The sequence below is a fragment of the Pseudopipra pipra genome, chromosome Z (genome assembly GCF_036250125.1).
Source record: "Pseudopipra pipra isolate bDixPip1 chromosome Z, bDixPip1.hap1, whole genome shotgun sequence".
Taxonomy (NCBI): Eukaryota; Metazoa; Chordata; class Aves; order Passeriformes; family Pipridae; genus Pseudopipra; species Pseudopipra pipra.
This window is the reverse complement of record NC_087581.1, coordinates 51,577,865-51,649,953: the sequence shown is the minus strand read 5'-3', so window position 1 is coordinate 51,649,953 and position 72,089 is coordinate 51,577,865. Positions and strand designations below refer to the sequence as shown.

At 38.2% G+C, this 72,089-nt stretch overlaps 3 long non-coding RNA genes across 3 annotated transcripts; 1 reads left to right on the top strand and 2 right to left on the bottom strand.

Moving 5' to 3' along the window:
- Positions 1–23,930: 23,930 nt before the first annotated feature.
- On the bottom strand, positions 23,931–26,895 carry LOC135406774 (uncharacterized). Its single transcript, XR_010426473.1, has 2 exons — positions 26,525–26,895; positions 23,931–25,076 (listed from the first exon to the last, which is right to left on the bottom strand). It is a non-coding gene; the product is annotated as an uncharacterized LOC135406774 (long non-coding RNA).
- A 2,044-nt stretch (positions 26,896–28,939) lies between these two features.
- LOC135407840 (uncharacterized) lies at positions 28,940–53,739 on the bottom strand. Its single transcript, XR_010427041.1, has 4 exons — positions 51,498–53,739; positions 34,864–34,959; positions 33,395–33,486; positions 28,940–30,042 (listed from the first exon to the last, which is right to left on the bottom strand). It is a non-coding gene; the product is annotated as an uncharacterized LOC135407840 (long non-coding RNA).
- LOC135407841 (uncharacterized) lies at positions 30,547–53,808 on the top strand. The gene is made up of 3 exons (XR_010427042.1): positions 30,547–31,189; positions 46,599–46,750; positions 53,729–53,808. It is a non-coding gene; the product is annotated as an uncharacterized LOC135407841 (long non-coding RNA).
- Positions 53,809–72,089: the final 18,281 nt, after the last annotated feature.

The window sequence follows — 72,089 nt, the reverse complement described above, 5'->3', positions numbered from 1 at the left end:
TCATACAGAAACCCTTATTTTAAGTCAATTTTTCTCCTTAACCAGATCATTCTTCTTGTAATATGTAGCAGTCCAGCTGTTTTTTAGTGTGTGGTTTTATATTGCCTATATCTGACAAGTCCAGATGAAGAGCTGGTTCAGCCCTATATCTTGCAAGACTTCTCACTGCACTATGCCTGAGTAGCACCGAGTTCACAGGTTTTGCTTGAGGCAATTAGTAAGACACAGATCTGTGCAAATATGCGTGCACAATCCCTAATGCCTGTAGAAGAGTTTTTGGAGAAGGCCCACTGTACTGACTGTTCTTTCTGGAGTATCTTTTTATGTGCAGATTACATGAGGAGAAGAGAATGTATTTTACAAGTGAGTCCCTTTATACAACGTTTCCCTCTGTGCAGCTTTATCAGTGGAAAAGCTGCAGGCAGCAAACCCAAGATAGCCTGTAACTGATTTTTGAGAAGCACTTTACACCATTTCCAGCAAGAATGCCATCCCAGTCTTCAGCGGAGGATATTTTCCTTGGGCAGATGATGTGTAGTAATTTTTGGAGGAGATAATAAATATCCTCCCTTACTAATGCATTCCATTTTATTAGCTAGATCAATATTGCTGTAATTTCTAGCCATTAGCATCTCATTGCTACATAGTACATAAAACTATTTACATTAACACTGATCAAAATTGCAACAGCATATATTAAAATATGAATGACATACAATCAGAATTTTCTGTTTCTACTGCCTCCAGTTATTTGTGACCTCAGATATGAAGTTCAAGTTTACACTTAATAGCACAATTATGTAAATCTGTAATTCTAACACTGAATTACAGCTGGTAATGATCAATAATTATATTTCTGTGTGATGTGAAGTTAATACTGCCACCATAGATTAATGTAAACAACAAAATTATTTCTGCAGTCAAGAGCTAACAAATCATCATAAACAAAGAGAACTAAACCAATCTCTTTGGAGCTTAATTCCCCCAGCATAGTAAACAGATTTTTTATTTCCGATGAATGTAAAAGCGGTGATTAAAGAAAACACATCTCTACAAAAATTGCACAATGGTCGTATCTGTTAGTACAGTTTGATTTATTTTTAAAAGAATGTTTGACACAGAGGTTGAAATAAATAAAAATCTCTCCAGAGAAATCTGGATAATAATTTTGTTGGAATAGTTCTGGGGGAAAATAAACCCTGAAGAAAAAAACAGATTAAAACAAAAGCAGAGTGAGGGATAATCAAACACAGTATATCATAACTTTGGAGTTCTTCAGAGTTCATTCACCTGTATTATTGTTCTCTGCTGAAAAGGACAACAGGAAATGCACAGTGGGACATAGCAGTCCTTGAAGTAGCTGGGAATTGGCTGGAATAGGTGATACTGAGGTATATTTGTTGTGATTTGTTCACTATTCTTTCAAAAACATAAGAACATGGTTACAGTAAGAACTTTTTTTGCCTTTTAAAAAGTTCCATCTCAACATTTTTTCACCTTGTCTTTGATACTTATTCCATGTGCAACAGATTCTGCATGGGCATACCAGAGAAATATCAAACAAACGGGAACCTTCTCTTGTCTCTTTGTATGACAAGAACGGGTCTGGTCATGCAAAATGAGGCTGCAAGGTCACCCAGAACTTTGTGATGTTGTCAGTGCTCCAAAACAGGTCTAACACCTAATCTAAATGAATCTGAGTCTGTTTAGTTAGAAAGCTGATCCATGCACACTGATACCCTGATGACTCCCTTACAGAATTGGTTCAAAATTTACCTTGTAAAAGTGGTAAAACCCAGGTAAAGCTGTGGATAGCTAAATATAATAAGCTGTACTTACTCTTCAATTGAGAAGTGTAAGTACAAATGGCAACAGTGCAAGAAGCCACTCAGTGGCTGGAGAAATGTTGAAGAATTCTTGAGGAGGAACAGTGTCTGGCCTGAGTTCCAGTTTCTATTTCTTCATAAGTAGCACATTTTCAGAACAGCATCATGAAACATGAAGGAAAATGCATTCAAGTGCAGAGAAAATTGGGAAAGTGGGATTGAAATCTCTGAGAAAGGGAAGTAATTATAATCTATCTTTAGAAAATCTTAACAAACATTGTTTTGGAGCACAAGCTGAGCTTTCTCTGCAGTGCCAAGTGGCCATTCCAAAATGAAACAAAGGCTTTTACTGATTCCACTGAGCTTTGTCTCATTCCTTCTCTTTGCTTTCTCTCTGATACACATAATTAATGAATTAATTAATTAAAAAAAACCAAAACAACTTATTGCTGCTGTTGGGTTTCTGTATAACCCAAATGGGGCTTATGTTTCTTTTAAGTGTGTCTCTCTCTGCAGGAGGAGGTCTCATAACAGCTTTTAGTTGAAACCACTTATTTATAGGCTTGAAATAACTGCAAACCCGTGGATTCAGTAGGAAGCCTGTGCTACAGAGACCTGAAGGAATATCATTTGAATGGTAAGAATGTGTAAGACCTACTAATATTTTTTTAGGGCTTTAGTAAGTATTTACGAATAACAAGGGGCACATAATATTATGCTAATTCTTTTAAAAAATGGGTAATTAATTGCAAATAACATAAAAAATGGTTTTCTGGTACCCTCTTTTTGGCACTTGAATGACGGAAGAAAGCTGCTCAGTTTGTTACTGGTTTTTGACTTGTCAGACAGTGCCCTAAGTGGGTGTAGGGTTGGCTCACAACTTTTAATTTAGTTTTTTAGGCAGTTAAATTCTGCAAACTGTTGTGAAAATGAGAAGACTAAGAACTGAGTATTGAAGAGGGGACTAAACAACTATTGTAGCAAGGAAAATTGTTTGAACAAAATTGGAAGAGTCCTAATCATTTCAGTATTAATTTTTTTAAAAAGATCTTCCCTTTTACACTTCTTTTCACTTTACTTCCCTTCTAGCTGATATATTTCCTTTTAAATTATCTTTCTGTCTAGGAAAGCTCTTGATAAATAAATAGCAAAACATTAAAAAACATTTAGCTGTACAATAGAACTAGTGGGGAATCCAAAGACACAGAAAATGAAATTAAGAGAAACACTCTTAAACCTAAATCAAGCCTTACAACATCATTAAACCTAATCCAAACACTTCAGAATAAATTTAAAACAGACTCAAACTTTATAAAGACAGCAAGTGGGAGGATAGAAGATAAAACAGGAAAGAAGGAAGAAGTTATGAGAGGAAGTCTCTGTGTGGCTTTAGGGTACTGATTCCAAAAATCACTGAAATTACCCTAGTTTCAGTCATGTTTTTCTATTCACTTAGCATCTGCAGGAAAAACAGAGAAACCCTGTGTTGTGGCAAATATTTTATGAAAGATGTAGTGCCCAGCACTGAGAATCATTTGGCACAAAATTTGGCAGAAATAAACGAAGAGTGTCTCTTGTATTCTTTTGATGTATGACTACAGTAATTTCAGAGAAAAGAGGTGTATGACACACAAAACTAAAAAGCAGGATCAAGTAATTATGCTCAAAATTGAAATAATAATCAACTGCCTTAAAGGATGAGTTTTGTATGGGTTTAGTACAAGATATTTTTAGCCAGTTTATTTCAGAGTAATGACTTGCTCTGAAACCTTCTCCCGGTCTGCACTCAGTTTTAAAACTATGCCAAAACAAGGAGCCTGGGAAAGTGTGTCTTTGGAGATCTTTTCTTCCTGTAAAATCTTCATAAAACTTTTTATCATGTCAATATAATCCAGATCTCTAGCTATTTAAAGAATCTGTAATGTTTGACATACTAATTAGATGAAAGACTATCAGATAATTCAAATGGAATTTATAGTGACCCCACCTAGGACAGAGTTTAAAGCAAAAGACCAGAAGAGAATTTTCCTTTACCTGGATCATTATAAACCACATATTTTTTTCCATGCCCTATCATATTCCCTGGATACATCTTTGGATGTTCCTTTTCCTGTGGGAATTACTAATTAGTTGGGATGGAACAAGTAGTTGACTTTTATTTAGTGCTCTGCATGTAGTGAAACAAAGAAGACTGGATTAGAAAATATATGTATGTTTCATCATGAAAGCTTTTATCAGTGTATCTGATGTAAATAATTTAAAATACCTTCATGGCTGAGCACAGAACTTTAGAAAACAATCCTAGAAATATGTGACTGGACCAACCATTAAAAAAACCCCACGAGTATTGGGATAATGGAAACACCATTTTAATTTAAGCTATGTGTTGAAAGATGGCAGTTGAACTACTTAAGTCATATTTACCATAGCGGAAAATAATGTGGATCACAATACAGAGCATAAGTGCACATGTTACAGAATTTTTTTCTATCATACAAATTTGGAAACTTATATAAGAAACTTATAAAGATGCAGAACTAATATTCAAAAATAACATACTTGAGGGCTAGCCAGAGGCAAAGAGAAAAGTCATAGCTTTGAGTTCTCCATTATTGGCCTGTTTTGATACTTCAATCACTGCTTCTGCTGCTGTGAAAAAGTGTCACATTTGTGAAAGGTATCTTGCTATAAAATCATTCAAAGCAAAGAGTCAGAAATATTCTTCCAATGCTTTATGCAAAGAGACATATTGCCAATGTGATTACAAAATTGTGGTTGCTCTGCAAATTCTGACCCCTGAATTGCAACACAAGAGCACAAACTGGAAACTCTTTGGCAGAACATAGCAACCTTCTTAAAATTATCCTTGTGAAGACACAAAATTTCTGATCAATTGTAAAATGAAATTCAAAGCACTGGAATATTGTTTATATGACAGATGTCTCAGAATACTCTGTGTCAGAATACCACAATGAAAGGGAAGGCGTTGATATTTCAGATAATGAAGGAGAAGGGCTATTATATTTCACTACAGTTGAACACAAGAAGATGTGGAAAGAGTCATCCAGCCCATTGCTTGTGGGTAACATATAACAAGACTGCGTGTAAACTGGTCTGGTTAACTCCAGCAGTAATGCTTTCATTAAGATGATGACAACTCATAAGCAGATGTAGGGCACATATCATGACAGGGCAGCAAGGTTGATCTGCCACCTCCAATCCTGGTGAGCAGGTGGAAGCATAGCAAGGAAACAATTAGAAATTTTTTCAGGTCTTGGTCAAGGAAATTGTTTCAAAACAAGGATGGATGTATGTTCAGGTGTCAGAAGCACACCCTGAGACATATTTTAAAACTAGTAAGCCCAGCCAAATTAGCATGACTGTGATGGAATTACAAAAACAAACAAACAAACACACACACAAAAAAACCAAACAAAAAACCTCCCCAAACCAACAAAACTCTAAGAAGGAGTAAGAGCTGCTGGGAAAGGTGGTAAACAGACCAACTACTCTGTGGAGAAACCAAATCCCTGCCATATAGAGAATGACTCAATGGAGGGAAAAAAGAGAATAGAGCCTCTGTCCATCCCTAGCCCTCCACCTATTTGTAGATCTGTGTAAGGGCAAGCTATTACCTCTGTGGAGGGACTGTGTGCCCTTCCCAAAGAGTCCATGAGTGGAACAAGGTCACAAAAGGGCTGGCTGATCCCTACAGGGTGGTTGCATAGCAGGAGTCAGTGCTGGCTCGGACTTTAGGTTTTCTGCAGTCACTCTGAGGAATAACGTCACAGCACAGAGCTGTGAGGAGGTCTTCAGTGATTATGTGGAGGAACCAAACACTGGCAGTTTTGTTTTGGGGAATTACTTAGGAATAGTATTTGCTCCATACTGGCATTAAACTGATCATGGTTTTCTTCCCGTGCTTAGTACCACGCCCTGCAGCTGGAAGGCAGTTCTTCCCACAGTTATGTACAGTCTTTTGTTCTCTCAGGTGATCACCTAAAAAGTTGTTACAAGTCACTGAAATTCATAAGTAAGACTCTGCTTTGCATTAACTTGTTAATCCTCTGTTAGAGAGGCACATTTTCAATGTGGAGTTAAAATCTGCCCCTTGTTCCACTACTGCAATGTCTTTTACTGCTTAGTTCACCACCTGCTGTCTTATCTTTGGCAAACAGCAGGTACTCATGCTTGTATTGAAAACAAAAAATACATTGAGAATTGGAGCTGAGGTGTTGGTAGGAATGTCTAGGATAAGACATTTAAAGAGGTATCAGAAAAATAAAGTCAATCAAGCTCTGTTAACCATTTGAATGGAACTCCCTTTTTAATATATGCTATGTCTTGCTAACATTTGTCTAATATACTCCAGAAACTATATATATGATTCACTCTCAACTATTTTGATATCAGTCTTAGAAATCCACATTAAACAACTATTATCACTTGTAAATTACCACTTACTAGCACTGCTAAAATCCCATTTTTACTGTTCATGCCATATTATTTGTAGCAGTTACACGTAAAACAGCACAAGATACCTATCAGATTCTTTTAAAATACAAATCTAAATCTTAACTAATCTTTCCCAAAATATACCCCTCTGTCCAATGCAATTCACATCAAAGCCTGATATTTCTAAAGCAGCATTGATATCATCACTTAAAAGCTGTCAAACAATCAAAGAATGACTGGAAAGGAAGAAATCAATTGGAAAAACTATATATTTTCTGCACCTTTGTGTTGAAGTCTCACTAACAAAAAAAATATATTTATTACTTTTAAAGAAACCTACAGTGATTTGTTTTGTTTCGCTCAGTTTCCTTAGGCATATCACCTAATCTTGCAATTTCCCAGCACTTCAGAAATCTGACATTTGTGATGCTTTTGTATAGAGAACTGTCAACACTTTATAAGTGAGCTCAGGCTTCAGAAGGGGGGCCTTCAGGGAGGTTGTTTATTTTCTATTTGTTCTAATGCTCCCTCATTGAAAACCTAGAAAACAAGATTTTTCACATACATACTCTGAGAAACAGACTTTTTTTTTTCCCTAGCTATGCTGGAGACCTCTCCTATCCCAAGTGGTAAGGAGGTAAAGATTATAGTCAAAATCAAAGTATCAATGAAGTCTGCAACTGTTACTGCAATATAGTAAATTAATTTACAACTGAGCAAGCAACACTCTCCTTAACTGATCATTTTACCTTTCTGCCATTAGGACATGTAATGGCATTATCTAAATGACTAATGAATGACTAATTATCTAATGAATTATCTAAATTACTCTAAATTTCTAGAATAAACCTACCAGATACATATTTTTTCTTTCTTCCTTCACAGCAGCATCGGTTGACAAAAATGTTTGTTCTTTTATTAAAAGTTTTATTTTATACTCTCACTGTACTGTACACGTTTGTAAATTACCATGTAAGAAATAAGTAAATAAAACTTCATTTCAAAGTCATTTCGAACAGCCCATAGTTAATTTATATCCTAACACCGTGATTTTACATAGTTAATTACCTTGCAAATTCCTATCTATCTGGCATGCTTCTTCCTTCTTCAGCAAAGAAGCTGAAAGAAATGCTTCACAGTGCCAGCTGCTGCTTTTGCTTGACCCCTTCTACTTGATAAAGAGTCAGTGGTTGATGATCTTACCCTGATCAGCCACAAAAAAACCTGTTGGACTCTGAGGCAATGTGTGATCATTATCATCTAGGAGGTTGAATTTATGATTCAGAAAATGTGACGTTCTGAAGGAACTCTTACTTTGCCCTGAGATCCTTCAGCTCTTACCCAAGCCTATTTTTCACATTATTTATCTCCTTGAAAAAAAAGAGATTGGGCTAAATGCTGTGATAATCGACTCAACATTTATGTCAAGTTGAATTGATTTTTCCTATGTGTAGGCCAAAACCAGGAACTGCATATATATTAGGAGAATGAAAGAGAACAAGGTGAGAAAATGGATTTTGCAGAGTATGCCACTTGTACATCTGAACTGCTAAAAGAAATAGGTACTCAAACTGCTATGGGCAGAAAGTATATTTCTATCTGCCATTGACTACAAGATTATGTTTCATTCTACTTAACATCTGCCTGCTTCTGAAAAACTCTATATTTGGGTTTCTAGTTTATATTACAACCCATTAGATGCAGAAATAAAATGATTTACTAAAAAAGTTCAAAATTACAAGCTGTTGCAGACCATCTGCTTATCAGTCCAGCACAAATGCATCATGATAGAAATACATCCTTTGCAAGGAATCTTCCTTTAAAGGGGTATTCATTTAAGGGTTTTATAAAGGTATAGAAAAGCTACTTATCCAGGGCATTAGGAATCATTAGGAATGTTATGAATGCCATTAAAATAAGAGCACAAGTCTAATAATGAAAGCAGTTTGAAAATCAAGTACAGTTGAATTTGTCTTTACAAAATGTAGGGGGGAAAGCTCTTAAAAAAGGATAGAAAGCAACAGAATAAAAATATTTAATATATGCAGATGTGTGTGCTCAATGTGTAAATAAGGCCAGGTCACTCTATACCATTTCCTCACATAAACAAAAAAGCTAGGGGTGAGAAACTGTTTTGACTACGTAATATAAGTAGTGGGAGGGAATAAAAGATAAGATATTGTGTTGAAGCAAAGATTTTGGGGTTTTGATTACAGCCGCTGTTTAAAGCAGGGTTCTTCCTGCTCTGGAGGAAACAATCACATCACAGAAAATCTTTGAGAATATTTGTCTACTCTTTTAATGCCTTAATCAGCAGTAATATACATAATTACTCATATCTCACAGGACATAATACTACATATGACCACATAACAATTTAAAGAGCTCCATTACCTTGCAGTGAGGAGGTTTATTTGTGATCCTACCCCTTTCAGTAGCGCTTGGGTTGGACGAGGATGAGGTCCAGCACAAGAAGAGATATTTTTTTATTCCAACAAACCCAATAGTGCAGTTGTCAGAAAAACACTAGAAAGTAAATTAACTTTTTGAGTATACTCTGGAATACCAGGAGTCCATGGGAATCATGCCCACCAAGTCTGCAAACCTCCACATGTTAATAAGAAAGGAAACTCATACTATCTATCAGAAATTCCTCCAATGCAGAAATTTCCAACAAAGAACAAAGACAACTCTGTGTTCTTGGAAACAAGATATTGCTTTGGGTGCAAGTAACTGACATGGGATGTGGGACTGGCAAAACATAAGAGACTGAAATAATTAGGTTTTTTATTAAAATGTGCTTCTTTGATGCTCAGCTATATAAAGAATGGTGTAAATGTTTATGTACTGTAATTGACTCTTTCTGCTTGTCTCACATGCACATCCACGAGATGCACAGTCCTGTTTGTTTAAATATCTTTGCATAACTGCACTGTGGAAGTTGAACTTCAAGGTCCTATGGATTGGTCACTTACTTTTTTCAGTGGGATTTGGCTCAAAACCCTTGTAATCAGTTCAGAACTAAACAGTCCTCTGACCAAATTGAGAAAAGTGTTATTCCCTCTCCAAAACATTTAAACTGCAACTGGCTTTGGGAACTCACAGATTGTCTTCCACTTTCAAGCAAGTATTGAAAATGTACAAAACATTTAGAAGAAATTTAACTTTTATTATCTTTCTTTTCACTTCTTTCCAACTTTTGCCCATATTAATTCAAAATATTTCCTTTATTTCTACACTTCAGGTTATCTTTTTTTACTTTCTCTTGCTTCCATGCCTCTTCTCTAACACTTTCCACCATCCAGTTCCATTTTTTTTCTATTAGCTTTTTTCCTCTATTTCACATAATTTCCCAAGACAACAGCTCTATGCTCTTGGATCTTCTAATTTTTATTTTACCCTCTCAATGCTTTATTGTCTGTTCCCAGTTTTCTTCTTCTCTCCTGTAGGATATTGCATAAGCAGTATGTATTTTTAATACCATACAGCAGAGACCATCCTTCAAGAGATAAAGATAATGTAAGATTATATGTGAGTAGGAAAGTTACAACAGAAACAAAATTAAAGCAACTCAGTATGTGGGTGAATCAGATAGATTTTAGGGTTTCACTCTTTTTTACTATGCTTTGAAAAAATTTTAGTTTTTCCTTTTTTTCTTTTTTGTTTTGTTTTGTTTTGTTTTTGGTTGGGGTGGGGGTGGAATTTTCTATCCCTTTCACTTGTCTGCTTTTTTTTTCTCCACGGGAATTCTTGTCTCTTGACCATTTTCCTGGACTCCAAACATAACAGCAAAGAAAGAAATCTCAGCCCTCCATTTGAATAATCCCAGTTCAAAATGGAAGAAAGAAAAACTATCTTTAATTAAAAACGAACTTATAATATTACAGAGTGGGTGAGCTTCTGTGGAGGAAAGCTGAGCTTACAGTTAGCAATAGTATGGGTAAAATAGTAAGGAAATTAATGTTAACTTTTTTCCATAAATATATTTTAAGTGTGGGTAGGGTTTTTTTTCTGCTTTATCCTTAGGGAAATGAAAAATTCACTGTCCTGAGGAAACAATGGATAATCTGAGGTAACAATTTGGGTTTGGTGTATATTCAACCTAAATTAATCTTCTAATTTTTATTGTTTACCAGATATTAAACACAATATTGAAAAATTTTTAATGGACAAAGAACAAATGTGTGGATGCACAAAATTACGTGTATTAATTTTTTCTTTAGGAGAGAAGTCAGATTTTTATGACTGTAGGAGATTGCAGAAAATTTATTTTACATAAACAATAATAACTCATCAACAGTAATAACTTCATCAGATCATTCTAGAATCTAAAGGCTCAGAGAAACAGAAATTTCAAAGCCTCTGACACCACTACTTGAACCATACCTTGGAGTCCTACTAGTAAAACTTGTGGCAAATCCACACCAGCATGTTTTTTTTTCAAATGGATAATTAAGGTATTTTCTATGATGATTTCTGTTGCAATTACTGAGCTTATGAAAAAAATTTCATGAGCAGATTTTTATCAATTAAATTGTTGCTTTAAATGACAAAAATCTGAGCATTCATACTTAGTAATATTTGGTCTCTAACTTACCTAATTATATACGGGAATTTCAATAAGTGTTATGTACAAAAATCACCCATTTTGAAATTTCAGTACAAATCAGTTTTTAATTGGTAACTGAAACTTTAAGGTGATCTCTGGATGCAACTTATGGTACAAATTTTTGTACCTAATTTTTGGTTTTATTTTTTTTTTTAAATTTTGCTCTACACCAGTAGAAAATGCCTAAAACATGGAAGGCAGTCAAAGGTAGTGTATAATTGTGTATAAGACATTAGGAAAGCAACAGTAATTCAAATTTCAAATGTTATTTTGTAATTATTTTCCATCTGAAATGAACAAATGAGGTTGAGAATGGTTTTCTGTGACCTGGCACTAGCTTAATACAAGGATAATGGCCCACAATTTGTGATGCACATGAGTTCAAGTTTTGGGTACTAAAGTACCTGAAGCACCTGTCTTCTGAAAAGGTATTAATAAATGATTAATTCAAAACATCTAGGATACTTAGGCGGGTATAGTGAAGTATGTGTATGGTAGAATAAAGGAAACATAATCTGATTGACCTTGCAATCTTAACACTGTTTCCTTCAGTACAGTTAACTCCTGAGAAACAATGGGAGTAGTGGAAAATCAAACCTATATGTGGCCTTTTACAACAAATTAAAACCCTGTGAAAAAACTCAGCCATGCTAGAAATGTGGAAAGATTATATTATAGCAAACTAACTCACTCTTCCACTACAACTGTCACTGCTTTTTTCCATCAGTTTTCCATCCGAGTTTTGGGTCTAGAGAGAGCGAAACTGCATGGACTAATTTTAAAATCAACCTGTTAGTCCCAGTTAGTGGGATTATCCTGTGAGATTTCCTTATAAAAAAAAAAAAATCAGAATTAACTGAAAGAATGAAAATATGAACTTTAGAAATTAAAAAATTAAAACTTTTCATTCTATTTATCCTAAAAGTATGTTTCACATTTCATAAATTATAGCTTGGGTGCTTCTAAAAAAGCCTTCATAAAGAGTACACGTAGTGTACATCATGGGCATGTTCTTATATTTTCCAAGAAAAAAATTATTTTGCAAAATTATTTTCCAAAAACTACGAAGATTAAAGACCATTTCACCTACACAGCTGCCATCTCATTTCAATTTGCATCCAATCTACAGTAATTATGAACACACATACACTCAAATAGACACACACACACATATACATACTGTGTACCATACAAGATTGAAAAAAGATCCCTTGTAAATGAAATCTCTACACACTTCTATAAGAAGCAACAAAACTGAAGAAAAGAATTCATCAGAGTGCGTTGTTTTGGCTTTCAAAGTGGTTATTAAATACTCACAAATACTTTTCTTTCTAGGAGGAAGAAAGAAGCGAAATTAATTCAGTTTTGAACATTTATTTCAGAAAATATTATAGATTTCTGTACAAAGATATCAACCTGTTTTTGCTATTCATAAGATGACCTTCAACTGAACTCTGGAAAGTAAATGGCAGGAAAGTTTTCTGAAAAACTTTAGTGAGGATATAAGAGATTAATGAACATATTTGTGTTGGACACTTTCCCCAGTATAGCATATTCAGAGTGATAGAACCACGTTATTTATTGTATTTTTTCAGATCATCTGCAATGTTAATTTATATGAGTTTGATATCATTTTTGTTTTTTAGTTGTGTGTTATTCTGAGAAATCTCTGGGGAAGGAAAGGATTTATATGCTTTGTGTACACATTCTGCAGACTAAGCACTTTGGCATAATTATTTTTGGCACTCACTAACTGATTAAAACATCCAATTTAATTCATAATCAGTAAGAGTAAACCTTTTTAATATACCTCAAAAGTAAATTATCATTTGCTACTCAAACATCCCTTTCTGCACATGTCCCCAGTAAAGCTGTTCTTTTGTTAATGTACTTATTAATGAGGATTTACTTTTATTTCTTCCTCTGGGCAAAACTGCCTTATCCTTTTCAGAGAGGTAGGAAAAAAGATGAGATGGAAGCTGACCGTGCTCCTACACAGATTTCTAATGTCATACCAGTTATAATGCATTCTTTTGTGTGTGTGTGTATGTTTTCTGTAGACTCAGCTGCTAAAGAAAACACATCTTTGCTTTGTGTTTACTTATGTACGGAGAAATGTCAGCAGTCAGAAGGAAAAAATATTTGAAAAAATAATTTGCATGACTCAGAAGAAAATTGTTCAAGCTCTTCATTTGGCAAGAGTTTGTGGTTTGTTGTTTTGGTTTGGTTTTGGGTTTTGTTTTTTTATAAGTTACATTTTGATTTTGCTACAAAGCCTATTTAAAAGCATGTTCTAACCATGCCTTAGCACTGAAACTTGGAGTGAAGAAAATAGTGGTTCTGAAAGAATGGAAAAACATTATCAACCATGCATGAGGAATTAAACACTGTTTGCAGAGCTCAAAAGTGATTGGGCACTCAGACAGTTATCACTGGAAATAAAAAAATCCACAACGCTCCTTGATCACCCCAAATAGTGTTCTCTCCTTAGCTGGGACCAACATGGAAGTCTAAGACAGCCACGGAACAGTTATCATAAACTTAATAGAAAATGGTGACTGTAGGTTTTGGAGGTTGTTATAGCCACCTGGATTTTGTTCAATTAGCTCAAAATGATGTATCTGAGATTAAAGAGGCCTTGGTTTAGAAAAATCTGGTCAATTTGCCTTTATTTCTTGTTTGATGCCACTTACATGGTGCCACCAATCCAAGCTATTATTACCAACACAGCTTTCTGAGAGTTACATCTAACCTGCAGTAAAGATACTTTTGTGATCAGTGTTCTTAATGCTTCAAAACAAAGGCAAAAGTCAGGCAACGGTTCAGAAAATGTTCAATGGGGAATAAGCCAACATAAAATCAAACACTGACTTTCAGGGCTAGCTGCTGTATCTGTTTCCTTTATTTGTCTCTCCATACAGAAAAGGGTTGTCATAGAAGCAAGCTACCATCAGGGTTTAGAAACTGAAAAATAACTCTTTGTATCTGATAAAACAAAGCAAAACCAAAGGAAAGAGCTTCTGAGAAGGCAGCTCCAGACAGCTCTCCATGCTAAACTGAGTTCATTAGGAGGCTGCACTCTTGGCAGTGATGCGATACTCCATTACCCTCCGCTTTAACTGATTTATTTTAAGCACAGGAAGAAAAGTCAAGATTGGACACAGAAGGAAACAACTGCTTTTGACCTGTTGTGGTGGAGTTTACATGTAGAGGTGCCTTTTGGTCCAGTTGCTGAAGGGGAAACAAGTACAAATATCTTGGCCTTGGCTGTTAGGGTCTGATTATAAGCACTGTGCTAGAGAATTCATGGATTATTCATGTGTAATTACAGATAGCTATTGTGCTCTTTTAAATCATACCTATGGCCCATTATGGCCCATAACAACTGAAATAGCAATTGTCATAGTAAGGTTTGGGCTCTGTCATAGAGTGTAGGCTCTAATCAATAATGATGAATGGTAAAATTTAGCATCAAGCAGGAGAAAGTCTAGTTGCCTCCTGCTATAAATCTGTACAAATACCAAGTCGTGCAGCTGCTGGATCTGGAAATTTAAAAGGCAACACTCTCCCTCCACCCCCTACACATGCACCTCTATAAAAGTTGAAAAAGGAGAAATGCACAATATGTCAATTCTAATAATCCACATGCTGTTAAGACACTTTTCTATTTATTCAAAGCAGGGTGAACCCTAGGTTGTTTTCAAGGTCAATTCCAGGTGAAAGGGGGGTCATCTGGAGGCCACCTCGACTCCCATGCAGGTCAATAACGCCTCCTCGCTGCCCCAGAAGACAAGCTGCTCACACCCAATCAATCCACCAACGCTCCTGCTGCACCCAGTGTAATGAACAGTGAATAAATGTAGCCTATCATCACAAAACATGCTTTTTAAGTACCTTCCCTTTTCATGTAAAACCTCTAGCTGTCAAATTCTACATTCACTCATCCAGCAGTGAGTAGCAAAAGTGAGAAATCAGGCTCTCATTGGGGTTGGTAAAAGGTCATTGCTGACAGACACGGAGGTTAAACTGCCGAGTTAAAATACTGTTCATTACCCACTGCAGCTTTTTGCTAACTACACTTCTTTGTGTTACAGTCAAGCACTACATCAATATGCCCCTCCTCCTAATTCATTAACAATTGTTGAATTGTACAGAAGGGAAAAAAAGAAGGATTGATCTTTTATACCTTTTTTTTAAATCTCTTTTCCGTGTCAAATACTTTTACATCTTTATCTACTCAGTATTAAATACTCTGCTTACAGACTGTGCTGTCTGCTTGCCATGAACAGTCATCATTATGGGTACAATTCCTGAAAGCAGAGACGGCCAGTTCATCTGAAACCCCAAGATTTGGGGCTGCCAAAGCAATAGTTTCTTTTCTCTTACGTTTTTATTTATTACCCTTAGCAGAGTGACATCTGTATAATGACAAACTTGAAATTTTGCATTACGACTATGTCATATCAAAACATGTTTGAATAAAAAAATACTTTTGTCCTGCAGGTGAAGCAAAAATCATTAAAAACAGACATAACATACTAAATTGATATCTAGCTCAGATAAAATGCCTGTGTCCTGTTCTTGCTGACTGGGTTAGGTCTTCATCAAACACCATCCTCAATGTAGATCTCAAGACACTCCCTAATCTAATATTTTATTAAGAAATGTTTAATGCATTTTTCCATGATTAAAGAATTTTGATATATGCAAAAGAGACATTTAGAGAAGCAAGGAATCATTGGAGTTCAAATAGAAATAGCAGTGAAGGTTTCATTTGTACCAAAAGTAATGATTAGGTGGGAATTCTTAACAGTTGAGACCAATTTCCCAAAATACAATTCCATTCTTTGATTAAATAATGAGTAGATGGGATTCCCTTTACTGAAATGGAAATACTTTATTTAAAGATAAACATCTTAAAAAAATAATTGCTCAAAGAGCAATATGAAAATTATCTCTATTCGTGAAGAAAATAAAGGTTTATTTATACCCCACTACAACAATAGTCTTGACTCAAAAAATTACCATTATCTATTTAAATCTTTAAAAGAATGCACTCAGAGATATATTCAAGAAAATACACATTTTTCCTTCCTCTATGCTTTTTCCCTCAGTGGGACCGAAAATAAAATGTTATGACTTAAATCACAAGAGGCTAACATCATTTTTAGCAACAAGGGCTGCATAATTCCAAGACTATGAGTGAGTGGCTGACTTTAACTAAAATGTTTCAGTTCTGTGCGTATATAGGTACATAAATAATTCAGAATAAATCCCCGCAGCGGAGACAATGGGAATCGTAAATTATCTGTGTGCCGACCTCAACATTAAAGGCAATGAACATATAGCAACAAACTGTGAGTGTTACTCATTACATACATTTCACAGACAAGTTAAATTTTGAATATTAATTTCCTTCTGCAGCTTGTAGCTAGGTGGTATAATTTTCTCTGTTCTTTTTCCCTTCCTTTCCCTAACCTTCCCTTCCCTTCCAAAACCTTCCCTTTTCCCTTCCCTTTTCCCTTCCCTTCCCTTTTCCCTTCCCTTTTCCCTTCCCTTCCCTTCCCAAACCCTCCCAAACCTTCCCTTCCCTTGCCTAACCTTCCCTTCCCTTGCCTTGCCTTCCCTTGCCTAGCCTTGCCTTGCCTTGCCTAGCCTTGCCTTCCCTTCTCTTCCCACACCTTCCCTTCCCAAACCTTCCCTTCCCAAACCTTCCCTCCCCTCTTTTTCCCTTCCATCCCCCTCTTCCCTCTGCTCCCCACCACCCCCCTCCCCTCCCCTTTGCCTTCGCCTTGCCTTTATTCTTTTTCTCTCATTCTTTCTCTCTCTTTCAACCTTTCTTTAACAACATATCGGATAATCTGTTAAGTTGTTGTGAATTATAAAGGAATATTTATTCTTTTTCTAATTTAATAGTTACTCATGGAAATTGATGCAGCCGACTCTTTGCTAGAGGTTTCTTGGAGAAGGCTCAGCCATGCAGTCCTCCTTCAGCAGGAAGAGAGCGCGGCCAAGTTTCTCCTCTGGATTCCAGGGTGAAAAGAGACTTTATTTGAAGTTCCCGCAGCTTATATGGGTTCGGGGGGGAGCGCTAGAAGGAGGAATGTGACTGGGCCGAGGTCCGGGGGAAAGGGAGTGGTTTGAGGGCTCTCGTGACCAATGAGGGATACAGGAGGACTGAGGTCCCATCACAGGCTCAGGACTGGAGAAACAGCCAATCCTGCTCGAGCAGAGGCAGGGCTGTGTTCGGGGAGGGGAGGCAACGTGGCTACTCGTGGGGGGCTGTGCGGATGGGGAAGGTACAGGACTCAGGGGAAAGCCTGTACAATAAAAATGCAAGTAGTTGTTGATTTTCTGCAGTGCTCGATCCCAGGCCGTTGCTGTGATGGACTCGTTTTTAAAGCTGTTCTTTCCAGGTTTCATAATCCTGGCGTTCACCCGCAAGTTACCAGAAAACATTTTTTTTAAAGCTAGATTTTTGTTTCAGTAATGTTGCATGCAACTCTTTATGACTCAGGGATTAGGTATGTGTAAAATAACTAGCCTAGCTATTTGATGCAGTCTGATGCATGTAAATCATCAGACTCAGGTTTAAAGGTAGTGTCTACCTTTAAACACCAGGAATATTTCGGAACACTTACCATTAAATGACACAATCATTCTCATCATATCTGAGCTTCCCAAGTTTTCCATTATAAAGGCTGAAAATGTATTTCATCAAAATCCAAGAGAGACCACATTTATATAGCTTTTCACCAAACATTTTTTCTCTGACTACTAAGTGACAGAGTGTTTTGGTTTTGTTCTGTTTATTGTTTTGTTAAACTCTAAATATCACACATAAGAATATTTTTTTTTCTAAAAACTGTATACAGAGGGAGACATTGAGGAACTCAGGACAAAATGTTATATCTCTGTCAGCATCAGAAAAAAGTTAGAAATATGTTTTCATTAAAAGCATTTTTCCAAAGGAGTGGATTTCAGGAACAAAACTGAAACCATATTTAAAAGCTTCAGTACTAAAACCATACTTAGGGGCTTTTAGCACAAAAGAGAAGTCAATGGGAGGTTATGTGCAGTATGCAGCAATTATGGAACAAATTATACAGGCACTTGCACATTTCAGGTTTAGCTGAAATTATACCCTGACTGTTCTGTAAATCTTTATTTCTCTTAGGAAACTCTACTGGGGCTTTTCATAAGAGGGTTTAGAGGATCAATATCCATTTGGAAACTCATGATGCACTTTCTCTTAAAAAGTGAAACAGAACAATACAGTCAGGACGCTAATCCCCTGATTTCGAGAGGACTTTATTCACATGAATAAGGGTTGCCAGTTTAGGATAAGGTCTGTTAGATGAATATTATGTATTTTCTACTGTCTATTTATATTCAAGGGTTTTTTGCACACTTCCACAGCTGCTTTGACAGAAACAGGAATGCTGGGCTAGGTGGATGCTTGACCAGACCCAATAAAATGTAGTAATACCCATTTTTTGCAGGTGCATCCAGAGAAGTGATTTGCTGCAAATTAAAGGTGTCTCCATGTATGCTATTTTTGGCTGTAATAGAGTTAATTTTCTTCATAGTGGCTAGTGTGGGGCCGTGTTTTGGATTTGTGCGGAGCACAGGGTTGATAGAGTAGAAATGTTTTTGTTATTGCTGAGCAGCACTTACATAAAGCCAGGGCCTTTTCTGCCTTTTGTACTGCCATGCTGGTGAGGAATTTGGAAGGATGGAAGGAGACACAGCCAGGACAGGTGACCTCAAGTGACCAAGGGGATATTCCATATAATATGACATCATGCTCAGTATGTAAATCTGGGAAGAAGAATGAGGGAGGGGTGGAGTGGTGGTACTTGTCTTCCCAAGTAACCATTATGTGTGATGAGGCCCAGCTCTTCTGGAGATGGCTGAACACTTGCCTGTCCATGGGAAGCAGTGAATCAGTTCTTTGTTTTTCTTTGCTTGTGTGTGTGGCTTTTGCTTTTTCTTTATCTCAACCCACAACTTTTCCAGCTTTTACCCTTTCAATTTTCTCTCCTATCTCTCTAGTGGGGGAGTCAGCAAGTGGCTGCGTGGTGCTTGGTTGCTGGCTGGGGTTAAACCACCACATACATGCATTAGAAAATAACAGCACACAATAGTATATTTGTGCTGAGTGAGGAAGATATCTTTAAACCGATGTAGTTTTCTAAATTTTCTGAGCATAACCAATTCAGATGTAAGGTTTCTATGTGATGGCAAAATATTAATTAAGTTGGTGTCTTGTAACCATATGAAATTTCATTGAAATATCCCAATTTATGCCATTTATTGGAAGACAAACACTTAATCTCCCATTGCTCTCAGAAAAACTATATATTTTGAATATTCTGAGTACATATTAAGTACATTTTCAGGCAGAAAATATGAGTATAAAGTATTCACAAAACCACAGCTTTGTTGTTATGCTAAGAAGAAATGAAAAAAAAATATTCAAGTGTCGACTTTATGTTAAATGAAATTGAGATAATTGTGTGCTAAAAAAATAAATCATCTTAACCCACTTGACTGAGACTTAGATGGTTTCTCTTCTTAGAGAAAGAACCCTCATAAACCACAGTCCAATTATTCAATTTCCCTTACTAATTATGGAAACTACTAATTTTTGGCCTCAAGCACTAGATGATGTATCTCTGAAGGACAACATCAGATTTATCATAATCTGTGGCTCTCTTTATTTAGTTAGAATAAAAATAAATACTTCACAAGCTGCAGTGTTGCAGGTAACTTTGGATTCTAGGTTAAATTTGACTGCTATGTTCTCTTATACTAAATATTACCACTCAAAGCATTTTCTGCTGTAAAATAATTGCAAATATTGAGATATTAATTAAATGCAACAAAGCCCAAGTACAACTAAAGAACAAATTTGTCACAAGCTCTAACAAGGTGACAAACGATTTTCTACTGCCCATGGTGACCTGGTTTGATTATCACAACATGGAGCTGTTATCTCCCATGATTCATTTAAAGAAAGCATTTAAACACAATTCCATATCATCTCACATTAATCTGTAAATCTAGTTCATCTGAGTTCATGTATATTCCATGGATGTCCTAACTAGTGGATAGGGGGTGCCTGAAAGGAGGTGAGACAATATCAACGAAGAGCTAAAGATCTGACCTGGAACACATGAGGTAAATTGGATACTGCAGTGAGCTTGAAAAGGTTATTTTTCTTCTTGGAAAAAGAAGAATCAAATACAAAAATTCTTTTCTGAAAGCAGAAAAAGTAGCTCTTGGAAGATGTTCTTCTATGTCCGCCTCTTTCTTTGAGTTATACATGAGAGGTGGGATTGACCTGCCACCAGATATTTCTGCAACAAGGTTGGTTGCACTTGTGTCTTCACAATCACAGGAGAAAATAATTTTTGTGGCACAACTGACTTGATCTCAAAACACATATCTAAACTGCATTGGTTGGGTGATGTCCTAAAAGTACCTGATCATTTCATTTCTTTCCACTGCTGTAAAAGGAACTTGGACACAGCTGTCTACAGCTACAGACAGCAGAAGTTATGTGAGACAAATCTCACAAAAGCTATCCTAGTCTAGCCCAAAATGTTTACTTGTAGCAAAAGATGTTATAACCTTTCGACATTGAATGAGGAACAGATAAAAATTATAGGAAATGGCTTAGCATAAAAATCTTACTCATTGTGTAAAAGTAGTGACCCAGTGCAAAACAATGTTGCACCGAAAGCCTGAAAATTTTTTTCATATTTTTTATCAGTTTGCAAGCTCTTTCAATAACACATGCCTCAAACTTTTTTCTACACTGTTTGTTGCTGTTATTTTAATCAACTCTTCATTATGCTCTCATAAATTTTTCTTCCTAGATTTTATCCTACTGTTTCGGAAATTGAGAGGATTGTCTGGAGCTTATGTTCCACCCTTGAATACATTGATTACAGCAAGGCACTTAAAAACAATTACCATAAACACAGCCTCTTCTTTCTGAAGTGCTTTGTCCCCTGCTCAGATACAATCATGGCTGTCATCACCATGGCTAGGCTTCACAAACGAAGATTTAGGAAGGGCTCTACCCAAATTTGTTACAAGCATGCTGGTGGCTAGGAAGGCCAATGCGAGATAGACATATCTGATTGCAAAAGGCACAGCAGAAGGAATCCTCAGGTGGTATCTACAAGACACAATTCTGCATTGTCTTTTCTCCTCAAGAGTGATCCTGAGTAAGTTCTCAAAGGAAGCAGCAGCGTTATAGATGGTGTGTCTCCAGACCTCCCGACTGGAGGCCAGAGTAGACCAGTTATGAAGGTCAATATGGCCAAGGCTGAGACGTTGTTTCAGGGAGTCCTTGTATCTTCTCTTTGGGGCTCTTCTCTTGTGGCAGCCGGTGGCAAGTTCACCATAAAGCAAGATCTTAGGGAGGCGGTGGTCCTTCATCCTGGAGACATGTCCTGCCCAGCGCAGCTGTGTTCTCAGTAACATGGCCTCAATGCTTGTGACTGCTGCTTGTTCTAGAACAGATGTGTTGGTCACATAATCTGACCAGTGGATGTTTAGGATTGTGTGGAGACAGCGTTGATGGAAGCATTCCAGGAGTTGCAGGTTGTGGCAGTAAATGACCCGTGATTCTGACCCATATAAGAGAGTAGACAGCACAATGGCTCTGTAAACACTGATCTTTGTACTTTTCTTCAAGTGTTTATTTCGCCAAACTCTTTTATGAAGCTTTCCAAAGGCACTATATGCCTTTGCTAACCTGTTGTCTATCTCTCATCAGTCTTACCATCCAAGGAGATGAGGCTACCTAGGTAATTAAACTGCTGGACTGACTTGAGCTCTGATTGGCCAATGGTGATGTGGGGATGATGGAAGACTTCCTGAGGTGCAGGTTGATAGAGAACTTCTGTCTTCTTTAGACTGACTTCCAGCCCAAAGAGCTCAGCAGCGTCTGCAAAGCAGGATGTTAAACGCTGCAGAGCTGCTTCTGTGTGGGCAACAAGGGCGGTGTCATCAGTGTAAAGCAGCTCCTGGACAAGATGATTTAAGGTCTTAGTGTGGGCCTTCAGTCACTTTAGGTTGAAGATCATGGCTGTAATGACTTTTTAAAAAACAAACAGAAATGAGCTTATATTCCAGCAACAACATAGAAACTTTCAAGGAAAATTCTTCTAATTATTATCAGTATTTTCTGTGAAGAAGCTGTTGAAAATATTTGAGCCTGGAAGAAATCTGATCTGATCTTTCACTTGACAGGTGTTAGCCTGTATTATGCCTTAGTTTCTAGAAAGAGTTGGAAAAATTTGTCAAACAGTAAATCAGATGAATGGTAACACCGCTGATAAAGGAAATGGTTTGGGAGTTCGTGCCTTATGTAAGGTGGTATCTCAATATTATCTGAAGAAAAGACCAGTGGAGAAGTTGTAAAAAGTTAATCTTGAAACTTGTGTGTCCAGCAAATTGGAATAAAAGAGCAAAATCTGTACAAGAAGAAATAGTGGGTGCCATACTCTGTGGGAGAGGGGTGAAGGATCGCGGCACTGCACAAAGGGGTCCAACGAGGTTTGAGGTTGCAATGCTAGTTTAATGGGGGTGCACAAGGATTTGATCAGCTCTGGCGTGGAATGCACCAGAAAATGGGGTGGAGCATGAGACAGACAGACAGGGAAATGAATAGGGATAGGGACTCAGGCAAAGAGGGAGGAACGGGGAAGGAACCGGGGAAGGAAAGGACGAATGGTAGCTCTCTCCTCTCTGCAGCCTTCTCAGCCAATCAGAGGGAGGAACAGGGAAGCAGGGAGCAGACAACTTGTGGCATGCCTGGACATGCCTGGGTATTACAACTGTAGGGGAAATCATACAATGTAGATATTTGTAAACACATAAGAACTGTAAAGTCCATATAATAAAGTCTTTTCAATCACTGTATATCTTTTTCCATTCCTGAAATCATTCCCATTCTGATCCTTGCTCCTCCACATGTTCCCCTCTCTAGTTTGATTCATGCACGGCCAGAAAAATATTTTTTGTTATGGTCTTCTTGCAGCATGCTATGACACAGGAAAGGGTTAGTAACAACACAAACAGAAAAAGCAAAATTTCAAAGCTGGTTAACAGGATTTGCTTAAGCCAATTAGGTAGGTTGGGTAAACTCAACTTGTCAAATAAATCATCAGTGGAGAATTTTGGTGACATTCGTAGGTCGTTAACCAGATTTTGTAACTCTTTGATGCTTTTGAACACGGATTGGGAGTGGTCAGAGAAGTTGAGACAGCACATGCCTTCAAACTCCTGACACCCATGGCCATGCATTAAAAGGAGGAAGTCTATTGTGGCCCTGTTTTGGAGGGATACCTCCTTCAGTTTTAGGGTGTCTTTAGCCAAGCCCTCCAGGGCGATGCTGGTGACATTAGCCTCTTTTGACATCCAGCATCCCAGACGTGTTAAGAGACCAAGGGCAAGCGCTGTACCAACCTCTGGGAGCATCACAAAGGCTCTCCAAAAATTCATGGTTTTGGACCATAAGGGGGTACGAGGGTCACAGTCCTCTGGGACTGGCTGATAAATATTGCTCACTGATTTATAAGGGGAGGATCTTTTGGATTGAATTGGTGCTAATGGAATTTGGTTTGAGAAAAGGAATTTGCTGGGGTTAAAGAGGGAGAGCTGCCCTATGGTACAGGGGCCTCCTACTGGGTAGGAGGGGACATCTGCCCAAGCTGTCTCACAACAGATTAAAAACTTTCCTTCTGGTAACACCATTGGTTTTGACAATCTCAGTGATTAATTTTTGGGGCATGGTGTTGTTGCACCAAAGGGAAGTGTTTTGATAGATCTCTTTATAGGGAATTACTTTGTGGCTGTGAGCTTTTACAGTGGTCCTTGTTGTAAAGAGAAAACAACAGTTTGTAATTATTGATCCCATAATTTCAATTTCCATCGGCTCCTCAGTTCCATATGAGGGGGATTCAAAGTGTACCTTTGAACCTTCATTTGTAGATATTCCAATTAAACATGTCTAAAACAGGTTATTAATGTTCAACAGGGACAGACAGATGGCTTTATTTCCTGTCTCCTGAGCTAATTTTACCCAGATGTTCTCTGAATTGGCATAAGCCCAGTTTGGAAGCCCAGCTGCAGTTTCCAATGTTCTTTGCTCGATTCCTATGTCGAGGAGGATGATGAGGAGGTAGGCACAGGTGTAGCACATGGTGGATCCTGGTAGATCTTGACTCTTTTTGCTGAAACCCACTTTGGGCCTGTGGAAACACAGGCGTGTCCTTTCCCCCACGTGATGAGGGGAAAAGGATGCGTGCATTTGTCAGTAAGCACATCATCTTTGCCACTGGAAAACAGTTGACTTCTATAGGTGGAAGGGAGACAAAAATGCAAATAAAAATGTTATGTTCGTTAAGTCCAGTCAGCAATGTGGGTAGTACTGTAATTCTTCTCTCGCATGCTGCTAACTGTGAGATGACCAGTTAGGTTTCTTCGGTGTCCAACTCAGGGTCAGGGTCGCAGATATTTGTGAGTGTAACTTGCATAATTTGTTCATCATATTTAAGTTGAACTGCAGGGAATGGTAGGCTTAACATAATCCATTCTAAATGCTGTGGTTTGCTGGCACTTGCTGAAAGGACGGGCTGCGAAGGATGGAACGCAGCTGAGGGGGTGTTTGTGTCATAGCGCCGCCCTGGGCGCTCGCCCCCCTGTTTCCTTACAGCTCACAGTTGCACTGTCTGAGGTCTGGCAGTGAATTAAAAGTCACTTTTCTTTTTAAATCAGGTGACTTTTTTGGTGGCAGCAGTTCCCCATGGATATCAGTGATGGATCTGCAATCTCTAGTCCAATGTCTCCCTTTTCCACATTGCTGGCACAGTGTCTTTGGAAGCTCAGGTTTGGTGTTTAGTTTAGGGCAGTGTTTATTCAAGTGCCCCTTCTGGCCACAGTTGAAACATTGCTGTAGTCCAGTTAAAGCTTCCACAATCAGTTTAGCGTTGTGAGATACTGATCCCACATTTTTACAAGCTTCAATCATCTCCAGCAAGCTGGGTTCTTTTAGCATTTTTAAGGCTTGCTGGCAGTTTTCATTAGCTTTTGCAATTACAAGCTTGTTAAACAGAATGTCCTGGCTTTCCTTCTGTTGGACTTGGCGTGCTATAGCCTCCTTTAACCTGGTGATAAAATTGACAAAGGGTTCATTCGGGCCCTGATTAATTAACGTGAATGAAGTCATTTGCACATAAGCATCAGCCACCTTTTTAAGAGCTTCAACTGCTAGGTCTTTTGTAGCATCCAAATGCTTTAAGTCTATACAAACTCAGTCTTGCTGCCTGGCATAAATGCCTTCTCCATATAGCATGTCAATAGCACTGCTAACTGGAATGCCTTACCTTTCCATCTTTTCATTAACAAACTTAATTATGAACCGTTTCCATTCTGCTTCAAAAACGGACACTTGTACTGTAGATAGCAGTCCATTAAGCACCACTCTGATATCATAGGGTATTAAATGATAAGCCAGGAAAAATGATTCGAGCAGTCCTACAGTAAAGTGTGCTCCGAGACCATATTCCACAATTGCTTTTTAACGTCCTTTAGCAAAGGGTACAAAATAGGCTTCCACTCCGGAGAGCGTCCTTCCTCCAGGTATACGGGCAAAGCTTTTAAAAACTTGGCATCATGAGCCTGAGCAGCTTCTATCCTAAAAGCCTTTCAAATGTTGTTGTAGGGCAGTGGTGGTTTTGCTGTCCGGCAGCTGCTGGAGGCTTCGGTAACAAAAGCCTCATGGGCACAGCCATCTTCCCAGATGTTATTGTCAGAAGAGGCCCTGGCCCTGCCCCTTAGTTTCCATCTACCGTGGAAAGGTGATGGCATTGGGGTAGAGGTGGCACTGGAGGGAGAGGGCATTCCGGTAGAGGGTCATGGGCGTGTTGGTGGTGTAGCAGGGTGGGCACGGAGACGGGCTAGGGGGTGGAGCTGACGGGACACACGCAAAATTTTTGCACGCTGCTTTTCCACACAGTGTGCGTTCCCGCGTTCGGCCTTCACGTGCCTCGGTCTCACGCGCGCACGATCGTCCTCCGCCTCCACTGTCGCCATGTTGCAAAGACTGCGTGGCCCCTGCGCCGTCTCTCTCCCTCCCACCGTGCCAGATTTTTCGGGGCTTGTCTTTTTCCGGGGATTTTGAGTAGGATTTTTTAGATTTTTGTGGTAATTCTGGGAGATTTTCATTGGAACTCGCCATCTGATGCTGTAGCACCATTAGAACCAATCTCCAAGCTATCAATTCTTCAGTAGCAATTTTGTCGCCCCTCTCTTTCGCTTTCCAAATATTATATCCAATTTTTTCCCAGACTTTTACAGATGTGCTGTCAGGGACTGTTTCTCCTCCGTTTTCGAGCCATTTAGTGAGGGTTTTGGCAGATTTTTGGTCTAAGGGGTGTCCGTTTTCCAAAATAAAGTCTTTAGGCTTTCGGTATACAAATTTTTGAGAGGTAGACAGCCAGAGGCCCATTGTGGCATTACTGTAACTTCTGGTAGTCTGCAGTTGGCATTAAAATTTTTCTGTTGCAGGGACTGGGGTCCGGGGAGGGATTAGGGGTGTCCCAGAGCCACTCACCTTTCCAGTGTGAAGTCCGGTGCTGATCCAGTGATCCGCCGTCTGCTGTTCGGCTTGGGATGACTGGTGGAGCAGGCACCTCTCGAGGTGTTGCCTGAGTCCTTCTGGTAGCAAGGGAGTTTCTCTTAATATAAGAGAGACTCAGACCTCAAGCCCCACGCTGGACACCATATGCCATACTCTGTGGGAGAGGGGTGAAGGATCGCGGCACTGCACAAAGGGGTCCAACGAGGTTTGAGGTTGCAATGCTAGTTTAATGGGGGTGCACAAGGGTTTGATCAGCTCTGGCGTGGAATGCACCAGAAAATGGGGTGGAGCATGAGACAGACAGACAGGGAAATGAATAGGGATAGGGACTCAGGCAAAGAGGGAGGAACGGGAAAGGAACCGGGGAAGGAAAGGACGAATGGTAGCTCTCTCCTCTCTGCAGCCTTCTCAGCCAATCAGAGGGAGGAACAGGGAAGCAGGGAGCAGACAACTTGTGGCATGCCTGGACATGCCTGGGTATTACAACTGTAGGGGAAATCATACAATGTAGATGTTTGTAAACACATAAGAACTGTAAAGTCCATATAATAAAGTCATTTCAACCACTGTATATCTTTTTCCATTCCTGAAATCATTCCCATTCTGATCCTTGCTCCTCCACAAGTGGGTAATAAGGGTTGTAAATACTTGTTGAAAAGACATCAAAGAATAGCCAGAGATGCTCAATGCTGAACACACATTTGCAAAATGTTTTAAATGAAAGCAAGCAAACATAATCTAAAGGGTAAAAAAAGGTATCTACTTTGATTGCCTACCTGTGGCAATAGAATATTGTCATATTACCTGACTACATTGGCTAGCTTCATCTGACTCTGCATAAGCACAACCTTATCTAAATCTGCTCATATCTAGGAGCATTTGAGTACACAGTTTTAACTGGAGTTTCACAGGCACTGTTAGCACTTGCTCAGTGCATGTTTGCCATTTTTGGTTTTGTAGCAGCTTGAAGTTTGCACAGATCACTTCATGACAGAAAGGGTATGGAAAGTGTTAAGTACTTGTAGTGATCATACTTAGTTGTGCTTAGAGAATAATGCTGTGACACAACAGTTCTTGTATCATATGGACATGTCCTGGATTTTAAGCTTGAAGTAGTTGAGTGTTCCCTTTTTCATGAGTTACTTTTGCTTATTTACCACCCAATGAACTCTACAAAAGTATTTTTGTGAAGCTTGACAAATAGTAGTCAAGCAAGTTTCAGTGTAGAAAAATTCTGCCCTGTGATGGTAAAACATACATCTGTACTTCTAACCTTTGATAATACAAATCAAAGACCACAGCCATACACACTGTATTGTTTTTACTGCAATGAAGGCCCTTTCACTCCATAACCTATCCTGGCAGGCAAAAGGGAAACTAACAAAAAGACTCTAAATCTCCTCTACAATTCTCCTGGAAGAAAGAAAACCAAATAATGCTGGAAAACATAAATTGAAATTCAAACTTGAACAATAATGTAGGTCAGAATAAGATTAAGCATTCCTTTTTATGGACAGGATATACTTCTACTTAATATCAAAAATGCATGCAGCCTTGTTCAAACTAAAACAACTTGCTCAGACTTTTGTATTTTTCCAGTCTTCTTCTGAAGTCCCATGACTACTGAGTCCAGGCACTGAATCAGCAAGTTTAGGTCACTGCCTCTTAGGATGATGAAAATATCTCTAGCTAAATCTACAAGTAATCCAAACAGATAATTTTACTATAAATTGAAATTAAAGACTGTAACATTGAGGTAAACGTTATTTCTCAGCAGCAAAAAAGATATAAAGATTTTAGACTAGGTTCTAACACTCTGAAAATTAAAACATTAAAAAAGTTTGGGTTTTTTCTCTTTGTTTTTCCTGGAGAAAGAGGAAACAAAAGAAAACAACTCCCCAAAAACGTATTCAGACCTTCATAAAAAAACAGTGAATCAAGTAACTGAACACAGCAAAGATATCATCAACAGCAAATCTGGCTGGTTTGACTGGTAGATAGATCAACAAATCAATATTGATCTATTGATTTATAAATTAAAAAATATACACCAAATAATACATTAAACTGGAAATAGTATAGAAAGTAAAGGAATTTTGCTATCCATGAGTCAGGAACAAAAGTTTAATTTCTTCAAATTTGCTGGATTTTCAGTGACTGAAAGTAGAAGTACCTTGACATCTGTTTTCAGAATTTGTGAGTGGAGGAAAACTCAAGACTCAACATTACCTCAAAAAAAAAAAAAAAAAAAGGATATTCTGAAGCATATAAAAATTATAACAGGCAATGCATGATGCTTTTTATGCAGTGAGTTAGTTAAAAAAAATAGCAATTTACACAGGTGCCCCCTCAAACACTACAGAGGAAGCACAGATGGGACACCATCAAGTGGCATAAATGCTCTAGTACTTTTTTATAAAATCTGCATAAATCTTCTGAGTATCTGAATACCTGAAATAAAAACACATAAATAAAATTGTGGAAATACTGCAAAAAATATATGTGTGCATCTATAAATTATCATAAGGCAAGGGGTGATGTTTAGGTCACAGCTGCTTCATAACTGATAAAGTTTAGGGGGAAAAAACCCATGACACAGACACAAAAGACTATATTATCTTGGGGACAAACACTAAATATTAGGTCCTTCTAACCTCAGCTAAATGCAGCTGAGTACAGACTACAGACTGTTGGACTTCCAAAGTTTTGGTCACTTGGCACTGTTAGGCTTGTTTCATGTATCCAGCTTCTTCTGTTTTTTCAAACTCCCCTAGTTAATTTAATTTCCATGGACAGTTGTCTTTAGATCATATTTATTTTTGGATCCTTTGTTATATTCAAAGAAATACTTCCTTTCCTTTATGATCACAGTTCACTGTATCATAACAACTTTTGAAAAAGAACTTTAGATGGTGAGAGATAATATCTTTTTAATTTAATTTTTCCATTTAAGCATATTTACTAAAATGACTCCCTCATTTAAATAGAAAATAGCTACATATGACTGTGGTCATATCTGGATCAGACGTTGTGCTGTCCTCAAAAGTAATATTTTTTCTAATCTTTCCTTCAATAAACACATGCAAAAATCAGAAAGGTGCAAAAAGCTACGCTGAGTCTAGTGTATTTTCCATTTTATTAGAAAACCCATCAGTAAAATATCTTGCTTTCCTCTTTATGAGGGGAGTGAAACCCTTCTCCTGAGAGGCTTTTTGTTAGTTTGTTTAGTGCTGTTGAATGATCATTGGTTGCACAGTGGAAAGGGCACTCCTTTAAAGGACTTTAAAGGCAAAGTAGAAAAAATGACATTAAAAGCCTACCTTGGATCTGATTGATGCACTGTTATATTTGAAGTTCACTCACAGCTCTCTGCTAGAAGGCCAAGAGTACAGTCCTCTAATGAGACTGTGCATGAACACTTGCAGCTTTGTAGGCCTTGTTTTAAGTGGAGATCGAGAAACACTCCTTACTGATAGCTTTCAGGATCATATCTAGACAGAAAATAACATCCTCAATTTGGCCTCTGAAGGTGGGTTGAGTAAATTTTTGTGATGTATCTGAGTATTTGCTGAGTGCAAGCTCATGTGGTATGGCTCCTATTTCTGTCGGCAAATACAAATTTTTCACTCAGCAGGCATAATCAGAGCTAACTCAAGAGGAAAAATAACAAAAACTCAACAGCCCTTAGCAACTCAGCATGGCATAGAGGGATTTAAGACTTTAGCATTTTATCTCTATCAGTATGAAAATGTATGAGGAAATCTGAACTTTGGAAGTGCAAATAAACACATTTAACACGTTATAAACCACCTATTCTGTCAATGACTCCTGGGTCTTTTCTTTTTCTATTTTTTTTCTTTGCCAGCCTCTCTCTCCTGAAATAATAAAGCTGGTTCATTAATTTGGGCTTAAACTAAAATCAATTTGTTTTGACAGAGTTACTTTAGAGGTAAGGGAGGAAGTGTGCATAATCTACTTTTAGCATCTCTAAGCTGATAACAGAGAAAAAAATCATGTTTCTTTTTTTTTTTTCCCTATGTTTTCCTTCTCTGCAGCTCCTGTTTACTTTCCTTCTCTTGGCTGAGACATTATTTCAGTCCAGTGCTTGAATTTGCTGAGGACCTGATGGCAATAAAAATGTTAAGTATCATACCTAAATCTAATTTAGGTAGTTGCATTCTCAAAAAATAAAATCCACTCTGCACTTTTAACTAAAAATATTTGCCTTACCTCCTAGAAACTGCTGTGTCAATGCATGTGGTTTACAATCACTAGTATTTCACTATAGAAGTAGAGACTTTGGAAAGGAAAAGAAGGAATTTCTTACATGGGATAGTAGAGCACTAAGGAAATGGGAGAAAAATAAGTTCACAAGCTCCTAATAATATTGAAAACTGTTTGAAACATTTAAATTTTGACACGGTGGTTCATTCTCCTCTTTCTTCCCTGTCATCCCTCAGTTGATCTATAGGCTTTCTATATCTCCTTCTTTATGGTTTAATCTGCAACAGTTGCATCTCCTTCATATGCTATTATCCACACCATGTTAGCTGTGTTCTTACAGGAAACAAAGCTGTGCTCTGAACTGCGTTGTGGAACTGGACATCACAAGCTACTGCACTTGCATGTCACCACTGGGTAGGTACCCTTTAACATATTCACCTTACAGAGAAATACACTAAGTGTTTCTTCACAACAGCAACAGAACAAGCCAAGCAATTAAATAGCAAGCAAAAATGAAAAATAAAAAGAAAGTGCTGAAGTTGCCCTAAATTTAGAATGACTTCTCTGGTTTACTCCAGATTTCCCTTCAAAACAGAGATGTGTTAAAGATCTTGGCAAAGATGTATCATGCAAGCTTTGAAGAGACTGCTTCTGTGTGGGGCAATTTAGAAATGTAGATTTAGAAATCAAGCTTCTAATGGGAAATGTACTTAACCATCAAATAATCAAGAACCTGAAATAAACTAGTAATTGCCTTCAAACCAACAGATTTACAAGTACAGGATAGTAGATTTCAATTTCTCTACCAGAATTTGCAAAGGCTTTACCTGTTAGGGCTGATTTTGATACCAAATGCCAAGCTGTTAGGATCACTGTTTTCATTCCCAGTAAGCTTCTTTTCTATTACTGTTCACATACCCCTACAAGAATCTTTTACTTTGTAGCTCTAACTGCTAACAACTTACTCAGAGCTGAAAGCAGCAATCTGTTATGAATCATTCTGTGGGTATTAAAAGACAATGAGTTCTTTCACATCTTCTGGTTTAATTCTTTTTCTCTAGATAATATCCCTTATTTCAATTACAGTGTTTATCTTTTGAAGGTAACTTACCCTCCCCCTAATTACATTATTCCTAGAAACACCTGGCTTTTTTTTTTCCTTTGTGCTTTACAACTCAATATGAAAAGCAGCATCCTTAACTCTTTTCTGTCTCATGGGGCACAACACTGAAGAAGGAATATGTTCTTACCCAGACCATAATTTCCTGTCCACATCAACCTGACCTATGACAGATATGGCATCCCCAATTTTAAGTCCTTTGCAGAGTATTCAAGGTGCTGTATTATATTTCTGAAGGGCAGATGCTGAATTTGAGTGGCAGATTAGCAATCACTAGCTGAAATGCAGAAATTCTCTAAAATGAGGCCATTCAACCTCAGTGTGGGTGAGTCACAGTGTGGGTGGGTCTTCAGTGAAAAGCATATCTGAGGACTCTGCCTAGAGACGTGCCAAGTTCAAGCTGAAGGATGAAATCCAAACCAGCTGTATCACGAGGACAGATGTGCTTTCTACCAGAGAGTCTGCAAACAGTGAGATCAGGGGCATGCTTCTTTGATTCTGTGAATAAAGGATGATTTTTTTTTTTGATCTTTCTGGGTCTCTTCAGACTCGAGATACTCTATGATTCAAGGAACACTAGAATTTACTCACTTACATTGGTTTATTCTTGAGGAGAAGATATCTGGCACTGACCACATCCTCATGGAAAGCCACTTGCTTAAAGAAGCATCAACTACATTGAGCTTCCTCCTGAATTTCCCTTCTCATGTCAAGAGTGACCAGTGCTGCACATAGACAGAAATAGAGCTTTTCCCCGGGGAGAATTTTACTGAGGAAATTAGGGAAATGAAAGGAATAATTACATCTGCTCAACACTAACATAAAACTATTCTTTTAATTATTTGCCTGAGAAATCAAAGCTTTTCAGAAAATATCAGATCATGTATCATGTAATCAGCATGTACTAAACAAGAAAAAGGAATTATTATGTCCTTTTTGTTTAGATAGCTGCTACTTTTTTAATGTTTTCTTTTCCTTTGGAAACAATAATTTCTCTGCTCCTTCTCTTCTGAACTGCCTTGGGGCTCACCTGATTTCTTGGTGAATTTCCAGTTTTTATAGCTTCTCTATCCAGATCTCATCGAAAAAGTGCTCTAGTTAGAGCCTGAGTTCACTCAGAGTTGCCAGAAATGTAAACTCAATTTACAAAACACATCACCTTGTGTCTTTATAAATTATTTGTTATCTAATACAGTGTTTTACCTTCTTTCATGTAATTTTTCTAACATCTGGCCACCTACCATACCTACACATTATTTGCTTAAATATTAGACTTATATTATATTAAAAAAAAATCCTATGGCAAACACTGTTAGCAAAAACATCTGAGTGGGTGGAATATAAACTCTCCCTGCAATTTTGAAAAGCCTGTAGCTGATTACTTCAGCTACATATATTAATAAACTAAAAATAAGAGATCAGAGAGAAGAAAAGGTGAGATCTGGTGAAGCATGGATGGATATTGATTTTAAAAGAGCTCTTATTCCACAGTTACTGACCTCCTATTTGTCTTCTCTCTCTTCCTTCTGAATTGTATTTACTGCTATACATGGTCTTTCTTCAGCATCACAGAGAAACAATAAATGTCTGCCTGAAATAATAAAGGATTTGACAGCATTAAAAAGATCTTGTCTAAAGAGAAATTAGTGTGCTTGAAAATACAGGGTCAAATTCCCCTATTAATATCAGCAGCGAGGCTTTGTTGAAAATCATTGGGGATACAGTGACAAAACAGACAAAAGTGTGCCCTAAAAGCTGTCTGGGTTCTATGTAGTGTGTGATCAATGGACCTGCTTGTCTTTTGAATCCAATACTTAGCAATTTTTAAAATGAAGTAACTTCTGGACACTCATAGTGCTATTGCAGGAATGTCTGCAATATATAATGTAGTATCCCCAAAACTCTTTTCTACATCATCAAAGTGCATAGGTAAATCAAAGTGAGCCATCTAACTCAGATAGAACAATATGATAAGTTCAAATTAAATTAGTGACGTTCTTTCTCTTTAAGGGCAGGAACATCCTGTTCAGAAAAAGGTTCATGAAAGTCAAAGGCAGAAAATTTTAGAATGATATGTAATTGAACTATTGTCTTTTTAAGCTCATAAGTTCATTATTTGCATTTCCACTGAAGAATGATGTTTCAAACCTTTCATATTTGTAATAATATGTTATAATGATTTTGAGTATAATGAACTAACAGAAATTAACATTAATATTTCCGTGTGGCTTTTGCTTTTCTTATTAAACTGTTGGGCTGGGCACACAAGCAAAGAAAAATGAAGAATTAATTCGCTGCTACCTATAGGCAATCAGGTGTTCAGCCATCTCCAGGAGAGCAGCACCCCATCATATGTAACAGTGGCTTGGGAAGACAAATGCCAAATAGCCCTCCCTTCCTTCTTCTTCTCCCCAGATTTACATACTGAGCATGATGTCATATTATATGGAATATCCCTTTGATGAGTTGGGGTCACCTGTCCTGGCTGTGTCTCCTCCCAGCCTCCCTTGCACCCAGAACTTCTTTGCAAGTGAGGCAGTATGGAAAGAAAAAAAGGCCTTTGTTTTATGTAAGTGCTGTTCAGCAAAAACAAAACCATCTCTATATTATCATCACTGTGTTCTGCACAAATCCAAAACACAGCCCCATGCCAGCCACTGCGAAGAAAATTAACTTGGCCCCAGCTGAAACCAGCACAACGGCACATGACATAATAACATGTCACAAATAAGTGAATTTATAATTAAAGTGTATATATTGAAATATAACATCACTGTAATGTATAGCTGCTGTCCAAGGAAAACTGTGGGTAGAGTTATCATGAGGAAGAGCCATCAGTTGCAAAACACTAAAATAATAAATTATCCACCTCTCTCACAAAGAAATAGAAAGAGGGAAAATCCTTTGCAGAGGCTCTTTAAAAATATCATCACCTGCATTAGGTAACTAGACACAAACATACTCTTACCTAATTTCTACTTATCTGGTGCCTTGCAGATATAGCAGGAGCATTACTTTCTTAATGGCAGATAAAATTATCATCCCACCAAGATTAATAAACAATCTGGAAAGGAAACAAAACAGTATTTATCACTCTGTTTTGTCTTGCTTAATTCAGTGGTATTTTGGCTCCACATGAGTTGCTTGAACAGATCACTGTTAGGGCAACTGCTAGTTTCACTGATTGAGGGACAGTGCCAGAAGCAGTGATATGGAAAAGCTGGTTCAGGTTATGGACCAGGCACTCCCTGGCCAAGCTGCTGCTGTGCTCACATCCACCTTTCATCATCATCTTAGGAACTGGAGGGAATAAGAAAAAAAATCCTGTCCTTTCCTGTAACAGATCCTGATCCTGATAAGAGCATTGCAGAGACTTTCACAGATATTTTGCACTCAGAAAATTCGTGTCTATGCATTCATGTGGTATTCAGAGTTTAAAAAAAAAAACCCAAAACGCTGTGCTCACCTGGCCAGTTTTCTAGGCTATTTGATACTTCACAAGAAATGAACAAATGCTACATTACCCAAATACTTGTATGCTTGTGTAAGCAGAAAATAGACAGTTTGGACTTATCAATTCTTCCTTAAGAAGAAATATATAAAGAGAAAATGAATTATTGAAATACTTTAATTTTAACAAATATAAATAAAAACCTGCAGCATTTTAAAATTCAAAACAATTTTTTGTCATGCAATTATAAAAAAGTTATAAACAAAGTTAGTAAAATTATATCATGAATCCATATTTCATTATTGCAATAAAGGATGAACAGACATCCTACAAGAACTAGCAAGACTCAAAATTAAGGGTATATGAAGCACAGGATATGAAACAGGCACCAAGTCATTAAAATATAGGAAGCAAAGATGAAAAGGAGCATGCTTTCCATTCTTAGATAAGCATCAGTTATAAATCACTTCTCTCCAAACACAAATGTTTCTGAGTCAAAGAAAGAAAAAAAGAAAAAAAAGGAAAAGCAAAGGTCTAACTGTCATGTAAACTCATTTTAAATGTCATGTCTTATTAGAACCCAATAAGTGGAACGTCTGTTTTCCCCCTTTGGTTAAGCCATCACATTTGTCAAAATTTTATGATAATTCATTCCATCATTCCTCAGACATTTAAATGACAGACAGTCCTTGGGAAAAAAAATCCCTGTAATCCTACTCTTCATGTTAAACTGCCTCTAGAGAGGTTTTTAAAGTATACCACATCATGGTAGGAGCAGAGTCCTAAACTTCTCAATTCCACTTATGATTTGCTGCCTTTTTGGAAAATGACAATAAATTGGCTCTCTACTATTCTTGACCTCTTGACTTTTGAACCATGGCTGTCCATGCCTTAACTCTGCTTGTTTAAGTCAGCAGCTATCATATCACTCTGATCCTTTCCCAGAGGGTCTGGAGATTTAAGTCTCCTGAACGGTTAAGCTCCCCCTCTAGTGTTCACTGCTCATCATATTATTCACCCAAGAAGAAGGGAAAAGACATGTCACTTCATAACTTCTCCCAGAGACAGTTTCTGCTCATTTATAGCTTAAGAGTTTAATGGCAGTAGCAAGAAGATTAAAAGGTAAATAGAATGCTTTTAATGTGTTTTTATTTGACTTCTTTCAGCTAATTTTGTAAGAACAAAGAGAAAGTAGCAATGAAGTTTTTAGTCTGAAATTAGTGCAAAACAGTGCCTGATCTTTAAAAAAAATATCTAGTGGCATGCAGAATCTCTGAAACAGTCAGCATTTAGAAGGCATACAATACTATGGCATTACCCCTGGGAAAGCATCAATTTGTCCATAGGTGAGTAAGTTAATAACTGAAACCAAGGTGTGAGAAATCTTCATTTAAGTGCTGATTACTAATCAAATAGGAGAAGGGGTTTCTCACTTATCTCTTTCCTTAATAAGTCTTGCTAGTGACCTGAAAAAGATATCCTTTATTGCTTGTGGCTCAGCATATTCATATATATGCATGCACATTGATTATTTGGATTTACTTTAATGAAACAAAGTTTAATGAAAATCAGCTCATTGTAATAATCAAAACCTGGAAGCCTGAAGGTTAAAAGTTCAGTCTCTTTGTTAAACGCAACCTTGGACCCACAGCTAAACACAACTCAGAATTTATTGTACTGTGGAAACACTGAAAAAATAAACCCTGCCAGTTCAGATGAGAGTACATCAGCACATCATCCCCAAATCTGAATTGATTTTAGCTTTAAATGCATAGTGTTTGAGCTAAATTGAGAAATGCAAAAACAGCCCTTCAAGTCCCTCTTTGAAAATTGAAAACATTAAAAAAACCCCTAAACAAACCCTTCTTAAAATACTATTAAAAATTCAAAGCACATATGCTGATCTGTGACAGAAAATCTTTTTGTTTTTATTAGCCCGGATAACTTTTCTTAACTGATATCTTTCTATGATTGATATAAGCAATACTTCTCTTCATATAGTAGCCACTGTTAAACTACACAGGAAAAAAAAAAAAAAAAAAAGGAAAGTTGAACGGATGTCAGCTAAAAAAACCCTGATTTTGTTTTAAATATGAAAACATGTATTAAATGATATCCCAGCAAAATTCTGGTGGAGCAATTTCTTCTGTTCTAATGATTCTTGTGTAAAAGAAATGCTCTGGAAAATTATGTTCGTTGTGCCAAAATTTTCTTTCAAAGATGAAAAAGAACTTTTGCCCTGTTTTATAACTTCTATGTGACCTATTTAACTTTTGCCTTTTCAGTGTGACTTTCCTCCTTTTTTTTTTCTTTAATATTGAATATTGTGACATGTAAAAATTGTATTAAAAATGTAAAACATATCTGAACAAAATCAGACTCTTTAATGGATTTAGTTTTTTTTCCCTCACTACATTGTTTCCTAATCAATTTCAATATCTGGATTTGTCATTCCAAGTACATTGAAAACTTTAACTCCTTACTGCAGCGGACAATTCTGCCCTCTGCATCCTTCTGCAAGGTGTACACGTTAGCAAATTTCTTGTACTAAAAATAAAAATAGTGTTTTAGAAAATAGAACTGCAAATTTTGCAAGCTTCTCAAAGCTGTTTATTCTGCTAATGTGCAGTAGAGCTCTGCAATCAGAACATATACTGATTGATTTGACCAGTGAGTTACAAGTACGTGTGGATTACATCTGTGGTGGAGGATTTCTAGCTGGAGTGGACAGAACTGTTGAAATCCAGCTTAGCGCAATCTCTATATAAAGGTGCAATATCTAAAGTACTATAGAAATAAGCTGTACAAGTGCAAGGGTAGGGCATGGATTGATTATTTTGGAAGAAAGAGGGGGCTAAATATGAAAATATGAATCATCTTTAATACCATTTACTCTGGGTACAGGGCACAGTTGGACAGAGAGCTAAAATATAATGAGTATTGACTAATGTGGGCATTAAATCACCCACAAAGCAAAGACTGGTGTCTTCCTTATGCATCCAACATTGCATGCAAAAGCAAGTATCTAACTAATACGCACTTAAGTTCCTCAGCACTGCAATGCAGTACCCATCCTGTCCTGGAGAAAAACATGCCATCGAGGCATGCATTGAGAAGGTTGCCTGGCGTCAAACTGGCTGATACTCCCCAAAATGGACAGATGTTCAGCTATGTTGCAATAGGAGTGGCCTGATTCACAGACCAGAGAGATAAGTCAGATGAGAAACATAACCAAAGGCATTATGTAAACAGAGTTCAAACTATAACTCAGAATCTTAATCAGTTTCTAAATGGTTCCTTTGGCAAGAAATCGGTTGCTGTGTGAAGGGGAGCCGGGTGCAGAGGAGATATTCAGGAAGAGGAGGAAATAAAGACACACATATGCTAGCCAGTACACAAACTTCCCCACATGGAAGAGTTACAACAGAGCAAAGGACTCAACACTTTATCAGTCTTTTTCTCCTGAAAGCTGGTTTCTTTAACAGTAAAATAAAAATAAAGAGATATAAAGACTGTTTCAGACATCTAAGACTAAAAGATAGGATGCACTTGAAAATATATATTAAAAAATAGTATTGACTTGTAGTGTAGACATAAAGTGAATAAGAGAAAGGTTAAAAATAAAGACGGAAAAAGAAGTTTCTTCTATCATTCTTTTGGACAAACAAAATGCTTAAACAGAAGATTAAAGGAGGTAACGATAGAACTGATAAGGAATTCTTCATAATAATGCATATAATGTCTTATTAATCAATCAGACTTACAAGATATTATGTCCTAATTATATTTAAATTGGTAATTTAAATAATTCTGAATTAAAAAGAAAAACAAAACAAAACAAACCCCCAACACTATAGGTAATCATAAGGTTGCAATTATAAATCCTACATGAGATTAGAAGAACAATTCTTCACTTAACAATTTACTGTTTGCAAGGTAACCCATCTCCTGGAGAAGATATTTGAGCATCATTGAAACAATGTAGACACTGTATATAAATTAGAACTCTTGTTTTCTAATATATCTCTGTAACTTTTGCCTACTTAATGAAAGCTTGAACTTCACAACTACATCAAGTCATTATTGAAAGAAATCATATGTGATTGGATAACACTCTCACCTTTCAATGAGTAAAACCTGCTAAATATTTGAAAAAGGTTCAGTTCTCTTAACACCTGAAATGATTATATGATACAAATATCTGTCTATAACCCTCATAGGGCTGTAACGATGTTACATCTGCTGTATCTGAAGTTTGTATATAAGTTCATTTGGCACTCAGAAAATATTTACTTCTTCACTAACTTCTCTAGCGTAGCTAGTATTGCTGCATTATATTGTTGTAAAATCAGGAATTGCTGTAATTTCAATTAAATTAAAACTATATCCGGCTTTTATATGACAGTGATGAGACAGAATTCTGATGTTCTTTGAACTCCTTACCTATTTAAAATGTGATTTAGGGTATTGCTTCATTACTATATATCCATCTATCTTCTACAGTTTTTTTTAAAATTTAAAATTTTGTAATGAAACCAATTCCTAATATTCTTTACTTTTTTATTTCTTTCCTTGGAGATTGTAAGAGCAATAATTTGATTTGCTGATAGGCTTTTTGTTTGTTTGTTTAATTTGGTAAGAGGATTTATGCATGCACATGTTTGTTATATGTATATGGGAAGGAATTATTTCTAGAGAGACTATTTCTGAATCTAACCCTGTGGTCAGTTTTGTGTCCTTTCTTATTTCTTGTAAGAGTTCATTACATAATCAAGGCTGAGCCTGTGAAGTGGGAAACTAAGCATCCCTCTGTAGGCGAACACCAGGATTACAAAGCCTGGAAAGAACAGCTTTAGAAACGGGTCCATTACAGCGATGACTTCCCGAGATTGAGCAAAGCAGAAAAACAACAACTACTTGCATTTTCTATTGTGCAGGTTCTCCCTGAGCTGTGTAATTTCCCTGACCCACGTGGCCCCCCCATTTGGAACCATGTGGTCTCCCCTCCCCAATCGCGAACTCCACCCCTGCACAAGCAGGATAGGTTGTCTCACTCGCCTCTCCGCAGTCCCTGGTTCTGTTACTGGAACATGGTCCTCCTGTATCCCCTATTGGTCAGTAGAGCCCTCAAGCCACTCCCTTCCCTCTGGACCTTGACCTAATCACGTCCCTTCTTCTTGCCCTCCCCCCCCAAGCCCATATAAACCACGAGAGTTTCGAAATAGAGGTCTTTTTGCCTTGGGACACCGAGGGGAAACTTGGTCGCTCTCTCCTCCTGCTGAAGGGGGACTGCGTGACTGAGTTCTTCTCCGGGAAACCTCCAGCGAAGAGTACACAATCAAGATTTGTTATCCCTCCTGTTAGTCAACAATTGTGCTGAACTGCTGCCATGAAAAGTCAGGGAAGGAAAGCTGATTTCTTGGATACCAGGGTTCAAACCCTTGCAGGGATATGGGCAGTGGATCAGAGACCTTGAACCAGACACTTCCGTCAATACAAAGCCAATATGAAAGAGAGAGCAGTAAAAATAGCACTGACTACTAAACAAACTGATTGACAGACCTTTTTTGTAGAGGATATACACCATCTCCTGCCCTCCCCAAATTACTAGCTGGTGCTTTTCCATGGTGTGTGTACTCATTTGTAGATATAATGAGTAGCAATAATACTGTCTTATATTTTTCTTCCTTTTTGATGTTGATAGCAAGTAAATGCTGATCAAGCCAATAACACAAGCACAAAAGCTATGCAATTTTCCTTAACATAAACATTCTCAGCTGCAAACAATGCTGTCATTCTAACAGTTCTTTCTCTGGAGTTCAGTTTTTCCCATTTTTTCTCCTTTTTTTTTTTTCTCTCTCTTTTTTTTTTTTTTTTTTTTTTGGTGGTCTTATCTACATGATTCTTCAGAGGATCAATCAAAACTCATTTTCCTAGTGCAAATCAATCAATCAATATTTCATGCCTGACATGGCCTGGTATGTACTACAGAATCACAAAGCATCCATTTATATTTCCTTAACAACATGTTTTGCTTCTGTTTGACACAGAGAGATTGCCAAATACTTTAGAGGACAAATACACAGACATCTACATTGTTAGCTCCTATAAACTGTCTCTCTTTTATCTGGTTTCTGGTATCAGGCCTGCCTTTAAAAGACTTTCTCTACCTTGACATACATAGCACTGTGCTGGAAAAATTAAATAGTACAGAGATATCACATTTTCTACACTGTACAGTAACACTACAGCTATTTAGACAAAGAATTCCCGAGACTCCAGTCATTTACTGTCTGATTCAAGCTGGACTTCAGATGGGTAGAGTAGAAGGGACAGTTTTCAAGAAATTGCCTTCTCTTCTTTTTACACCATTGAAAGGAAAAATAGCTTTTTCTGCTTTGCAAGGGTGCCTGACAGTCAGAGGAAGATGATGGAGATGATGGGGAGGAACTGGGCTCATGAACCCTCTACTGGCCCTCCTCTTCTGCATTTGGTTTAGGCTGGTGAATTGAAGGGAGTAGTGTGAAAGGAGTATAACCTCCACTTGTGACTAAGTCTGGGCTTTACTCTGACTCTATTAATTAAGAAGGGTTAAATTTTTCAGTTTCTAAAACTCAATTATTTGTCATTAGTTTTAGTGTCCTGTATGCAGTTAAAGCCTACTATTGTCAGATGAGAGAATTTGATGGGGAAAGGAAGATTTAACATTTCTCTATAATTCCTTACGCAATGAAAGTCATGCATCATGGCGAGGCTTCGCTAATGAAGATTTGGGAAGGGTTCTACCCACACTTACTACAAGCTCGCTGGTGGCTAAAAAGGCCAATATGAGGTAGACAAGTCTGGTTGCAAAAGGCACAGCAGAAAGACTCCTTAGGTGGTATCGGCAAGACATGATTCTTTCTGCGTTGTCTTTTCTCCTCGAGACTGATCCTGCGTGTGTTCTGAAAAGAAACAGCAGTGTTATAGATAGCGTGTCTCCAGGCCTCCTGATTGGAGGCCGCAGTGAAAGTAGTGACAGGTATAAAACACTTGAAAACCTATGTATCTCCAAAATTAGCTCAAGTTGTGTTCTTTCATGCAAAAAATATTACTCCAAAAATGCTAAAGAGAAGAACATATATATAGCAGTGTGTATGTTCCTAACTCAAATACACAGAACCCGAGGGAATGGCTTGAAGTTGTGTCAGGAGAGGGTTAGGTTGGATATTAGAAAGAGGTTCTTCACCCACAGGGTGGTTGGGTGCTGGAACAGACTCCCCGGGTAACAGCACCAATCCTGACAGAATTCAATAAGTGTTTGGACGATCCTCTTGGGCACATGGTGTTTCTTGGGGATGGTCCTCTGCAGGGCTAAGGGTTGGAGTTGATCCTTGTGGGTCCCTTACAACACGGCATATTCTATGATTCTGTGATTCTGCAATAATGTAATTTGAAGGCAATTTTATTTTTTTATTCTATTGATGGATATGACTTGTTTAATAGACCTTCCTTTTTTCTTTGTTTTGACCTTTCTGTTACGCATCCTTTTACAGAGTTAATAGACAAGGTTGACAGAAATATGGATGTTGAGTTCAAAGCAGGTGTTTGACAAACACCTACTGAAGAAATTGCATTCTAGATTTTTTCCTGCATTAGTTTTAAATTTAAAAAGCTTATTTTGCATCTCTTAAAAGTGCAGGATTGACCACCACTGAAACCTGTTCAGTAACACAGGTAGCAGAAGTGAAAGTTTACTTACATCAATTTTTTGGATGGATTTTAATCTTTCTTAAGATGATTCACCTCTGAAAATAGAAGTGTATCCTCTACACCCATTCAGTACTTAAATCATCTCTTCAAAGTAACAGTAAATTGACTAGGTATTCTGAAAAATGTACTGATAACCATATTTCCTGTTGATTCTGGAGCATCCACTAACAGTGTCGTGACTTTAGTCAACTAAATAAGGTAGCTATGATTTAACACTAAATTTAACTGTAACCATACTTATATACTCAATGAATCCAAAAGTAATGTTTCATGTGATTGAAATGGATAATTTTTGAACTATTCTTACAGCTTCTGATTCTCAGAGGCAACTGAAGAAGGTACAGTACAACTCATTTACAGGCAAGATTTAAAGTATCATTAATTTAATCTGATGGGGTTTTTTATATTGGACAGGAAGCTACAGCACTCTAAACACTTCTTTGTATTATATCTGCTATGAATTGAGATGGTGCAAAGAAGGCCCATAATTTTTGCTCAGTCACTTACACATGCCAAGTACAGGACTTGTAGAAGGTTGCAGAAGTGATAATGTGAGTATAGTGTCTTTTATCTGGAATTAAATACGCTGATATTTGTCAAAATTGAAGAGGAAAAAAAATCCAGAAATATTGAATACAGTAGTTCTAAGAGTAGAAGTGATTAAGTGCATAGGATAGAAATGCATGAGGAATTATTTAATTTTTTTTAAGATTGTCCACAGCACATTACATTCTTCAAATTTCTTGGTAGTGAAGCTACCAGCAGAAGTAATCCTCAGTATGCTTTCAGCATCCTGAGGTTTTTCAGAACACATCAATCTCCTAAGAATTAATATTATTCAACCTTTCTTATGAAGCTGTGTTTAAGATGAAATAGGGGAAGCCATGTCCAAAGAATCAAAGATCAATATAGCAAATGTGAAGATCTTTAAGACTATAATAAAAATCCTAAAAAGATCTGCTTTTTTGTTTAAAAAAGCTAAGCAATGAATGTAGTAAATTCAACTGTGGTGTTTATTTAAGTCTGTGCACATTTTTTATGATTTTTTTCTCAAAAAAATGTTAAAGTATTCAAATATCATCAAAAAATATACTGACTTGGATTCATATAGTGTGAGACAAAAAGAGTATAGTCAAACAATGCTTCAAAATTAATTATGCTTTATAACGATTCACAAAATAATTTACCCCTTGTCACTGAAATACTTAACATTTAATCTAGGAGGAGACTGGATCTGCCATTAGTACCAAAAATATTGCACATGGCACAAGGACTGCTAACTGCAATCTTCCTTTATTATCTGCGTGTTTTAAGATTTTTGATCATTTTCACTCTATGTAAGAGTGGCACATGTTGCATGGCCTTGCACAGTAAATGATGCTATGCTGAAACAAACTGAGGTGGTTTTTCTGACTTTGACACCTAATCCTATGTATAAAAAAAGTGATCACTTGAGAAAATATTACACACCATATATTTTATTCTTCTGATCAGGAAAATTTTTACAACAGCATTGTAACAGCTGCGGTGTTGGGTTGGGCTGCTCTAGCAACTGAGATGACGTTCTGCAGGTAGCATTTTAATTTAATTACATCCATGCTAATTTACACCAGATGCAGTCTGACCCACCTAGAATTTAAAATCATTTAGCATCCTGCATTAGAAAGTAACACAAAGCTACTTGTGATTTTCATGTGTAGAGACAGTTTGGTAAATCCAGACCAGAATTAGCCACTTTGAATCAACCTCAGTCGTAGCAGCAGGCTGAATATTGAGGGTTGCACTGTATGAATGAGACACACTAATACAAGTAAATGGCATGAAACAGCAGAGATGCTTTGCTCTGATTAAGCCTCTCAAGACTCTATTCAGCAATCAGAGGGCTTAAAGCATATAGGGGACAGGATATTCTTTACAATGTGTTTTGAAGTAGAGCATTAAAGGCATACGTCTTTCCCCAAACTGCAGCCATGTCTTTCCCCATACAGTAACCACCATAGCCTTTTCTCAGTATGCTGGAAACCCTGAGGACTGGACAACATTTCTCTGTTTGTAGAAAGTTTAGAAGATTGCGGAGCAACCTCCAAGGCCTTGGAGATGTAAGATGGTTATCATGCTGCTCATGTATACTACACGATCTCACCAGTCTTAAAATTAATTCCTGTGAATACCTTAAAGCTACTGTTTTTGAAACCTTTTCTAATGTGTTTTCTACCCATATTTTCAGAAGGAGATTTTGGTAGTGGACATCTTGGTTTTGTGTCATGTAATTGAAATATTTTACTTTTCAAAGTTCACAGTATCTGCAAAATCAAGCTGTGGCTGCCAGTGACTTTTACAATCAGGCCTAAGCCGGGACAAATTGGATGTTCAGAATCCATGGGAGCATTTGGTCCTCAGTATATGAACATTGTAGAGAACATTTTGTCAAGACTCTTAGCTTCTGTGTTAATTCTTCCATCCAATTTCAGAACAATGCAATACCACCAGTATTGTATACTCCTCCTTTGTGATTTTTTTTCCCCTTGTCCAATTGGAAAACAGACAACTTGATTTATAAGAAATCATGGAAAAGATTATGAAATGATAATTTGTGACACTCAAAATTAATCTACTAGTTTCCTCCACCAAGTTGTAACCATGCTTTGTCTAATATTATTTTAAAAAGTTAAAAACAAACCACAAAAACTTCTGCTACAGTTTAGCACTGAAGCCATCTCTTAACCCCAATTTATCTCTATTACTCTCCCCTAATCAGACACAGTATTTTGCATGTGTCTGTATCTAACCTTTCTTCCATGAAGAGTACAAGGTTGAAATCTTGACCCCACTGAAGCCTAGTTCTATGTCATCTTGAGACTAGGACCTCTGAGAATCATGTCAACAATATATTCTGATAGGATGAACTAAGAGAAGCATAAGAAGAAAGATGAGATAACAATGACAGCATTTTCAAAGCCAGGTTTATTTAATAGCTTATTTGCAGCAAGAAAATTACTGCATTTTCTTTCTAAAAGTTTTGTGGAAAGACCATTAAGATACTGTAGATAATGTTGCAATACAGTTGATAATTTACCCTCTCTGCTATGCTTATTCGCTTGCCGACCAGAAGTTTAAAAGAGCAGAAAGTTTATGAGGTGAGAAACCAGTAGGCACATTATATTCTGTAATATCACACCAGATGAATATTGGTTTTTTTGAATAGCTCACTAAACAGTGAGGGTCACAATTGCTTATCCTAGTCAATACTCATCATTACATACAAAGAAAAAAAAAAAAAAGACCAAAAATGAAGAATATTGCTGGCTTCTGAATTTGTGGGGAGGTAAAAATTATTATTTTCAATTAATTGATAGAGTATGACTTCAGTGAACTCTTCAGACCATTTACTGTCTTGATGTTCCTCAAAAAGCATTACAGTTATTCCACTATGTGATTTGTGTATTATGCTGTTGAGATTCTTCATTTCAATACTGCTAATATACTCAAAATTACTCCAGAAAGTGGGCCTGGAGGCGCGCGCAGCACAGCCCCAGGCCTGGAAGTGCACGTGACGTGGCTGGCCCTGGGCGAGGAAAGGGGAGGGGGAGCTTCGCTGGTGTGGACTGCGCCCTCGTGGGAGATGAGAGGGGGAGCCTCGGAGCACACAGGGGTTTGCCGGTCTGGTTTGGAGGAGAGAAAGGGTGTCGGGTGGGCTGTGAGGGTCCTTGGACTGGCGGGAGGGCAGGTGGGGCAGCCCTATATGAAGTGTCACAGGTGAGCAGTACGTGGGAAGGTATGAGGTAACACAGTGGGGGGGATAAGGTCAGCATGGATAGTAGGTTCTTCTGGGAAGTTAGGGGTCTCAACCAGGCTGGGGCCTTGAGAGGTAACCAAGCCCTGCATGGGTACGGGGGGTCAGAACGGTTTGGTTTTGGCTCACTTGCGGCTACTGCCCAGGTTTGGTATGTTCTGGATATATTTGTTGCATCCTGAAAGGGTGGTCAGGACAAAGGGATGTTCCTGAGTATTTCCCTGGGATTAAATATTGATGGGTGGCAGAAAAGTAGGGAGTGAAAGGCTTGCCCTAACCATCTTAATGGGAAAGAAGCCTGTGTACCCCTTTGTGGTTGCGAGCTATGCTGGCGATGGTACATGCCTTGGTAGGGTCACCCATGCCAGACAGGTCAAAACCGTAGGGTCAGATACAATACACCTCTGGGCAGGATGAGCTCATTAGCCTTCTGGCAGTCATCCTAGGAGAAGGACAACTCTAATTCCAAACCCGGGCAGATGGAGCTCGCTTAACCCTGTAAGGCCATCCATCTAAGAGGTCACTCTAATCAAACCTATGTCCTGAGGACCTCGCTGCCACCGCCCAAGCTCGCTCGGCCCTGGCAGATGAACCTTAGGATTAAAGGGTGGGTCCAGTTCTGTGCATACTGCGTCTCACCTAAAAAAATCCACTGCACAGGCTCAAAGGCTTTACCCACATTCACAAAGCCCTGTAGTGATGGGTGAGGGTCGAAATGGCAGGTGAAAGGTGCACTGGAAGCCGCAGACCCAACCCTGCATCCTGGCAGTTCAGGATATTGGTTGTCAGAGACTGACTGGAGATGACAGTCTCTTGGGGCAGCATCCTGAATGACCAAGCAGCCTTTTTCAAGGAGACCACTGCTTGCTTCACTCGGAGAGGGGCCTAGAAAAGGTGGCCTAAACAAAGCTCATCTCCCCCTTCACCCGGTTGGTTAACCGCGGCCAACAGGCATTTTCTACTAATGCGGTCACACAAAGATCAAAAGACAAAGTCATACACCTGCCTCCAAAGGTGTACCCAAATTGACTCTCGCATGCTGGAACATCAGAACCATGCTTGATATCGTGGATAGTGGATGTCTTGAGTGTCACTCTGCCCTAATTGCCCATGAACTATCACGTCTCAACATCGACATTGCTGCTCTCAGTGAAGTTCATCTCCATGAGGAAGGCAGCCTTAGAAAACATGGTGCCGGTTACACATTCTTTTGGTCAGGTAAATCCAGAACCGAAAGGCATCTGTCAGGTGTCGGCTTTGTGATCAAAAACTCCATTGTTCCTAAACTTGAAAATCTGCCAGCAGGTCATTCTGACCGCATTATCTCCCTACGCCTTCCACTACACAACAAGCAACAAGTCGTCCTCTTTAGTATATGTGCCCCAACTCTCCAAGCTGACCCTGCTGAAAAAGGTAAATTCTACACTGACCTGCACCACCTTACCCAAAAGGTCCCTGCAGATGATAAGATCATTATCCTTGGTGATTTCAATGCCAGAGTAGGAAAGAACTTTGAAGTCTGGAAAGGAGGATTAGGCAAGAATGGTATTGGAAACTGCAACGATAATGGTCGACTTCTGCTAGAATTCTGTACAGAGCAACAGCTCACCATCACTAATACTATCTTTCAGCATAAAAATAGTCTGAAGACAACCTGGATGCATCCTAGATCTAGCATTGGTACCTCATCGATTATGTCTTGGTGCGACAGAGAGATGTCCACGATGTTCATCATACCCACGTGATGCCCAGTGCAGAATGACAAACAGACCATCGACTTGTGCACTGTAAACTTAACTTCAGTCTTAAGTTCAAACCTTAAAAGGGCAGTATCCCAAGGAGGAGACTCCAAGTTAACAATCTCCAATTAGCCACAGAGAGAGACAGATTCCAGGCAAATCTTCAAACTAGGCTCAAAAATCATTCCATAGATTCTATAGATGCCTCTCCTGAAACACTTTGGCACCATATTAAAAACAGCATCCTGCAGTCCTCTGAAGAATCCTTAGGGTTCTCCTTCAAGAAGAACAAGGATTGGTTTGATGAAAACAATCAAGAGATCCAGGAATTGTTGAGGAAGAAGAGAATCGCTCACCAAGCACACCTTGCACTGACATCCTGTCACATAAGAAAAGCAGTTCCAACAGAAACTCCGTGACATCCAGAACAGCAGTGTATCAATCTAGCTGAAAAAACTCAATTATGCGCAGATATGGGTGATCACAGAGGATTCTATGAAGCCTTGAAAACAGCATACGGGCCTACATACCAGATCCAAAGCCCTCTACTCAGCGCTGATGGTCAAATGCTTCTGACAGATAAAACCTCTGTTCTGAATCGATGGTCTGAACACTTTCAGACTTTTCAATACCAACCGTGTAGTCCAAGACTCAGCAATTCAGTCCATCACACAGCAACCGGTGAAGTGTGAATTGGATATTGCCCCCACTTTAGGAGAAACACTTAAGGCCATACAGCAGGTGAAAACTGGCAAGGCAGCTGGGGTTGATGGAATTCCACCTGAAGTCTGGAAACATGGGGGCCAAGCACTCCATGCTAAATTTCACGAGTTTGTAGTGCGCTGTTGGGAACTAGGCAAACTACCATCAGGCCTTTGTGATGCAGTCATCATCACCTTGTATAAGAAGAAGGGAGATAAATCAGATTGCTCAAACCACTGGGGTATTACTCTGCTCTCCATTGCTGGCAAAATCCTGGCAAGAATACTTTTGAACAGAATAATACCCACTATAGCAGAAGAACTTCTTCCTGAAAGCCAGTGTGATATCAGAGCCAACAGGAGTAACACAGACATAGTATTTGTTCTCAGACAACTACAAGAGGAGTGTAGGGAACAGAACAAAAGTCTCTATGCAACCTTTGTGGATCTCACCAAGGCTTTCAATACTGTGAGAAGAAAAGATCTGTGACAGATTTTGGTTTAGGTTGTCCCCCCAAGTTCCTTAAAATGATCATCTTATTTCATGAGGATCAGCGCGGCCAAGTCAGATATGGTGATGCACTTTCTGAGCCCTTTCTAATAACCAATGGTGTGAAACAAGGCTGCGTTCTTGCACCAACTCTGTTCACAGTCTTTTTCAGCATGATGCTCCAAAGGGCCACAGCAGACCTCGATAATCAGGATGGTATCTACATTCGATATCGTACTAATGGAAACCTATTCAACCTAAGGCAACTGAAAGCCCACACTAAGACTTTAAATTGCCTGGTCTGGGAGCTGCTTTATGCTGATGACGCCACCCTTGTTGCCCACACAGAAGCAGCTCTGCAGCGTTTAACATCCTACTTTGCAGACGCTGCTGAGCTCTTTGGGCTGGAAGTCATCTTGAAGAAGACAGAAGTTCTCTATCAACCAGCACCTCAGGAAGTCTTCCATCATCCCCATATCACCATTGGCCAATCAGAGCTCAAATCAGTCCAGTAGTTTAATTACCTAGGTAGCCTCATCTCCTTGGACGGTAAGATTGACGGGGAGACAGACAACAAGTTAGCAAAGCCATATAGTCCCTTTGGAAAGCTTCATAAAAGAGTTTGGTGAAATAAACACCTGAAGAAAAGTACAAAGATCAGTGTTTACAGAGCCATAGTGCTGTCTACTCTTTTATATCGGTCAGAATCATGGGTCATTTACTGCCACCACCAGCGACTCCTAGAACGCTTCCATCAATGTTGCCTCTGTACAATCCTAAACATCCACTGGTTACATTATGTGACTAATACGTCTGTTCTAAAACAAGCAGTAGTTACGAGTATTGAGGCCATGTTGCTGAGAACACAGCTGTGATGGGCAGGGCACATCTCCAGGATGGAGGACCACCGCCTCCCTAAGATCTTGCTTTATGGTGAACTTGCCACCGGCTGCTGCATGAGAGGAGCCCCGAAGAGAAGATACAAGGACTCCCTGAAAACAACATCTCAGCCTTGGCCATATTGATCACCATAACTGGTCTACTCTGGCCTCCAGTCGGGAGGTCTGGAGAAACAGTAGCTCTAACGCTGCTGCTTCCTTTGAGAACACACGCAAGACCACTCTTGAGGAGAAAAGACAATGCAGAAAGAATCGTGTCTTGCAGAATATACCACCTAAGGAGTCTTTCTGCTGTGCCTTTTGCAACCAGATTTGTCTATCTCGTATTGGCCTTTTTAGACACCAGCGCGCTTGTAACAAACGTGGGTAGAGACCTTCCCAAATCTTCATTCACGAAGACTAGCCATGACTCCAAAAAGTGTCATAAGAAGAAAAAAATTATTAATATGGAGTCAACATAATTGAAAAACCAGTAATTTGAAATAAACAGAATTGCACAAGAAACATGGATGTAAGATAGGGTTGAATCTTAGGGTCAATTTGTGTTTAAATTAGAATGAAATCACCTTTAAAATAATTTGCAGGATACATCTAGGCATTGAAACTGAATTGTATAAGAAAATTGTTCTCCATTTCTTGGATTCAGCATGAATACCATTGCTGTTCCTAAACGATTTCTGAAGATTGCCTTTTGTATTGTAATGGAATTGTTGTGCAAATATGGCTTACTACATAAAATTAGAGCTGTTATACTATCCATTATGGTTTTATGCTAACCTATAAGGAGTTTATGATGTCTCTACAAGTCATAGAAGATTCTGCCCTCTGGTGCCCCATGGTCTGCTCCACTACTGCTGTAGTCCATGAAGACTGGCTCCAAGAATAAATGCAGCTTTTGCAACTGAAAGGATAAAAAAGAAAAACAATAATAAAAATTGCGTGCCCATCATACGTGCCTCTTAAATTTAACAAAAAATCAATATCACAGACTTCTTGTCAATTTTTTTTAAAGTCTGGATTTTTACTATGCTAAGTGTTATTTGGGGGTGGCCCAAAAGGACATTCACAAATATATAATTTGTACATAGACTAAAACTACTAAAAGGCATGCAAAACTTAATTTTCTAAAAGAAATCCCAGGGATGAAAGAACAGAGATCTTACAATAATTATACCTATTTCTTTTCAGGAATGGAGATTTGTTCTTATCCTTATCAGTAAAAAACAAACAAACCTCCAAAACAACCCACCAAAAAAACTTGGTTTTCATCTATGTCTATTCTTATAGAAGAAGACATCAGCTGAAAAAAACCTAAAAAAACCAAATACTAAGCCACGTAAAGGGTAAAAGAAAATCGTAGTATTCAGCAAAGTCTGAACTGTTCTTTAAATCTATTATTATTCAATATGATGAAGTATTTTATCAGAATCTACATAAACCGAACATGATGGATCCTGCTTGTCAGACTGAATTATTAAACTTTTAGCAGATGGGAAAAAGCAACGCTGATAAATATTTCCACGTTTTCTGCTTGTGATCAAAACCAGTATGTTTTGTGTATTTAAAATTAACATTACAAGAAAAGGAGTTAATCTATACAGATTTGTTTGTTGGTATGTAACTGGAAAAGAAATACCATTTAAAATGACACTTTAGTGTTGAATTACAGCTATTTTGTTGTGACTACTATGCAATCTTACTCTGTTTATCAGTGTAAAATGTTTTCATAGCTTATCAAAAATCATATTTTCCTTTTTCTGGTTCATTTATCAACAGAAATAGGAGATAAGCCAAACTAAAATCAAAATCTATGTCCACTGGTTCAGTGCTAGAAAATTGGACTTTCTTTCTATAGGAAGAAATCACCTGCATATACTGCTATTGTAGATGAATTGCAGTTTATGCGTTATCCATGCATAAAAAGAAGAAACAGTATCCTTGCACAAAAAGAAGGAACCTCCAGGGGTACCTAGTCAAGCCAAAATATCCTATGAGGAAGTATATTACAACACGTCAGCATCACAGCTGGCAGTTTTGGAATGATGGGAACATTGGAAACAAGTGAAGATAGGAGTTCCAATATGTTTTTGTTAATCAATATGTCATCACATTTGAAACCTTATACTAATCTCTTTAAATTTCTTGTAGAACAACAAAATATGAATATAATCATTTTTGTCTGTAACAACAAGAAGCAGCAGTATGTTTAAACTCCTACTCATCCAGAGAGACCCAGTCAATAAAAAGTCTTCATTTTATGAGAAGGAGGAGTGGAAACAAAAGGACTTAATGCTAAGTGAGGGTTCTCTTGGAAGACCGTATTAAACCAAATTGTGTTTTTTAATGTGACTTGGAAAGCTGTCTCCTGAAGTTCTTCTACCTTGCCTTTGTGAATGCAGTTACATGACTTTGCAAAAAACTCAAACAAAACTAAACCTGAAGAAAAAAGCATTTAACTCCTCCTGCCCTCCTCCCCTCCAATTTTACTATGGCCCTCTAAATAGCCTAGAAGAGATAAATCAAAGCCTGAACAGTAACCTTACACTTATATACTTGCTAAATGACTTTTTTACAGTCTGTTATTGCTAGAAATTGGATTGCTTTTAAACTAATGTTGTCTGGCGGGCAAAAGTGAGTGAAATCACAAAGCCTGGAGGAACACTAATTACTTGTTTTAATTAGCAGCAACTTTCACTAGAGTATAATCTCCCTACAGGCCACTTTTCAGTAGGTGTGGAAAATTAAAAAAAATTGAGATGTAGAAACAAACCAATAATCTCTAATTTACCCCTAAATGAGAGCTGGGCTCTTATTCCAGCCTAGGCACAGGCTTTAGTGGGAGCTGCTCACCCCAAGGGGAGTGGTGCCTGCAGCACTGGCTGCTCCACTTGGAGACCTTTGGCAATCAGCTGCACAAAGTGGCCCCTTATTTTATGCTGCTACATCATAAAACTGCTCCTTTTGTTCCATTTCCTCCCTTTAAACGGCCTTAATCCTTTTCTTTTCAGGCTGGCCTGGTGGTGAATTCCTCAGGGACATCTCACTTGTCACAAGGATTGCAGTGGCCCACTTGGAGAAGCTTTCAGCTGTTTTCCAATTATTTGGTTTCTTATTTTCCACATTAAATCATGCTTTTCATTCCCATCAGCATAGAGGAACCCCCTTAATGATAACAGAGAGACAGAAATTCCTCCACTCCTGCCTATGACACCATTTTGCTGCTGAGAGGCATCTCACCAGTCTGGAAATCAAACATGACTTCCAGCAGGTGGACAGTGCGGAAGGTCACGGGCTGAGAAGCAGGGAGACTATGGAGAACTTGGCTTCCCACAGCAAATTAAGTCATCCATGAGACCTTTTTCATTTACTGGGAACTGGATTTATGGATGCTTTTAAGGCCCTAAAGAGCTTGAATACAGATGTTCTTCGTGGAGGGTACCTGGGCTTGTGTGGCTACATGACCAAACCAGATGATTGTTGTGGAGGGTACGTGGGTTTGTGTGTCTGCATGCTCAACACAGATGATTACTATTTTTGTTAATAACAGATGACACAAATTTCTTATTGCTTAAGAAAGGGCTAGGAAAAATACTAATATCTTTGTTAAACATTTTCTGCAATCATAAGAATATGCTACAGCCCATTGCAGATGTAAATATATGTTGGATTATAGAAGATATATCCATATATATCCTGGATATATATCAAAATGAAATGATCCTTTCAATTTAATAAATTTTGAAAAATAATTTGTCTTTTAAGAAGAAAAAAGTGAATGTTCCCATTATTTGCATTAGTTTACATCAAGCAAACCAAGGTTCTTGAAACAACATGACTTCTGCAGGGCATGAATTTGGGTTTTACCTAACTGTATAGGTATGCCAACTTTTGCTCCTTGTCTGGTGAGAATACCTTCAACTTTTTCATCTATCATTTTTTTCTTCTCTGTGCTAACCCTTTTTAAAAGGAATTTGAGAAGGACAATGTAGAAAAATGTTCTCCAGCGATGAACACATTTTTATGTTATGTATACACATATATGTACACATACATGCATGCTTCAGGACATTATAAAAATCAGTCTATGCTGACATGTGACTATTGGTGTAGTAGAGATAACACAGGAAGACTATGCTCCCAGAAATGCAGTGACAGCTGCCACCTCCTGATCAAAGTATTCATATTTTGGCCTTAATGAATCTGAATGTAATGATACAAGAAAAAAAAAAGAAAATAAAAAAAAAAGAAGACATTTTTAACTACTGCTTTTTATTTGTTTTGTATTCTGTCTTATAAAGTTGCAAGTCTGTATTTTAATATCTCCATGTGAAAATGTTTTGCAGCTTTATGCTTTTGTTACGTTTTGTCATGTAAAAGCAGAATTGCCACATCTTGTAATATATTCCAAAACATGTTTTGTGATGCATTTCAGATATGAAAGTGAGTAACTGCTTTTGTAAAAAAAAAACAACCCACCAACAAAACCAATCAAGCAAAAAATCTCCAAACAAACAAAACCCACAGCCCCTCCCAAACCAACCAACCAAAACAAAACAAGACAAACAAAAAACAAAAATACAAACAAACAAAGAAAAAACCCACAAAAATACCCCCCAGACCAAAACCTCCACACGCAGAAGCAAAAATCCCAACAAGCTCAAGAGAAAATAAAAATCACAAGGGCAAAAAAATGAAAGTGCCAAGGAAAAGCTTCGGACATTATCACACAGTGGATTCTCATTTGTGCCGTCTTTGCCTAAGAAGGAAAAGGGTCATTCCTCTAATAAATAACCTTTTTACCATCTGAGGGAAAATAGGGAGGAATACAAGTTGAAAGATATTCACTGAGCACATTAAAGCAGCACTCTTGTCACCATGCATCCATACTACCAACCTGCATCCTCAGTAAGAGGTGAGAGACAGTTTTGGCTAATGAGGAGAGAAGAACTGTAAAGTCTATAGCATGATAACAATAATAATAACAACAACAATAACAATAAAAATCTGATTTTTTTGGCCCCACTCCTCAGGACGCTGGATTTTGTCACGGTTTTACCATGATAGGCATGTGCTGGATTTCATTTTCTCTGCCTCCTTAAACTATCTCCAACGAGCTGGTTGCCTGGAAGACAGAGACTGAGGGAAGGAGAGATTTGAATGAAAAAAGTAAACATTACCAACAAAGACTATAATTGAAAGAGGCTTCCTGAACAAGGGGTGTTGTCGGAAAGCAGAATAGGCGAGGGTGGGGCTGCCTGGGGCTCTTTGTCTCTGTGCACACTGGAGCTGCCTGTTGTGCTGCATTGTACTAGGCAGGACTTTACCATCTCACAAGCAGGCTAGTAGCTACCTGCACAAAGGAATGGAACTATAAAGCTTAAATATTTATAGCTATTTCTGATTCTATTTTAATAATTAGTGGCCACCGCTACTTTCACGGCCTAGTTTTGTTGTTTTGTTTCTCTCTCTATTTTTTTTTTAATGGATTATACTAATTGTTCGTTAGGCTGCCGAACACCACCACTTCTGAAGCTGTTCTGTGGATGCTCTGCCACCCAGAAGTGACTGAGGAAAAATGGCTTTACAACAGTTATTTGTTGTATTTTCAATCCAGCAATAATTTAGAACCACAATTTCAGATTCCTTACTTGGATGGTTAGAAATATTTTGGGGGGGGGGGGGGGTGTTGTGTTTAGGTTTCCTGAAAAAGGGATCTTTATCATAAATTTGGTGTCACTTGATGTGCACAAAACAGAAAGAGGGAAAATACAAATGGAAAAGAGAAGAAAATGAGGCTTTAGAGGGTAGATGATTACTGTTAGCTAGTTCCTTACCTGTGTTTGAAGCAGTTTGTTCTAAGAAGAACATGGCAGGTAACTGTCATATCACTAGAATGTTAAGGCTTGTAAATAATATCAGGAATAACTTTCATTGCATATCTTTTAATCTATTCTATACACCTAGAGAGATTTTAATAGAGCACACACCTGTGAATTCTCCTTACTTCTATAACCTTATGCTGCTTCTTTTAAGAACCTATATTTAAGTTATAGCATGTGTATCAATACAAAAATTAAGCCAATGAAAAGTTAGTGTAATAGTTAAAGCAAATCATGCACTAAAAAATTGCTCTGAAAAACCTTGCTTTACATTTTAAAACTGTTTACCAGCATGGACTCCCTTGTCACAATGTTTACTTTTGCTGACGTATAGTTTCCTGACTTTCTTATTACTATGGTGAAGGCAATGACAGCAATTTTGTTAATACATGTTCTTTTTTATTAAAATGTCCTCACAGCTCTCAGAGAAATCTCGCAGCTCAAAATCAGCCTTTAAGAAAATAGGAGACTGGTTAAAAGAATGAAGGGAAGTTTTCAGTAAATGGAAGGCTTCACTTTTAGACATTTCATTTTATTTGTACTTTTTTAAGGGTAGAAAGATCCCAAGTGTCTTCATTGGATTTGAATAAGTCAGCAAATCCTCTCTACACAGCAGCTACACCTCAAGAAGTGTCATGATAACTACCCTGCAAGATCAGCATACAGCTCTATGGTTGTATGCAAAATTGTTCGGTGTGGAGCACAGAGAGAGATAGATTTGCTGTTAAACACTTTATTCTCTGTGATGCAGTGTGCTTGCATGGTCATGCGTTTGAAGGGTCAGCCTCTGAAGCATCCTACAAACTGATAAGTGCTGGGTATGTGTGGAATGGCATTTGTAACATGAGTGAGGAAAGTGCTTTGTTTCATAAGTTTCATAGAAAAGTGTTAATAACCACTTCCTGTACTTCTACATAAAGATTTCACATCTACATCTAATGTCTTTGCTTCACCTGAGATAGTTTCCAGGAAAATAAAATGATTACTCAGCCTGCATTTCACAGTAATGAATTTAAATATAATATTAATAATATAAATATAAACATAAATATAAATATTGCTCACTACTTATCAATGTTGGAAACCTTCAGAAGTATTCTTAGTTCTAAGTTTCTGTTGACCTTTTCCATCATTCTCAAAATTACTAAATAAGAACTGCAAGAAACATAACAGACAACAAATGGTAAGCAAAAGAAGATACTACATACATGTAAATTATTAGACATTGACAAAGGCTTTACAACATATTATGTAAAAATATGTTATTTTACTAGTTATCTTTTGGAATATTCAAGAAATATTCAATTCTAAATGGAAGAGTAACATAAAAGAAGGGTTTACCAAATTTTGCTTCATAAAATATGTTCACAATATGCCAAATTGGATGTCCTTCTAAAAGTTAGGTAAAGCTATAGGCAGAAGAATTTACCATGTGAAAGTTATAGTCTCTGGTATGTCTGAAATTAGAAAGTGTATTGATAATGCTCTATCATGTACTTAAAATCTACAAAGGCCTTGTACTTTTTTTAATAGTGCTTGAATTATTACCTGCTGTATTAATTTCAAGATTTTCTTGAATATTGCTTATATTTCCTCAAACAACAGTAAAATAATCATTCTTCTCATAAAGGTTTGTAGCATTTATGATATCTTTCTCTTAGCTGCTTAAGTTTCTTTCTTGTTACTATGAGGACCCTCAAAAATCCAGAGACCAGCAATAACTAAAGTATTTGAGAGGGAGCTGGATCCAATACTTACCAATCATTGGGACAGGCTTTAATTATAAAATGTTTAAATAAAGTTAGCTGCTGATCAAATCTGTCGTAATGACTGATAGGCATTGTAGACTACTCACTCACAGACAGCTATTGGGGTCATTAGGACTCTGGAGGCTACTACCTTGCAAGAGCATAAACTAGAATTCAGATTGTAAAACATAATATCCTTTAGGTTTGCATCTCTCTAATCTGAAGCTTTTGAGAATTAAAAATTGCATATTTCATTTATGGTGGCCCTGGAGAAATGATAGCCTCAGAGTGTCTCAATGACTTTCAGGCAGTATAGGTACCCTACATACTTGATTTTTCATTCTGGAAGGGGAAACAAGAAGGTACAACTAACTGTGAGGTTCACAAGCTGGTAGCTGGCAGCTCTTTATACAAAATTTGGAAAAATTGAGGGTGCCAAGAACCACAGATTCTACCCTTCACACTCTAAACACCAAGAAAACCTTCATTACTGTGAGAAAACCCTTCTCACCGTGAACAAGCATGAAACACACATAAAGAACATGATTTCCGGGGACATGAGGTCCTGAGCTCAGAAGAGGAATAAACCTTTCCGCTGCACGTAGCAAAGAGTAGACAAATTGCCCTATTAGCAGTGGAACAAATTGAGCAGTTTGAGGAGTCTGATGAATTTGATAGGTTGTTCTACCACAGTAATTGCCCTGCTACTATTCCCACACTGAGATTATGACCTCAGCAGCTAATTCTCACCTACCACCTCACAGTTTGTCAACTTTGTGGGTTTTGTGCAAGGAAGTGCTGATCTTGCACGTGCAGTCTGATAGAACTGCTAACTGAGTCTTGTACTATCGGAATAAGTTGAGTCTGTCTTCTGTATCCAGTCACTAATTTTCAGGGAACCTTCAAGAACTGAGTCGTTTTTCAATTTTTTGTGAATGCCTGAAATTTCTCTGAAACCTATTGAAACTGGCCAACTGGTCAGAAATTACTGAAGGGGAATACCAGGCAGATGGATGGATGACACAGCTGTATTTCCCTGAAAACCAAGCTGTGTCTTCAAATACCCACTACTGTTGCTGTAGTTATTTCTTCACATGCATAAAACATGTCAGATAGTGACCTTCACAAAGTTCAACTAAGTGACTGGGATAAGACATAGTAAAACAAGTTCTTCAATGTCTAGCAAGAAAATGAATTCTCTCATTCTGAATGATTACTATTGAATGATGCTTCAAGCAGATCTGCAGAATGTAGCTTCTTCCTACGAAATATAGCAGAGGTTTTTTTTGGCTTAACTAGTTATCCTGGAAAAGGAGCCTTGTCTTTTACCTTTTGCTCACCCACCTCATTCCCTTGCGAGAAATATTAAACTCATTTGCCTGCCTGTCAGCTTGTCACGCACAAGTTTACGTCTGTACTCCTGCACTTACCTGTATCTACAGCCTATGTGCATGAAATGCTTTCATAGAGCTGATTTGTAAAAAAGACCACCTTGCTCTCTCTTCAAGATCAGAAGTTGTCATAAAGCTTATAAGAGATCAGCCAACTACTCATCTGGTTCTCTTGAAGGAACGGACAGCTCTTTTTTTTTCTGTGAAACAATTCCATGTAGATCTGAGTGTAGTGAACTGTGCGTATTGAATTTGGACTGCAGGATTTTTGTGGCTGAGATTGCTCCTAACAGCTTCCTCATTTTCCTCTTTAAGATCTTAAATATTGTGTATTGGCTGTCATAATGGATCCTGCATCCTGCCTAGGTAAGGTTCTTAGGTCTGGTGGTATTATGAGAAACAAAATACTACAGATTTCTATTCAACTGAAAATAGTGTGTTGTCAGGAAAAGCCCATTTTGTGATTATATGAAGCCTTCATTTCCAATATAATTTGAAAAGAATAAAAATACAGAAAAGTAGCATGAGAACGAAAAAGCAATTCTTCCTAATTTAACTGAACACCAAAAAGTTTGTCTAAAGCTAGTAATTCTGGACAATTACTGGTCTTTGTATATGAAATGGACTGTTCTACAGATATGTCCTGATGGAAGGAACCCCGCTGAACCCTACAAGAAGTGGAAAGAGGATTTGGCTCAGGGGCTTCTATGAGCTCTAGTTAAGAAGTGAGTGATAAAAAGGATGAGTTCATTTTAAGGGTGAACTTGAAAATATTCTTCAGAAGTGTAACATTCACACGTCAGAGTAAATATCACAAAGCATCTTTTGCTTCTGAAACTTAACTGCTGTCATAATGACCATCTGCTGGCTGTAGGTTTCTAACATTCCCTGACCTATGACATTTTTGACAAATTACGCACCAAAGTGCTGGAGACGTCTTGTTAAAATGAAGCCTGAGGCCTGCAAGTTCTAACCCCTTTTGTCTTTAAAACCATGGGTTAAATGGGAACAAGAAGTAGTTTAGACAGAAAACAGACATGGCCATGGCTAAAAGGAAATGAAATCCTAATCCCCTAACCCCTTGACTTTTGCAGCTTGCTGCACAGCAATGTGCTTTCAACCATTAAACTACCTTAACCTTCTGAAGAGCCAAATCAGTTCAAATCGAGCGAAAATTTGCACATCACCATACAAGTCTTGACTGATTCTTATTTGAAAATTATGTGGAAGACAACCATTTAATGCAATACTTTTAACAAACAAAATACATTTCAGAGACATCTCAAGTGCACATTATAATAGTTGTCATATAAAAGTAATGTGAAGAAACACTTTTCAAAGTCACAGAGTTAGTCTAGATGTAAAATCCACTGGTGTCAGTTAGATTTAGACAGATGTCTACAGTTTCTTTAGGGTTAGCTAATATGTACAGGAATTTTAAAAATGTACTCATTCTTTTTAACTCCTTCCTTGCTGCATTCACCAGCTCATCCTGTTGTGTGACTTCTGGGGCTTTTGCTTAAAGACAGCAGAAACTCAACTCTTGTTTTGAAATGTTAAGTTTCCCTTATATATACCATAAAAAGAATTACAGACCTTACTTAAAAGAAAAATAATCTATTTTAAAGTGAAAAGGGAAAATTTCAATATTGTATCTAAATAGTGCAAAACCTACCAAATTCTAGCAAATGATACAAAATAAATATCATAAACCCAACAAAATATCCTATTCACATTAGTTTGTAACATTGTGCATTTAAATATTCAAAAAGTAAAAAAGCACATGCAGGTGGTTTGACACAAACACCTGTTGAATGTTCAATATAAAATTAATTTTTTTCCTTTGTCTAGAATCTCAATTGAAATAGCATCTCAGTACACTGAAAAGAAAAAAAGCATCTCAAAATTAATATTATTGTTAAGTTGCTGATTATCACATGAAAAAAAAATATGTGGGGCTAGAAGGACCTCCAGAATTAGATACCTGAAATCTCTATACATTTCCACATGCTTTTAAAAAACTTTTCTCTACTGTGTACCATGACCTTTACAATAGATAATGATCTGCAAAAATAAAGGAGGCATTACCTGATAATATTACATGACTACAGGATGATGTTTGGTTAATCACTGTAATACTTCGTTATTTCAGGAATGAGCACATACACCACCAGCTTCACGGGCAGAAAACCCCTGTCGCATAACTTTGCTGCATAAAGTCTGCGAAACCTGACCCCTGCAGGCTTGTGTTACCTGTGTTTCTTTCTTCTTGCCTCTTCCAAGGAAGTCTAAAATCTATGGCATTTCTAGGAACTTGCAGGCTGCAATGATTTACTCTGTCTTAGATTATATCTAGCCCTTGACTTCTCCTTTCATAAAGTAATACTGTCCTGAAATGAATGAAAAGCACCAAAATGGCTATTGGCAGGAAGGAGATTTTATTTTTACTCACTTGGCCACCACAGAATCAACTGGGATTGTCAACTGGGCTGGTAAAAAAGAAAGAAGAAAGGTAATGTAAGGAAAAGTTACATATAAAATGAGAAAGCAGAAGAACATGATGGATATATCAGATTTGTAATACAGGGCAAGAATTTAAGCAAGTATGAAAATTACTCTTTCTGCATGTTCAGATTAAAGTCTTTGTTTAAGTTGGATATGCTTTTAATTTGTTTCTGTTAGAAAAATACCAGATGTGATCTTCATAAAGCCCCAGCCACCTTAATTTTCTGCGACATTGATTTACATGGAAAGAAATTCAGGAACATACAACTTAGCTAATACCTGCTAAACTGTTATGTACTAGGTAAAATATCTCTAGGCTACTTTTACCTAACTTTGAAAACGTAGAAGAGACAGTAAATTATTTTCCTGTGTGACACAGGTCTGTAAGATTTCTTCAAATTTTCATTCCACAACAGCACAAAAGGCAGTCTGTGCAAAGTTTGGTCATTTCATTCTCCCAGAAAAAAAAAAAAAAGGAAGAAAGGGAAGAGATAAAGAGATGGAAAGCAGGATAACAGACAGCTCACTGAGCTCAGGCTCTCAGGGAATAGAAGATTTGGGTTTTCCTTTAGTATTGACAGTTTTCACTTTCCAGTGTTCTAATTGTTTGCTGAAACAATTATGTTGTGGCAGTCAAAAGACTTAAACAAAAGCACAAGGAGATGGTGATAAATCTTAATTCCACTATTATTAATTTCTGAAAAACAGAATGGCTCCCACTGGTGAGACTTAGGCCCAGACCCACTTTGAACCACTGCGGTGGTTCAAGTCTCACAGCTTTTCTTCTGTATTGACCAATGAATGTAGTGACCGCCAGTTAACAGTCCTGGTTTTGATCATAAAAGTGTACTTGAAGGCTGAGAAAATTTTCATATTTAACTTGCTCTGTTCTTCCTTTCTTCTCCCAACTATTCCTCTGAGGTTTGATTTTGACAAACTGTATTTTTTTTTAATTATACTCATAAACCATAAAAATCCCTGTCTATTCTTATTATTGAATGGAAATTAATGATCATGTTTGAGTAATTCTGGGATGCAGAGACTTTTAAGCACATTTAATTTAACTCTTAGATTCATTATAGAGCTTTTCATGTTCTTAGGTAGAAAAACAAAGCAGTGATGCACGTTTACACATGAAATGCCTCAGTAACTTCACCACCCAAAAAGTACATCTTATTTGACCTCAGATACTGATCATGAAAAGTCATGAACTACAACAGAAAGAGTGTATCCAGACTCTTGACAGGGCAGGCACAAGATCGTAAGAAATGGACAGAAAGAAAACCTCTTCTACAACCACACTAGAACCAATGCCAGCTTCATTGTGCTATTGGGTCATCTAGTATTTTCCATGGCCAAGAGCATATCTAACTTAACACAAACACTCCTTCTAACAATTTCTGTGTGTTTGTACATTGCACTGATTTGATCTTCTAAGTAGCTCATTCATATAGCCTAGGAATTCCTCTTCTTAATGTTCAAGAGATAATAAAATACGGATTTTATTATTGCCATTTTCTGGGTCCTTGGAAAGGCATATCCAAAAGGCTTGATGTTCTCGAAATGAATTGCATTTTCTGGGCTGGTCTAAATTATTTTGTTATGAACATGTACGGAAGTAGAGAACACATAATATATTAGATTTTTTTTTCAGTGCATGTTTGGAAGACATATGTATCAACAACAATGAACATATAAATTTAAAAGTATGCAAGTCATGGAGGAAAAGATTTAAAAAGTTTTCAGTGTGAGTACTAGTCTTCTAACTATTGTGATTGTAGTATTAATTCTGAGTTATGCATACCTGTTCAAACTGCCACAATATATTAATACTATTAAAGTCATTACAAATCCTGTTCCAAATAAAACTACTGGTAGTAGAGTGTAGGAGGTGTGTTTAAGGTACAGGGGATGTACCAGGGCAAGAGTGCCCGAGGGAGCATGCGCTGACATAGACAACCTTATCGGTCAAAGAAGTCACATGGTTTTGAGGGATAAAACCAACGCCGAATTTGAAATAAAAGCTCTTTGTTCACCATCTCACGAGAAGTGTGTTTTTCCTTATTATATAAGGACATGTGCACCCAACAGTAGAGATCATAATTTTAAATACAACCCTGTTAATCAAAGCAAATTAATCATTAAAATTAGGCTTATTTACAGATTTACATTCTCCCTAAACAATTTAGAGACCTCCTTCTGCGGCAGTTACAGAAATTTTCTGGCATACCTGACCAGCGGGCTGATTTCAGTTTTACAAATACTACTCTATACTTTATCAAAAATGATCTTTGCAAAGCAAATCTCATGAGGCTGTCATGGCCTCCTCCCTCACTTTGCATGCTACTCAGAGGTAAAAGATAAAAATTCTTCCATATGGGATTGAAGCTCTTTAATTAAAGATTTATATGATCAAGTTAGCCCTTCCTAAACCCACCACAATCCTTGGCCCCAAAAAGAATTCAATGCAACCAAAGGCTGGACATGTTACAACAGCTGCCTTGGGCTTCTCCCATGTGGAAGATAAAAGTCTTATTTTTTAGATTTGTCAGTCAGATACTGCTGCAGGAGAGCGTTGAGGCATAAAGCATGTTACAGTTTTCCCCCATTACCCATTTGAGCTCATCTGTCCTAAGGGCTTCTCCTGAAATCCTTGCTGCTCCAGCCATGGCCTGTATGTCTCACAAGTTTCTGCCAAGAGAGAGGTGCTTTGGTAAAGCGTTGCTTTTGCAAAACATTTTGCAGAAAGGATTCATCTTCTTGCTGTGGTGACTGGTAAATTAACTAGGGTTAGTAAAGAGTTCTGCTAAACAGAAAATACTTGATATGTGCTTTTATAAATATCATCTAAACAGAAGTAGACACAGCTCAGCTGTGGCAGATTTTTTTTCTCAAAACCTCAGTACTACGACTGTTTTGTCCCCCATGCTGATAGAGCTGGAAGGCAGTAGGAAGGACATAAGACCTAATGTCCAAGCTGTGCAGTTCCTGATTTGTCCTTGAAAAAGAAGCTAAATAATATGTGTCCTAAAGGGAATGTTCCCAAAACAACAGTTTTACCAGAAAAAAACTTAAAACACCAAACCAACCCAACCAAACAAAACACACACACATCCTGACAATCAAAAAAAAACCTGCCCAAACCAAACCATCACCACAAACAAACCACACAAATAAAAATGACCCACAATCGCACCCCTCTATCTCCCCCTAGCCTTTCAAATAACTGTGTAATGGCCTATTTTGGACAATTTGCTCTGAGACAAAATCTCGAATAATGATTCATGAACATTATTTATAACTGTAGTGGGTTGACCCCAGCTGGATGCCAGGTACCCACTAAAGCCACTCTCTCACTCTCCCTCTGCAACTGGACAGAGGAGAGAAAAAAAAACAGCTAAGGATTCATGAGTTGAGATAACAGCTGGGAGAGGTCACTTACTGATTACCTTCACAAGCAAAACAAACTCAAAGTGGGGATAGTACTTAAATTTATTACTAACAGGATAAGAGCCAAAGAGGGAGAAATAAAACAATCTTAAAAACACCTTCCCCCACCCCTCTTTCCATGTTCTCCCTCCTCCCCCCCAGCAGCGCAGGGGGATGGGGAATGGGGGCTGCAGTCAGCTGTTGTTTCTGCCACTGCTCAGAGACAGGAGTCCTTCCCTTGCTCCTGTGGGGTCCCTCCCATGGGAGACAATCCTTGATGGATCTCTCCAGCGTGAGTCCATCCCTCGGGCAGCAGTTCTTCCCAAACTGCTGTCCTGTGGGTCACTTCTCCATGGGGTGCAGTCCTTCACCAATGAGCTGCACTGATGTGCCCTGCAGGGGCCACAAGGCCTACCTGGGAAAAACCTGCTCCAGCGTGGGCTTCCCTCTCCACGGGCCACAGGTCTCAGGCAGGACCCTGCTCCATCTTGGGCCTCCCACGGGGTCACAGCCTCCTTCATGCATCCACCTGCTCCAGCATGGGCTCCTCCATGGGCTGCAGGTGGGTCTCTGCACCCCGATGGTCCCCCATGAGCTGCAGGGGCACAGCTGCTCCACCATGGTCTGCACCACGGGCTGCAGGGGCCTCAGCTCTGGCACCTGGAGCACCTCCTGTCTCTCCTTCTGCACTGACCTTGGTGTCTACTCGGTTGTTCCCATGTTCTCACTCCACTCTTCCCTGGCTGGAATTCTTTCTGCACAACAACCTTCTGTTCTTAAATATGTTATCACAGAGGTGTTACTATTACTCCTGATTGGCTCAGCCTTGGCCAGTGGCAGGAAGTCTGTCCTGGAGATGGCTGGCATTGGCTCCACAGGACAGGGGAAGCTTCTAGCAGCTTCTAACAGAAGCCACCCCTGTAGCTCCCCCGCTACCAAAACACAGCCATAGAAACCCACTACAGTAACACTAACATTTTATAACAGAAATCCTGAAATAAAAACAGAGTGCATGTCTACCACAATATTCCAGTGGTCTCATATGACTCAGTAATATTTTGTTACAACTAGAAAGAGATACTTAAGAGAATTTACAGTACCCATACTTAGACTTACAACTTATCCAAGAGATACCAACATTGTTCATACAATGATAAAACCACAGAGAAACTTCATGGGTTCCCTTTCATTGATGTCCTCTGTGTAAAGAAATAAAAGAACTTTTTGCACCTTCTCCCAGCAAGGATAGTAAATTTACTGAAAATGCTGCAGACACTGGCTATGAATAACTGATGTCAACATATGTTTGAAAATCATATAGCTATCCTGGCAAATAAAGAACTAAATGTAAACTAAAATAAATTGGTTTATATTTATTTTTAAAGTTATAAATATTAACTGTACTTTTTCTAGAAACAATGGTTACTTTTGCAATTAAGACTAGCCTGATACAGGCATTTTGGCTTTTCTTAAGTGACATTCTGTCTTCCTGTTTTACATATTGTTGAGATATTGCATTTTACAGATCCTGATCTCCATCCATTGGAAACTAGAAAAAGATCTCTCAGAACAGGGGGAACAAGACAGAACAAAGCCCACAGTATTTCTCTGGTGTGAATCTACCTCTATCTAAAATGGCAAACAGGTTATTTTCAGTTCTCTTTGCAATAAAAGTCTCTGATGCAGGTGATCTGTAGGAATGTGGTCAAATGCATTGACTTCACATCTTACCTGCCAGAAGTGTAATTGATTGTGTTTTATCAGTGTTCTTACCGTAAAACTTACTTTGGGCTGTGAAGTCTTCTTGCATTTTTCACAGCAAACTGACATATATAACTTCAGACTTCTGGGGAGCAATTCCAGGTGATAGTTACCTAGCTGAGGGCTCTAGCACCTAAAGACTTCTTGGCACTAGGACTCTTAGGTAGAGAAATCAAGTGTTCTGCAGGAATTTGCAGAGACTTTGAGTTTGGAAAACAGCATATGTTAGTTTTAATTCCTAATGATAAAAGCTATGGACTAGAGGAGGTTCACTGGTGCAACAGGGATAGAGGGAGAAGTATAGAACACCAGAGGCAGCTACACTGTGTGGACAGCTGATGCTCACCCATGATAAAGATGTTACCTCAGTGTACCCCAGAGCCTTCCAACTCCCTTGGTAGATGAAATATCCAGATTCTGTCAGAGGAGTATTATTTCCCATCTATTATGATACAGGCCTGTATTTAATACAGTAATTTGCATGTTATACTGACATGATCTGTTGAAGGTGCTTTTTTTTTTTTTTTCATGGAATTAGGATGAATAAGGCTATAAAAGCTTTCTGAGATCATACCTGTGTTAAATTTAGATCTCTTTATGTTTTCAGCACAGGGAGGTGTGAGAGATTGAAATGTTTTGATTAATGGCTTAAACACTGTTAAAATCACTGAAGGACTTTTGTTCACCAGGCAAAGAAGCAACTGCTCATCTGTGACCACCGAAGCCCACCCTTTCTCAAATATACCTCCTGATGGGAACTAGACTGTGAGTTAAGCCACTGACTGGAACTCAAGAGAGATAAAGGTGGTACTGTTGTCCAAATAGCTCAGCGCTAAGGAGAAGAAATAAAGCTGGGAGAGGGTGGGGTGGGGAAAAGAATGTATCCGCAATGAAAGCCATTCTCCGCAGCTGTGCTGAAAATAAGCTCTGACTGGATGCAGCAAGGAGAGGCCATAGCTCACAGATTCATTTACCAAGACCAGGTTTACACCCCCTGAGGGGGAAGCTACAAGCCAGATAAAAAGCAAACCCTACAAAAGTGGGATAGTGCTTTTTATTATGCCAAAGTCCTTACGCCTGGCTTAACTGTGAAAACTCCCCTCTGGAGAAGTACCAGGACATTCACTTGTAGCCTGAAGGTATTCATTCCTGCTGATGGGCCGTAATGGGCCGTAATTGACTTGACTACACCAACATAGAGGCAGCTGTAATCACTTAGACCACCAAAGACTTCCAAAGTGTCCGGTGATCCAAAGTATTATATCATCCAGTGTAAAACTCACTGCCACAGGGGAGGTGCCTTGGTGTTCCCACCTGAACCTGTGTTCTGTGGGCTTCTCCCCCCCACTGCAAATGGACCAAGACCATTACTTCAACTAACGGACAAATAAATTACAACAATCAAGTATTGCTGCAGGACCATGGGTTGTGAGATCTTTCTAGTCTTACCTTATCTCTCTGTCTCTTTCTTTCTTTTCCTTTATACATTTTCTTAAGTAATATTTTTATGTTTTCATATTGCTATATTACTTTAGATAATAATAACCAAAATGGCTACATACCTGCTTTCCATTGCAACTAAATGATTCTAAAATATGTATATATATATATGTGTGTATATATATATATATATATATGTATACAGAAACACTGATCATTCAACCTTGTGTCACTCAGATCCACCCCAAGGGATCTATTAACAAGAACTTGGGTTACTGCCGCCTTCTGGGGCGGCTCATAACAGGAGGAAAGAAAGCTGAGTACTATGCCTTTGTATCTCAGATACAAAGCTAGGATGTAAAATATTGGGACCTTAGTGGTAACTGATACAGGGAAGGAACAGAACAAAATTGCTGTGGAAATACATAGCTGTTCTGAGAAGACATCACTGGAGGTATGGTGTCTGACTGTGGATGTATGTAATACCAAGACCTTAGACTAAGCAAATATGGGAGGTTCCCACTTGGAAAGAATAGATCTTTCTCTCTAAGCGGTCAAATGAAATTAGTAGAAAAGAAAAATCATAGAATCATAAAAACTTAAGGGTTGGAAGGGTCCTTAAACATCATTTAGTCCCATCCCCTCCCTGCCATGGGCAGAGACACTTCCCACTACACCATGTTGCTCAAGGACTTATCCAACCTGGCCTTGAATGCTGTCAGGGTTGAGGCATCCACAACCTCCCTGGACAACCTGTTCCAGTATCTCACCACCCTCATAGTAAAGAATTTCTTCCTAACATCCAGCCTAAATTTCCCCTCTTTCAATTTGTACCCATTATCCCTTGTCTTGTCACTGCAGTTTCTGATGAAGAATCCCTCTTTGGCTTCCCTATAGACCCCCTTCAGATACTGAAAGTTTACTATGAGGGCTTCAGGCAACCTTCTCTTCTCCAGGCTGAATAGCCTCATCTCTCTGTCTTCAGAGGGGAGGTGTTCCAGTCCTCTTATCAATCTCTTGGCACTCTTCTGGACTTGCTCCAACAGTTCCATGTCTTTATGTTGGGGGCACCAGAACTGTACCCAGTACTCCAGATGGGGTCTCGAAAGAGCAGAGTAGAAGGGGTAAATCCCCTGACCTGCCAGCCACGTTCCTTTAGATGCAGCCCAGGACATGTTTTGCTTTCTGGGTTGCCCGCACACACTCCAGATCACATTGAGTTTTTCATCAGCCATCACACCCAAATCTTTCTCTGCAGAGCTGCTCTCAATCACTTCTCCAACCTACCCGTAGGAGTGTCTCGAACCTTGCACTTCACTTTTTTGAACTTCAGGTTTATATCTGCCCAATTTTTAAGCCTGTCCAGATCCCTGTGGTTAGCATCTCCTCTCTCCAGTGTGTGACTGCACCACACAGCTTAGTGTCATCAGTGAACGTGCTGAGCGTGGACTTGATCCCACTCTCCTTGTTTCCAATAAAAATAGAACATGAAAACTTTTTTCAGTGCTGTTGAAGCTGCGCAGTGGACTAAGAATGGAAAAAGTAATCTTCTATGCTGTTTAGTGTATTTGCGCATCCTTACTGCAATCCCTTAGACAACAGTATAAAAAAAGAACAGAAAACTGAAATTATAAATCAGGGTTTCAAATACTGAAATGCTATCCTGCCATGGAAAATATATAACTAGACAAGTGTTTAGTCAGTATTCTTCATATGTCCCTAAAGCTAAAAGAAATTAAAAATATACTTAAGCACTTATCTATTTTTCACAGTGGTGAGAGGACCAGTGTTTGAACTTGACAGTGATTGAGTACTATTCAACCAGAATGATATAAGAAATACTAAACAGTTTACACACAAACATGCACACATTTATTAGTAGATATATCTCAAGGTCCGCTGTGATATAAAATTAAAAATAGACTGTAAGCAGATAGGTATTTGTTGAGCACTTCAGATGCAAGAATTATGACCCGTTTGCACGTTAAGAGCTATACTCATTTTCCAAGTAATAGAAGCCCGACTTTTCAGGCCTACTATACTTCATCATCAGAATTAACTTTATCTTCAGGAACTTATTATGAAATACAGTAGTGTCTAATTCATTCACTAAAATGCTCAGCTGGTCAAGCTAAAATCTGTAGGTGAATACCAGGACTATGAAGCTTGGAAAGAACAGCTTTAGAAATGGGTCCATTACAGCGGCGACTTCCTGGGATTGAGAGGAGCAGAAAAACAACAACTACTGATGTTTTTTATTGTACAGGTTCTCTCCCTGAGCTGTGTATTTTCCCCTGACCCACGCGGCCCCCCCATTTGGAACCATGTGGTCTCCCCTCCCCAATCGCGAACTCCACCCCTGCACAAGCAGGATAGGTTGTCTCACTCGCCTCTCCGCAGTCCCTGGTTCTGTTACTGGAACATGATCCTTCTGTATCCCTCATTGGTCAGTAGAGCCCTCAAGCCACTCCCTTCCCTCTGGACCTTGACCCAATCACATCCCTTCTTCTTGCCCTCCCCCCAAGCCCATATAACCACAGGAGTTTTGAAATAAAGGTCTTTTCACCTTGGGACACCGAGAGGATACTTGGTTGCTCTCTCCTCCTGCTGAAGGGGGACTGCCTGACTGAGTTCTCCTCCGGGAAACCTCCAGTGGAGAGTCCACAATCAAGATCCACTAAAAATCAGCTAATGAATATTGTCTATGTAGTCTGAGTGTATTGCATGTTGATGAACTGTAGATCTACTGCATAATTGGTAGGCAGCAACAGTATTTGGATGGTATTTTAAAAAATCATTAAAAATTCATCTTAGAACATTAGTATAGTCCCTATATTTTTGACCCATTCTGTTTTCTCTTTGAAAAATCTGGTCAGTGGGTTTTAGGCTTTTTCAAGGGCTTTGATTTCTTTCCTGCCTTACACAGAGAAGCTACTGTCTGCCCCTAGTGCAATTTCTAGTCCATTACTTTTGAAGAGTAATGGCAAATACAGGGAACACTGATAATGTCCCTTGTTGTACTCTGGGATCTCACAATAGTTGCTGTTTTTAATTAAAGCCTTTTCTCATGTATTTGTGTAATTACCAAGCTACTTTGATTTTATTTTCCTAAAAGAGCTTCTAGTGTCTCCATTGGAAAAGTAAAAGCTCTAATGCAAATATTTCGAACCCAGTATTTATTATTGGATTTCTTAGGTCTGATAATAATTTAGAGTT